Source organism: Thermobia domestica, chromosome 7, assembly GCF_964235325.1.
Source record: "Thermobia domestica chromosome 7, izTheDome1.hap1.1, whole genome shotgun sequence".
NCBI classification, from domain to species: Eukaryota; Metazoa; Arthropoda; class Insecta; order Zygentoma; family Lepismatidae; genus Thermobia; species Thermobia domestica.
Window position 1 is genome coordinate 61,096,369 of NC_137460.1, and position 72,089 is coordinate 61,168,457.

Consider the following 72,089-nt stretch of genomic DNA (forward strand, 5'->3'; position numbering starts at 1 on the left):
AAGCAAGTGAATGATGATGAAAGAACGGGTGAAATCAAAAGGAAACGAGGGTACCCCGGGAAAACTCACCTATACAATATTGTCCACCACAACCTTACTTGGTCGGGAATCGAACCAGTAGTCCTACACACCAGAGCTAAGCGTTCTACCACTGAATGCCCCTCCCTCCGGTATTCTTTGATGAAGTGATATTTACCTTATATGGTCTGGTGAACCGAAAAAATTATCACTATTGGAGCGATGAAAACCCACATTGATGGGATGTTATTTCGAAGAACAGAAGTGCAGAAGCTACTGACAGAAATAAACTACATTCTTAATTAGAAATATTACGAATGATATAAGAGATATGTTAAATTAAAAGTAGGAATGCAAAATATTTTTTGAATACGAACTGTGGTTTAATTAGGAATACAGCTGGTAAATAATAATATTGGACTACAAAGGTATTCAGAAGTCTTGCTAGAGGAAATATAAATATATTGAGATGATGATGATGATGATGATGATTATTATTATTATTATTATTATTATTATTATTATTATTATTATTATTATTATTATTATTATTATTATTATTATTATTATTTTTATTATTATTATTATCGAATTGAAAATTCAGTGGTGTATCTAAAATCAGGTAAAAGATCAGAAAAAGTACGTGTAGCCAACAAGAGGTAAGAAATGTGTGAAGTATTAAGGGCTTGCATTGAGGGTGCCAGGTAAACATGATTGGGAGCCACTGATATACGATATTGCATTGAGGACGACCCCTTCTGTACACGTCGTTCTTTGTCTAGGCCTTACTGACATGGAATCAAATAAAAAATAATGAAACAAGAAGTATATTATAAACAAAAAACTATTATATATATTTTCTCCACTAAATCTCATCAAATTATATATATAGATATATATAATATTAACAACTTGACTTCGGTGAACATTACATTATTCTTATTATATATTAACGGTGCTAACCTAACACGAAGCCTTATAATAAGGATTTAAAAACAGCTGAAAGACAAATGACAAACATTACAAACAAATAGCATTTGTTTGTATTTTCTGTTGCATCTGATCAGATTTTATACGTATATAATTATTTTACATTACAGTATATTTTTTGAACAACTTGACTTTTATTAACATTACACTATGATCATTATATTTTAGAAGTACCAATCTTGCATAAAGCCTTACAGTAAGATAAAAAGAGTGAAAAAAAGACATTACTAACAAAAAGTATTTTTGAGATAAACATATTACATTTATTATATTTGAAAAGTACTTACTTAACATGAATCCTTAGAAAAAAAATCTTCATATCTTGTCGATTAAATTGGGTCTAAAAGGGCCAGTGTCACTTGTTGGCAAAAAAATGAGATGTTCGTCAAATTTTAACGCCTATAAATGGATATTTTCTTTTGCAAGAAAAGCAAATGTTAATATGAATAGTATATATACTCCAAACTACTTCGTGTTGACATTAGCCCTTTTAGTCCCAAGTCGCAGATATATAAAGTATGTGAACTTACATTGAAAAATTCTGGCTACTTTAATGTTTTGAAATTCTTCCAACTTATATTGGACATAAGTTTATTATCATTTTTGCTTAACTTTCCAAATGCCAAATACGATTGACATTTGTCTCAAACTGCTTGCGTGGATTGCAAATTAAAATTGTGAACCAAGCCACGAAGATATTTCTCTAAAGGTCTTTGATTATACTCCTGTACAATAGTACGTACTAGACTTGCAGTTACTCTGTATTTTTTTCTGCCGGTGGTCAATACTTGTCTAGCAAGTTCTATTAATTTGATCAACAGAGTGCTCCTTTAACCGTGTATATTCGACGATAACCGTTTACGATAAGATAAAATTCGTTGCGCCATATAATTTTATGATAAAATTACGCGCATCTCTTTACTTTATTTCATAGTTCTATCATATTCACTTTTTAATATTCGGCGACAGTTGCCATCGAAATTCATACAGTTATACGCAAAATAATAATAATAATAATAATAATAATAATAATAATAATAATAATAATAATAATAATAATAATAAATAATAAATAATAATAATAATAATAATAATAATAATAATAACAGAATTACAATATCAATTACATAAACAATACCTTCGAATAAAGAAAAAAATAACTGTCACGCTGGGATTCGAACCCGAGTCACTGAAATGGCAGTTCTCTGCTTTCACACTTGATACAAAGATAAGAAAATAAACTAGTAGCTATGTTACATAAACATAGCACACACTATTTCTACACGTGTTGATGCAATTCAAAGAATGCGAAAATAATGTCTGCCGGCTTTTCTTCTTTAGAAATTAGAAGTCACGGTGAGGAAGAATTGCAGTAATATAAATCGGGACCAGTTAAAAACAATGAGGTAGCCTCATCTTGAAGAACGCTTCGCGATATTTTCCTCATTGACGAAGGTCTATATCACTTGTTTTTGAGTTAAAGAAGGAAACCTCGAGTAAGTCATTGTGACATTCATAAGGAACACCTCCTTATACGAGTATTAGTACGGGTATTTTGTGTATAGTCTTACATGCAATGCTTTTAACTAGCTAATAGTTTAGGCGGAAGATGAAGTGACGAGGTGGGTAAGTTTTTAACGCATTGAACTTATATTCGGCGGACCCGCGTTCAAATCCCGGTCATTTTCTAACTTTTTCAAATGTTTCAATTTCAATACATACTCAGTGTGACAACCAAGATTTTCTCTCCTCCAGAAAGAAAAAAAATATTGGAATTAGGAGATTTGGAGAAGGTCTCTCAATGAAGGCAATCATTTACTAACTTATTTCCAGCAGTTGTTCTAGATTTGATATTTTCGTCTACTTTCAAGCATTTTCTGATTTATGTGTGATCAGTGTTTTTATTTCTTTGAATATACAGTATATAGTGAAATAATACATTACATACACAACAATATTGAGATTAACATATGATGTTCATTGGACAACATGCTCTAAACCAGAGAGGTTCATCTCAGAATGGAGAAATGTTTCGTGCGTCATCTACTCACAATTTTACTTGCATAAAGACTGGATTCAGTGCTACCAACTGTTGTCAGTGCCGAGAAAAGTTACGTGTAAATTGGGTTGCATCTGTCCAGGCGTTCTATCAACTGCAAATTACCTGGACCCCAAGTTATGGAATTAGAGCACTTAGGGTGGAGAGACTTTTGTTGTTGGGTGTACATAGATTTTCCTAACACGAGTAACACAATCTGCTATTGATCTAAAATATTCCAAGTATTTTTTCCTCTTTCTCTTTCTTTCCTTCTTTCCTTTTATTTCTTACTCCCGAATTTTGCGCCACCTTACTTCGGCAGCCAGGGTCGTTGCCCCGCTCACCCTCACCATGACACGGCACTGATCAATACCTACCTGCAACACTTTTCTCTGTTCACATGAATCGTAACTGGGCTGTTGTAATAACTTTGACTAACACTGTATACAGATATACATGTACGTTCTTTCAACACAAAGCAGGTGGTGTCCACTGAATACTTTTAATTTAATAAAACGCTATATCTCAGGCTTTTTTGATGTGAGGCCCTTTGATCGCGGGGTCCTTTTGACTCGGGGCCCCTTTTGGCTCAGGGCCTTTTTGACTCGCGCCCTTTTGCCGGGGACCCTTTTGACCCGGCATCTTTGGACGCAGGGCCCTTTTGACTCGGGCCCTTTTGTCGCGGGGCCCTTTTGACTCGGGCCCTTATGACCGGGGCCCTTTTGACGCGGGGCCCTTTTGACCCGGGCCCTTATGACCGGGGCCCTTTTGACGCGGGGCCCTTTTGACTCGGGCCCTTTTGTCGCGGGGCCCTTTTGACCCGGGCCCTTTTGACGCGGGGCCCTTTTGACGTGGGGCCCTTATGACCGGGGCCCTTTTGACCCGGGCCCTTTTGACGCGGGGCCCTTTTGACGTGGGGCCCTTTTGACTCGGGCCCTTATGACCGGGGCCTTTTTGACGCGGGGCCGTTTTGACTCGGGCCTTTTTGTCCTCGCCCTTTTGTCCGGGCCCTTCTGACGTGACACCGCCAACCAGATGCCGCGGTCGGATTGCCGGCGCCAGACACCGGCGTCTTTCCGCGCGATTTTCGACCGCGACGAATAGTTGCTTTGCCGAACAGTCAGCAAACAGCCGGAAATGAACATTAAATGCGCCGGCGCCGCCGTCGGAAAGTTGTCTTGCTGAGCAGTCTGCAAACAGCCGTAAAGGCGCAGTAAATGCGCCGGCTCCGGCGCCGCCATCGAAAAGAGGCCGGAATAAGGAGTCGGCAGAGGGTCGGAAAGAGGAACTAAATTGTTAAGGCACTAAAATTGTAACCTCAGGGACCTACGCAGGGGGGTAGATCCTGGGGGTCCGGAGGCCCCGAAATTTCGACTTTTGCGTAAATTTAGCCTAATCTTAGGGATAATTTTAGGAATTTTAATAGAAAATATCCTCATATTGAGTTTGGACCCCTCCCGAAATAAATTCCTGCGTACACTACTGTGTAATCTCATCCTTTTCGGAAACATAAATAGCTTTAATTGTTTTTGTCACTCAAAAAAAACTGGGGGAGACTAGGCCCCCCGTCCCGGGCTAGATCCGCTATTGGTTTGGTTTAACTATAACACTATACAAAGGTGAGTCCATATAGAATTCAATAAGTCACATTGCGCTAAACAAAATGAAGTGCTTTGTGGGTAAATTCTGATGCGTAGGTTTTTTTAAATCTAGAAAACTGAATCGTTATGGCGCTAAAATGTAATACGTCAATCGTTTTCACTAATAATTGATTTTTTTATTCTGTTGGGAGAAACTGCTTATTTACTTATGCACCTAGAAAATTATATCTAGACCTATTACTGTTCATTTATTTATTTATTTATGAGCTCCTCCGTGGCTAAGCGGTTAGCGTACGCGCCTTTGGCGTGGGAGGCCCGAATTCGATTTCCGGCGGGAGCTCATGTGGTTCGGATTCCACATTAATCAATAGGTCCACGTCTCATATAGACTCGCTGCTGAACGGGACGTTAAACTCAAAATCAACTCAACTCATTATTTGTTTATGCCTTCAACAGAGTAAATAACTCCAATTAAATTATGCTTACAAATAATGCTTACATAATTTAGATATATAATAAATCAATAAGGAATATAATAAAATAATAATGTACATGTTAAATAACATACAGATATTATTTACATACGTAACAAAAAAGAAAGAGATAAAATCAAACAAAAAATATAAAGATAAAACCATTGTTGAATAGAAGCCAGCAAGAGAAGGTCTCTTGACAGCTCGCAGTGGCATTGCCATTACTCACGTGTCAAGTTTTTTTTTTTTTTTCGGTGACTGTGATTGTTAACACTAGCACCAAAGTAGGCGATCCATTTTCCCTCCGCATGTAGTAAGAAACTCCAGAGACCATCTCTTGTTGCCCCTGCTATAGTACACACATACAAAAATCTACCATCTAGTAATCTAGTGATCTAATATTCATGTCGGAGAATTCATATTGTTGTTAATAGCATTATATTAACAATGACGAGTGTCTAATATCATAGTAAAATTCAAATTCGACAAGGATATTTTAATACTAATCATAATCATTAGCAATTTGAATTTTGAATTATTGATTTTAAATAATTTTTATAAGCGTTATTAAGGGAACTCCTAAATCCAAAACTGGATTTTCTTTTTAACTGATAGATCATTATACCATTTTCAGAAACGCACTAAAGGAGAGAGCTTTAAATTTTCAGTTCTTGAAATATCATATTTAAATAAAGTTCTATTCCTGTTGGTAATTCCAACAGCATTAAATGAGATACTTTCCAAAAAAAAAATTTGGAATATCTATCTTAGAGTTATGTATCTTATTTTCTCCTAACGGTGACACACACGTTTTTTAAACTCTTCAGTCCATAGGTGCACATATGTGCACCTGTTTTTTTCTTTCTTCTATTCTGAGGCTTGCATAGTAGTAGAAACTGCTTTGTAACGTTTGTGTACCTCCCACCTGTGTTTATTACTAATCTTGTTCATTAGATGGCATCAACAATCATCATATTTCAAGCGATAGTTAAAAATAAAATAAAATAAAATAAAATAAGTGGACCGCAAGAACTGAAGAGATTAAGAGAGGCACATACACATATATACTCAAGGCTGCTTTTCTGCTTAGGCACGCTAGACACGAGCCTAGGGCGCAAAAAAGTTGGAGGGAGAAAAAAAGAGAAAATTGAAAATAGACTAGTGCAGGAAGAGTCATTTCCGTTGGTTGAGCTACCTGGTTAAAAACAAACTAGATCTCGGTGGCTAATGTAAATGTGATATATATATTTACTTTTGTTAATTGAAAATAGAGATTTATTACTTGATAAATAAGAATACTTAAGGACAATTTGTCTGAGGATAACTGGCGGGGGTGGGGGTGAAAACAAACTATTAACTGTACTAATATTAGGAAAAAATACGTGTTTTTTTGCTATTAACAGACAAAAACCGAGACTGGAAATGATTCCTTGTGCAATAATAATTTACGAGAAACCTATAAATGCAACCTCCCTCCATTTAAAACTACTAGCTTGTCACTAAGCCGTAAGGTAAGAAATGAACTACAGTGGCCAAACCATGCAACTATCCTTTCCTTACGGCTGCCAGTTGCCAGTCCGGGACACGGCGGATCCATAGGTGGTGGATAATGGAAAGATTCTCCAAAGAGCAAAAACAAAGAAAAGGGAAAAGAATAAGAGAGTTAAGAGGCCTCATCCCGGCGAAATTAAAATACCGCTAATTTTACAGTAATTATGTGATATCTTCGAATAGATAAAAGATAATCGAAATGTGGAACAAGACTGCCCTAGACAATATCATTTTACATGAGATACCGTTATCACGACTCACTTATCTGCTTTCGATCTCGAGCCATTTTGAAATTCGGCATTTATTTTCGCGTTTCTAAACGGCAGAAAACGGAAAGCCACTAGGTGACTTGTGATAATGGTACCTCACGCAAAATAATATTGTCTAAGGCGCTCTTGTTTTACATTTCAATCATCTTTTATCTATTTGAAGATATTACATAATTACTGTAAAATTTAGCGGTATTTAAATTTCGCCGGGATGAAGCCTCTTAAGGGAAAATCCCTCCCGAACCAAAACTGGCAAGGTAATAACTGAAGGGAGGGTACTCTGGAAATAATGGGGGCGTAACAATTTGAAGTGCCTAGGGCGCCGGGGAAGATTAAGAACAGCCCTGTATATACTACGTTAATGCTCCACGAAATGAGACTTCATAATACGTAGTTATACAGATAAAACTCAGAAAATGTATTGTATCCTTGCTGATTTGTATTCTGTTCACCGATTAAAGAAAGAGAAACAAAAGAGTCCTTTTATTTGAGAGCCACTGACATAAAAGTGAGTTGGAATTTGCTTTCATTACATTAATGAGGTGTTACGTGAGTGGGCTAACTTTGCTATGCTTCATGCTGACAGCAAACAGGTTTTTTTGTGGGATTTAATGTCACTTGTGTGAGTGTTGATTACATATGAGGCAGTGGTATTAATTACTCACATGAATGAAACGTGTCTTATTCTCTGCATACGTCGCGAGACCATTTACGTTTATATGAAAATCAAGCTTATAAACACTATAAACTAAATGGCAAAATTATAGATTTAGATTTGAGCTGAGGACAAAATGACACCTCTAATGCAAGAGGTCCCTGGTTAAATCCCAGGCTATGTGAGTTGAAGAATGACAATGTTATATCTGTATGTTTCCTCGGAGTTCTTTCGATCTCTTCCACATTTTCATTTCACCTTTTTTTTCACAATCATTCACTTCCATTACTGGTCTAACATTGTTTGGATAAATCATCCTTACGCCTAAAATGGCGGACAATGAAAAAGAAAATGTCGGTAATAAAAGAAAGTTTCCTTCAGTTTTATTTCCGCGATTTTTTTCTATTGTCCGTTATTTTAGGTGTAATGAGTAGCATTCAAAACAAGAATTATTCTATTTCATCTAAAATAGGGGACACAAATTTCATAGTTTATGTCATAACAGTATGAGATAATTGTAAGGCAAAACTAGGATTGGGCGGAATGATGCGACATGTTAATAAATCATCTTCATCGTCTTCTTTTATCTTGTAGGGCATAGTTAGGATTAGGAGTTAGATTTCTGAGTTTTCGGCATCCATCGCCATGTTAGCCCGTTACGTATGAGGTATGATGTCTCTTGACGATCACACTACCCGGAAATCAGGAACTAAGAAAGGAATGGGGAAGGAAAGAAGGTCCCTGGAACAATTATGTTAGGTACCATCCCTTCATTTGCCTGGTGTGAATGAAGGGAAACTCCTAAAACCTCACCCAGAATGGCCGGCTTGAAAAAGCTGTTACACTTTTTCAACCGATTGTTCCCACCGGTAATATAACCAGTATAGTGCATAATCATGGGACGTAAAACTACACATTTCATTTTATACAGGGTGGCCCAAAAGTAGGTATACTGTATCGTACTGATCAGCTAAGCTCATTTTATATAATTTCTTATTGTTATCCATCAGGTAGACTTAGTGGGCCTTATGTAGAGTCGTTTTGATGTATGATTAGCGTCATACTAAAGGAATGACTATTGCAGGAAACAAATGAAGACGTGCAAAAAAGTGGCACAAATGGTTTGTTCAAACAGGCGAATAACTATTCGAGAGCTTTCTGAAGAACTAAACATCTTGTATAGGTCCGTGAAAAGCATTTTGACCACCGATTAAATGGACAAATGCCTTCCTTCTTCACCACGAAAACGCGCTGCCACACCTTACTTTTCATCCACGAGTTTCTGGCCGAAAAAATATTCCTGTCTGTCCACACTCGTTGTGTTCTCCAGATATAGCACCATGCGACTTCTGGCTCTACTCAAAAATTAAAACCGTGTTTAAAGGAAGACGTTTTGACACCATTCCTGACATTGAGAGCGCCACGACAGAGAACCTGAATGTACTTCCAAAAGAAGCCTTCTAGAAATGCTTCCAGTCATGGATTCAACGTTGGGATAAGTGAATTGCTAGCCAAGGACAGTAATTTGAAGGATATTAAATCAAATTCCATGTAAGCTTATTACTTTGTTTCTAATAAAATTATTCACCTGAAGGAGATTAAATCAAATTCCATGTAAGCTTATTACTTTGTTTCTAATAAAATTATTCACCTGAAGGAGATTAAATCAAATTCCATGTAAGCTTATTACTTTGTTTCTAATAAAATTATTCACCTGAAGGAGATTAAATCAAATTCCATGTAAGCTTATTACTTTGTTTCTAATAAAATTATTCACCTGAAGGAGATTAAATCAAATTCCATGTAAGCTTATTACTTTGTTTCTAATAAAATTATTCACCTGAAGGAGATTAAATCAAATTCCATGTAAGCTTATTACTTTGTTTCTAATAAAATTATTCACCTGAAGGAGATTAAATCAAATTCCATGTAAGCTTATTACTTTGTTTCTAATAAAATTATTCACCTGAAGGAGATTAAATCAAATTCCATGTAAGCTTATTACTTTGTTTCTAATAAAATTATTCACCTGAAGGAGATTAAATCAAATTCCATGTAAGCTTATTACTTTGTTTCTAATAAAATTATTTATTGTATTTATTGTTCTCACCTCGTATTACATTATGCAGGCTTTGTGTTCCGGAATTACGCTCAATCGAATTTCTAAAGCATTGACGAAGCAAGGGCATAATAAACGCAGTTTAAAAAACAATTAAAGATCGGTTTTGGACAGAAAAAAATGATAATGAAAGACTTTTTTTTTACGATTATGCGTAGTTCACTTTAGTTACTTACTCATTATATAATTATTGCTCTTGTTTTAAGGTTATACGTACTTCAATTTCCTGTAATACTGTTAATTAAGTTTTCTGGTTTCCTATTTCAACATACAAAAATTGCTGCTTATTTAGAATATTATGTAATGCTGTTAGTAGATATGTAGTACATATGTAGATAGTTCATTTCTGTTACCTAATTAAAACAAGTGAAAGGTGCTAGGGCGCACATCTCCGGTGCTAGGGTTACCGGTATCTGGTTCGATCCCAGGTTATGTGCGTTTGTGGTATACAACCTCGTGCTTGTGCGTTTTCTAGGGGTTCTCCCCTTTCCACCGACATTCTCATTCCACCATTTATTTCAGTCATTCATTTTAATTATATAAGACGATAAATCAATGATTTCATTTCATTAAAGAGTTTGGTTTAGCAAAACACCTTTAAACCGTTTTTCCGTGTGTCCTTTCGTCCGAGAAACAAAAAAAAAAAATCTCAAGAACGTGATGTAGAACCATCAAGTTAGGTCATGATGTAGAGAGGTCAGAAGTTAGGAATTCATTTCGTTGGAGGTGCTCAATCCACCGGAAGCGGTAGAAGTCAACTATTTCCGGTTTCTACGTTGATCACTACAGAGCAAAAACGGTAATAGGTAGCGATAAGTAGTTTTCTGCACTCGATTAACCGCCTCAAGAATACATATAATCTCTGTCTTTAAGTCTCTACTAAAACTATAAACGATAGAAATCCAATACAAGTACCAATTTCTATTCTATTCTGTAGGATGGCCAGAAAATCCCTTTACACCTGCACTTATTTCATCCCTATATTAATAATAGCTACTTAATAATAATGCTTTCTGGTCGGCTTGCAGGGTGAACGCATTACTGACACACTAACTTCTGTACACGTTTCCTTTCGGGTTGATGAATAATCAAAACGAGGGTATCCACTTCTCACGTGAAAAGCTTTCTTCTTCCACGTGATCAAAGACTGACCGTTCACGAAACCTATTCAACATCTACAGCATATTTTCATTGTTGTGCATCCGTTCATGGATTCGCCACACTTGCCACTAAGCGCTCCTCAAAAGTGAAAAGGCACTAGTCATGGGCGTCATTTCGGACTTCGTTTGGGGGGGGGGGAAGCAAGAGCACTACCGACGTAAGATTTTCGTGTTTTGTACTAGTAGATTAGGAGACAATCGATTAAAGTATATGTATTCCTCAAACTCTTGGGGGGGGGGGAATTGCCCCCTCCTGCCCCTGGCACTAGTATCTGCCATTGTTATTCACCAAACACGAAAAGGTGAAATATAAACTGACCAACATACAAGACTTTATTCTCCTCCCTTTCCGCAGGCAGTCACGTGGCAATTCACATGAGGAGCACTGCTGTCATATTAATGATCAGGATGAGAGGTTCAAATCTTAAATATCTTAGCACCTTACATTGTTACACTCATTTAGTTCGGGAGTAAAATAACTTTCTGGCCACCCTATATATATATATATATATATATATATATATATATATATATATATATATATATATATATATATAACCCTATCATGTATTAATTATTAGAGTCGCGGCTTTAAAACCATATCAACTTCATCTCTAGAATTATTCCGATATTGAAATTGATTTAAAAAGTTACAGAATGAGCTGTAACCACCAAAATGGCTCGACCACGAGGTCGAATATCCTGCTCTACCTATAAGTAGAATTCTTCACTATAAAATGTAATAAATAACGTGAGGTAATGGCGCCAGACATGTCTAAATCGTTCTAAGTAAGATTGTATCAAAATAGAAATTGTATAAAAGTAAAATTGAGCAAAAAGTTTTAAAAAATGAAAAAAAAGAAGAAAGATTTTTTAACTCGTGTACTCATCTATCTGGCTTTCATCTTGAATTAAATCAACTTCTAAGAGCTAAGAGCTAAAACGATAAGAAATAGAGAGAGAAAATGGCGTTCTAAAAATGGGAATCATTTCTCTTAACCCCTACTCAAACCAGAAGTTGCAAAAATCAACCACTTTCGGTTTTAACGTTGATCACTATAGGAAAAAAAAAAGAACAGATATAGGTAACGAAAAACGATTTTGTGCAATTATTTAAGCATTCCAAAAATATATTCCATGTCGACTGTAATTTGTCTACTGAAACTGGAAGTGGTGGAAACCAACTCCCACTTTCGGTTTCGGTATTAACTGAGAAAATATCACGTCATACCAACCAAAAATTTGCACGTGATGTACACGTGACTGTAACTTGTTTTTGTTTTTAGAAAGTTAATGTCGGGGATCTGTATCTCTTAAGGCTGCAATTATAGTAATGAAGGAAGTCTCTTAATAAATAATCGGGAAGATTGAATCATACATTTGGGCGAATTGCATGCTTCATAATGTTTATACCAAAGCTAAAAAAAACTCTTGCTATGAAACTCCAAAGGATTTTAGCTTGTAAGCCGGCAGTTTTACATTTTATGATGAGTGATTAACAACATTTGTTTATAAATGCTGGTTTTCTTGATCGTAGTAATGTGTATTTCTTTCTTTTATCTTGCTCCACAAACTGTTTTTATTACATTGGTTGAACGCCGTACTAACTAATATCATCTATTCCCTGTTCAGCGTAAGCTCTGAACTCCGATAAACAAAATATTTGTATCCTTCCGCTTGTCACAAATATGATTGGCTAGTGATATATCACTCCCACTCCTCAAGGGGAGGAGCAAGTGTATTTTGACAATACTGTCTCGTGTTGTCCAGATACTTATAGCAGCAGCAGAAAAGGAAAAAAAAACTCGAAAGATTAAGAAAAATATATTTGAATTTCGCTGGTAAACAATTGTTGCTTAGTAAGTAAAGGTTTATCTTCTTATTGTTTCACCACAACACTCTCGGAACTGGGATACATGCCAGTCGTCTTTCAGGCTTCAAAGAAGAACACGCGTCAACAGTTGAATTGGCGCCATAATTACTGCACATGCTTAGTGTTTATTTCTATTGTTTCATTAGCCACACTCGATTGCAGTATTATTAGATAATCCGTATTATATTTTTGTTATTTATAATAATGTAGCAGTTTTATATGGAGCTTCATAGTAAAACTAATAATCAAATCACATGAACTATTTTGCGGAGGAGTACAAGCGCCATTAGGTCAACAGCAAATCAGCGAGATTTAGTTTCACGTGGCTTTGTTTATCACAGTTTAGAGCTTAGGCCGAACAGGGTTTAGTTTCATTGGATGGTCACTCATTCAATAATCACGAACCTAACACCATGGCCACCCAAGCAATGTCATCATTTGTCTCCACCCCTCTTTCTCCAAAAGAACAAATCTTAAAACTATGATTTTTAAGTATGCTACCCCATCATAAACAACGAAAGGGAGGGCAAAGTACTTGCTCTCAGAAAGGCGTAAACATTACAAACACAATCTCATTATGTCTGTGGGGCCGCGGTGGCTCAGTGGTAGAGCGTTCACCTCTGGTGCTTGGGGTCCCGGGTTCGATCCCAGCCCCCGCCAAGTGAACTTTGTGGTGGACAAACACCGTCTGCGTGGGTTTTCTCGGGGTTCTCCCGTTTCTTCCCACTTTCTTCATTCCACCATTTCATTCATTATTCATCATCACCGTCTCCTTTAGCCTAACCGGCATAACCGTGGGACGTAATACTCAAAGATTTCATTTCACTTCATTATGTCTGCTTTTTCTTGAAATAATAATGTATTATGTTTATGAAAGATAAAGCAAACACACACTCAGAGGAAAGATCGTAATCCTTTTCATAGAATTCAATATCGAGCTTCACAGTTTGCAACTCCAGTGCAACTAGTTCTTTTATCTTTATTTCTTGATTTTCGTTCTACATCTGCTAAAAAGAGTTTAAAAGCTTTTTTCCACCTTCAAAGAAACTTGTTTGTGATAAAGACAAGACTATTTTTCATATCAAAACTGTGGTAACTAAATGGAACAGGTGTTCATTACTGTTCGAGAATTGAGTTCTTGTATTTGATTACAATCAAGCCATTTTACGCTGGGATTTGCTTCACCATTTGCTTTAGCCAAGCAATTTACGCTGGGATTTGCTTCACCACTTGCTTTAGCATTATCCATGCGACCTTAAATTAATGCCACCTAATCATGATTTATGAATATAGTATTCAAATAAAAGGCCCAGCTTAATAAATTTAACTACCATCATCATGAAGTCTGTTCCCAACAAAAAATATTTATTTTAGATAAAAGAGTTCTGAAAGATTTTGCCGTCCCTTACAAATGCACGTGTTGCAAATATGGTAGGGTTGGCTCTGGCCAACACTGTATTTGGTGATCTCAGAAAGAGACCGTAGTGTAGTAAAGTGTCCTGAGACATTCTGCTGCTGATCGTACGCGAAATCCATCGTAGGTTTGAGCAGTAGAGTAATTTCAGATTTTGCCAGGGAGATAAATTATGGACCTCTGAAACTCGAGGGGACAATCGCCCCCGTGCTCTCCCCAAATGACATCCTTGGGTTGCCTAAATTGGAGTTTTGCTTGGTTTGTTGATTGGCTAGAAGTTCAATGTCCTTTGCAGCACAAAGGCTATGTGAGACGTGGACCTATAGCTTAGCATGAGATCGAAACCACGTGAGCTCTCATCGTAAGTCGAATTCGGGTCTGCCGCTTCAAAGACGATAACACGTTAACCATATAGTCATGAAGGAGCTCTGAAGTTTACCATCCTTTGGATACCGATACTATATCAGACTTGAACCTAATATGGAATATGGAGTCGTGCGTTCGTCGGTAATATCGTGCGTTCGAGTTCCTCTGAAGTGCATGAGTATTCTTAACTGTTTTTGGTATCTATGCGGTAGAGACCTGCACGGGCCGGGCCTGGCCCGAGGCCCGAAGCCCGGCCCGGCCCGCGGGCCGGGCTTGGGCGGGCCGACTCTGCTATTTCTTTGGGCCGGGCCGGGCTTGGGCGGGCCGACACTGTTATTTCTTTGGGCCGGGCCGGGCTTGGGCTGGCCGACACGGATTTCTTTTCACGTCGGGCCGGGCTGGGGCTATCAATTGCAATTCTTTAATAATTATTGACTTTCGTTAAACGATAATTGGAATAAAGCCAAACGTTGAAGAAGTGTGTCCGTGAAAAATGTTACAAACAATGCAATAGCTATTTACAGTTTGTGTTGCTTAGCGGCTTCACTTTCATTTTAGAGGATTGCAGGAATTATGCGGTAAATTGAGCTCTGACCTTGACCTTCACTGAACTCAAAATATAACAAGAAGAAGTGGGAATGTTTTGCCTGTCGCTAAACAATATTGCAATCTTCACTTTATGCTAAAAATCAATTAAGTTAGATTTTTGTTACAGGGAATGGAGTTTTTGTTCTCTCCGTGACAGGTAAAGTTCTAGGAGGCAATGGTACCATTCGGGAGGCAAGCGTCAGGTTGTGAACCAGAGTTTAGAAACTGTTTCTGAGGGTTAGGTCAAATTTAGTACTAAATTTCGAGAAAGATTGGGACTCGAGCTAATTTTTTAAAAAAATTATCGGGCCGGGGTCGGGCCAAAAACTTTTAAAATTTATCGGGCCCGGGCCGGGCCTGGGCCAAGAATTTTAAAAAACTTATCGGGCCGGGCCGGGCTCGGGCCGAAAATCTCCAAAACTTTTCGGGCCCGGGCTGGGCCGGGCCTAGGTACGTTCGGGCCGGATTGGGCTCGGGCCGGAAAATTCGGCCCGTGCAGGTCTCTACTATGCGGTCGTATTCCTGTCTAATTTCGTAAGGATAACAATCTGGAATGAAGAAACTCAGATGCTTTTTTTTTTCCTTTTCTTGCATACTACCTAGGTATTTTTAAGGTAGAAAAATGCAGCTAGATCTCTGACGCTTCATAATGTCTATATGCTTAATTTCAAAGATTATCCGTCCCTTCTCGTGGCAATATATCGTACAATGTATTGAAATCATTTTGTCTTTTTTAATCCTCTTATTTAGCTCTCGAACTACATCAAATATAGATAGTATACTTATCATTGGTACAAATATACTACATGGGGGCAAAAAAGACGTGTGGACGATACCCTCAAGGAACTTAGCACACTTAAGCGCCATGCAGCATTCAGGCTTAGGTTTGACTGGTCCATGATATTATTTATGTATACACACACATACACACGAGCGGGCGTCATCGAGCTCCAATCAAAAATCGAATTATGGTCTGCCACTCCGAAGACACTTCCCCATCAGGAAGTCGCAGTTAGAAAGAGGGATTGCCGCCGTCGACGGCGGCGCGCCGCCGGAGGCAGCCGGCACCCGTCCACGGCGGCACGGCAATCTACTTGTTCAAAGTTACAGACTTTTTGCAAAGCCAGCAAGCGGTCGAATGCCCTTTGCCAACTGTTGCCGACCGTCAGAGTCGGCAAAACAGTCGGAAAGGCCTCTTTCCAACCCGCTGCCGACTCCTAATGCCGGCGTCTTTCCGACGGCGGCGCCGACGCAATTAATGCTCATTTCCGGCTTGTTTGCCGACTGCTCGGCGGCCTAAAATCGCGCGGAAAGACGCCGGTGTCCGGCGCCGGCAATCCGACCGCGGCATCTGGTCGGCATGGACAAATTGTCCGACTGTAGGCGGCAGGATCCTGATGGGGTTAAACGCTAACCATACAGCCATGAATGAGATCTGCAGTTTAGCAGCATCCCTTTCAACACAGAGGTTATGTGAGACCTGAACCTAATATGGAATCAAAACCACATGAACTCACACCGGTAATATCGTGGGTTCGAAATCTTTTAGTTTAACTTCCTATGATTATGTCCATTAGGCTAAGGGAGATGAATGATTGAGGCAAGTGAGTGATGATTGAAGAATCTGCGAAATGAGTGTTTGAGGAAACGGGAGTACCCCGAGAAAAAATACGGACACAATGTTGGGGATCGAACTAGGAATCTCACGCACCAGAGGTAAGCACTCTACCATTAAGCCATCGTGCCCCCTATCATGGGTTTGAATCCGACTGAAAAGTATCGGTATTATTAGCTGTTTTTGGTATCTATGTGGTTATGTTCCTATCTAATTAGATAAGGGTAACAACCTGGTAAGATGCGTGCACACACCCACACAACACATACACGATAAACTGATCATAATGTTAACGTTAGTGTCCCCAGTGGAATTTGGAAAACTCGTTGTCGGCGATACTTATTATCAAAAACTGCTATTTTCTGAAAAATATTCGTAATGACTTTTGTTCACATTTCATAAATTAAATATAGAGATGCATGAGTTCAAGGGCACCGATCCTGGGGGGCAGAGGGGGCCCGCCCCCCAAAGCTCATGTGGGCTCCCTATTGTATTTATGAGTATACAATATTTGGCATAATTTGAGTGCAGTTTGTCTTAAAATCTTCATATATATACCTTCTACATCTGAATGCCCCCCCCCCCCAAATTTACAGAGAAAACGGCGACCTTGGGTAAGTTGTTATATTGTAATGTGCTTTATTACAAATTTTCTTTCATGCGGGTCTTACACTGAAGAAAATTATAATTAATCTATGTAACTTATATTACGTTTCTTGATATATGAATATTATTTGTTTAAGTGGAAATAGTTTTCTTCATATACTGAATTCAATTTTTATTTCATATTTTTAGTTTCAAGTAACTTCTAATTGCAACAATAGATTTATGTTACAAATAGATACAATGTCTATTTGAAACCTTATTGATGTGTTTACAATTTTTGCCAACTGCACAGTGTAAAATTTATAGTGTAAAATTTTGAGTTTCATATGCTACAAAAATAGCTTCACAATTTTGTGTTATTCTTAGGTGTGCGCCATTCCCCAACTTTCCTTAATCGGACATTGTTGGTTATTTTTATGTGCCATTCTCATTCTTTATCCCCTCCTCCAAAACTCTCCAGAAATGTCTAAAATACGAAGTTAGACCATGGTCCACTCTTATGCCAAAATCGTCAAGGAGGAGTTGAACAACAAACATCGTTAGATTCATTTTTTTTTTCAGAATATAGATATGCTAATTACTAACTTAGCAAATTTTTAGTCATTAATCTGCAATTGGAGGAATCTGTAAGTTAATGCCCTCCACTCTGCGACTCCATCATGTAATATTCTTGTAGGTAGAGTCAATAACGTACAAGATGTTAAGCTCTTTACCTCTTAATATAAAGCGTAGTATGATGTTATTATACAAAGTTTCAATAGATTTTTATTGGAAGTTTGTTATTACTTTAAATAAATGTTTTAGTATTAGGTAGAAAGAGCCCCCTCGGCACATTATGTTGCCTCGGGATGATTGGATGGTGTCTTAGCCCAAAGCGGCCTCAGACGGGATTGGTGTTTCTTAACACAAAACTGTTAGAAGGGAGTAGGATTTATTATTATTATTATTATTATTATTATTATTATTATTATTATTATTATTATTATTATTATTATTATTATTATTATTATTATTATTATTATTGTTATTATTATTATTATTTCATAAAGGTGCCTCGAAGAGGTTGACTTTTTAGCCCAAAGCGGCCTTGTTAGTAGGGATTGTAGGTCAACGATCAGTACTGGTACTGACGTCAACTTCTTTCTTGAATACTCCTTGTAAGGCTCATTTTTGTGAAACTTCGTCTCTTCGGGCCTCTTGGTCTTTTCCTGTAGGTGATTTTTTTTTTTTTTTGCCACTATCTATTAACACGTTGTAGAAGACGTGTTTACAGTATGCTTATAGTAAAAAAACATGTGGCATATGTGACATGTGGAATACCCAGTAGCAAGAATGCTTTCGATCAGTTGGCGGATGCTTGGTGTTTGGCTTTCTACGCTTGCACTTGAAACGCATGCTTTCATACAATTTGCCTTTTGTTGTAGTTACAAGCGATCCTTTAAACCTTTCGCAGAGCGTTATAGCATCACTGGCCGTTCATTGGCTATTGACTTAACGTAACTTGTAAAACGCTTGCGTCAAGCTTGAATGGAGCACTGAATGCAAGGTTGTCCCCATGTAAATTTCGTTAATGGAATCCAGCTTGCGGCATGCTTGCACGTTTTACAATCAAGCTGAATGCAAGCTTGGCCGACTTGCAATTTTCAAGCTTACAGTAAGCGGTATGCAAGTTGTCTCTACTACTTGGGTATGTGTGGGTGTGTGGATTCTTGCAATATATACAGGGTGTCTCAAAAGTCCCTTGACATAGGGTAACTCTGTTATTATCAGAGTTATAACAAAATGTAAGAGGGAAAACCGTCTCCAAATATGATGTTTTCAATCTAAAGTGAAGGAAATTTTTAAATCGGACGAGCCTTTCGTGGTGTACATTGTTTATGCGACCAATGTTAAATGAAAATGCCCAACATAAGTGAATGAAGTTACTGTTTGAATGGGCCATCGACACATTAGCCTAAAAGACAGTGACTTCATTCACTTATGTTGTGGGTCCAGGCAAATGGCAACGTTCCATTTTCATTTAACATTGGGCGCATAAAGAATGTACAGCCCAAACGGCTCGTCCGATTATTATTATTATTATTATTTTAAGCGTTCACTTTATAGTACACAAGGTATAACGTCGTTGGCTTCCCGCGAAAAGTTGTAGTGACGTTTGTGGGGAGTGGCCAGCTTGGTTACTCGTGGCTTGCTGAGTGCAGTAGACGGTTGGCGGTGATTGGCCACCCTCTTGCCACACCCCCAGTGACAAGCAGGTCCAAGCGCGGGAAGCCAACGACGTTATAGCTTCTGGACTATAGATTGAAAACATCATATTTTGAGACGATTTTCCTTGTTATATTTTGTTCTAACCCTGGTAATAACAGAGTTACCCTATGTCAGCGGACTTTTGAGACACCCTGTATTTCAATACAGGGTAACAGAGAAGGTGCTGCCTACTCTTAGGGTAATAAATCGATTCGACAAAACCGTTTATTGCTTTTGTTCTCGTAGATCAATATTGAAACAAAGTTCTAGTGTATTTCTATCATTCCTGTAGATTTAGTAGTAGAGAGTTAAGAACGGAATATTCTTGGAGCGTTTAATCTAATGCAGGAAACCACTTCTCTCCATCTATTACTGTTTTTAATTGTTCTATAATGATCAACGTTAAAATCCGGGATAAATTGACTCCTACCACTTTCGGTGGATAGATTAAAAACTCTATTCTTAAATTTTGACCCTCTTCACCCTGGCAAAAATTGATGGTGATCCATCATATGTAGTTCTTGAGATGTTTTGTCTTTCGGAGGAACGGACAGGGGAAATTTGAACATAAATGAGTTCTGATAAGCTAAACTCCTTAAAGCTAACAATTCGGGTTCATACTGTCACTTTTTTTCTGAGACCTGTTACTTGGAGATTTCTGCACTGAAAGAAAACAAAACTTATGTGACGTTCGCAAAAACTAGGCAACATGTGTAAATCCTGTAGTTTTGGGGTTTAACGTACAACCCTATGTAACGTCATGCAACCATGTACAGTAAACAATGTACAGTTAAATGTACAGTATAGCTGAAAACAATTGTTTTTATACGCACTTTATAAGTGTTCCGAATAAACGTATTTTCCATACGAAAGAAAGAATTGTATATAGACTGTCATGATCTCACATAAGGATGTACGTATATAACATATAGCTGACGTATGTAATATACGGAAGACTGTTAGATGTCAGATATCCTGCAGCGGCATGATTCAACATGTAAGCGGAAGGGGGCAGTAAGTATGTAGCATATGGATAATAATATGTGCAAATTTCCGTAGTAAATATAAGGATTCCGTACGTTTGTACTGTACAATATACAGCTGTCTTGATAACGGATTTTTTCTCCTTGCTGTTTAGGCTATTACTAAGTTAGTGAATAGTAAAGACAAAATAATTCTATAAGAAGAAACATAGACTATAAACTACGCTAAATTATTAGTTACTAGAAGCTTTTATGTAAGATATACGGCATCAATTTGTTAGATAATGTTAGACATTTCACCGTAAAATTTATCTGATACATTTTATTGTAGAATGTGGTCACGGACGAACACACAAACACACACACACAAACATCTAGACATATATACAGTACATGTCGAAAGAACAACATTTTTTATAATGTTATTCTTTCGTTTGAATCCTTATATTGATATGTTTGATGGCGAAAGTTGAATTTAGCTGTTCAGATCAAGTATAAACCTAAATCTTTGGCATTTTTAGAAAGATTAAAGATACACCTCGCCTTAAAGATCTACTTACAGTAAGCACTTTAATTTACGAACACCAGACAGGAAAATAATGCTCTTACACAGTCTCCGCATTCTATATACAGTGTCAAATTTATACATAAATAACTTTATAAAACATAGGTTAATTTTATATCACAATACTTTTACTTTAGATAACTTTGCGTACAAACTAACCCATTTAGAAAGAGATAATACGATTATCTATAAATCTACCAGATTATTTATGTTAATCTTTTGTTTTGTTCGTTCGCTCTGTTTCGTTTCTCTTTCGTCCTCGATCTCTTTGCCCTTCTGATTTGTTGTGCCACAAAAGATAATAATAAGAAAAAAAATAATAGCAAGGTGTTCACGATCTCTTAAATATCAACCTGATTATTACATAACAGCATAATACATGTTTCTCTCATTAAGAATTGCGTTCAGCAGGTGAGTTCGGGCAATGACCTAGAGCTGTATGTGCAGAGACAACTAAATGTCCTAGGTTGTTCTTTTAGTATTTATTGGTTGCTCCCTAACTAGCTAACTCCTTCAGTTAGGAAAACAGAAGATTGATTAGCACAGAAACAAAACCTACAATTAGATCTTATCTTGTTATAGGCCTAATCTAATCCATTGGGTTCTTCTTAAAAACCTGGCATACTAAAAAATAATACAAAATTTACCATTTTTTCTTTTGCTCGTTTTTCATAAGTGAAAGGAGATAATGAAATGCAACTTACCACAATCATAGATGATGTTATTCTACAACAGAACATATGAACCTGAAGAATTTTCAGTGTTGCAATCCATAGAAATTACATGGAGCACTGTCATCAAGGCTGTGCTGTGACGCAAGCCGAAAATATGCGAATCTTTTCACAATATAGTTCCATTTTTAATTGTGGAGACTTCCTTTGACTAGGTCAGTGACAGGCAAGGAAGGGGGAGTGCGTTGCTTAGTTGCCTTCGCAGAAACACATTTGAAACAAACAATTACGTTTTAGGGGTTAGACATTTTAACTTCCACCTCAATGTTTTAATTGCTTATTATTTTTTGATAGTAACAAATGAGAAATATTTATTTTTATTTTGTTCCCATCAAACTAAAAGTCTTGTGGATGCGGTGCAACCACAAGGTCATTTGTATGGGTACTGGAGCCCCGGAGCACCTACGTAGTTGGTGCGCATGGTGTAGTGAGAGGCATAACAGCGCTCTTGTTACTTATTATTGCTCTGATGCAAAGAACGAGAAACAGTCTGTTTTCGAGGAATGGTTTTGTGTTTGGAAGATTTTGAGTTGAATTGATTTAAAATGTAAGTGAAAGTACCATTGTTTTAATCCATATTCATTTTATCAATATATTGTCACAAGTTTTCAAACAAATCCTTCAGTTGGCTGATTGTTTTCTTAGTGTTTTCACTCAATAATCAGCATGATAAATGAAATTTGAAGTTGTGCCATCACTGAAATAAGAAACAATGCGTGCCTATTTGTTTCAATGTGGTCTATATGACTTCTATGTTAAAACGTAAATTTGCAGCAGAAAAAGCAAAGCATTTTTACAAGAATGTCTACTGGGAGTCACATAAATCTGTACAAGCAGTAGACGAACACAGTTTAACAGGAATCCAGGCAACTTTAATTGTCAAGTGAGAAAGAGTAAAAAGCACGGGAATAAAGAGATACCTGGGACATCGCGCCCGACCATTCCTTTTACACCTTCTTGTTCTGACGGCATTACTGACGCACGCCGAAACACTCAATATTATCGATGTGGTTCTTGTTCGTGTCTTTACGACGTTCATGTGCACGATGAAAATTGCATTCATTGTTTACAGTGTAGTGAGTGGTTTCACCAGCTGTGCCAAGGACTGACTGCATTTTATGTAGGATGGAAGATAATAATTGGCATCAATTTTACAACGCTCGCTCAAGTTGGTATTTTTACGTTAACGCGAGGAATGGCACTGGGTTAATTTTCACAGGAATGATCCAGACTTATCTTACCTTATCCTAACCTAATACTTTCCTACTTTATTCTATTCTAGTTTAGCGCATTCTACTCTATTCTACTCTAGCTTAGCTAATGCTATTCTACTGCACTCTACCTTAGCTAATTCTACTCTACTGCACTCTACCTTAGCTAATTCTACTCTATTCTATTCTACCTTAGCTAATTCTACTCTATTCTACTCTACCTTAGCTAATTCTATTCTATTCTACTCTACCTTAGCTAATTCTACTCTATTCTGTCTTACCTTACCCTAAGCCATCTAGCCCAATCCTACTGGAGCGTTTCATATTTCAGTCAACCCGTTGATTGAAATAGGTTATAATTAAAAAGACTATAGTTACCAGAACTAACGTTATATTGAGTATTTAGACATTATGTATGTAATATCACGAAATTAAGCTTGTAGCATTTTGAACTTACCCAAGTTACTGAATTTGCATAAATTTGTAGCCTTTTCCTTAACGTTTAGGTTTCTTGCATATATATATATATATATATATATATATATATATATATATATATATATATATATATATATATATATATATATATATATATATATATATATATATATATATATATATATATATATACAGAGGGTTGATTAATTCGTGTGTCAATTTCATTTGTTCACTGTGCAAAAGTGGTATGAGGTAAAGCCGTGCAATTTGGTGTAACTTTAGACAAAGAGCATAAGTTTTATTTCGCCATAGAAGCATGTCACTTGTACTTAAGATTGAAGAGATATAGGGTCAAAGATCAAATTTCGATTCTTTCCTTATGGGACTGCAATGGTAAATTCTGAAAGAGCCTGAAAAACGTAAATCGAAGTGATAACAAAGAAAAAGCTGTATGGTATGATTCTATGTCGCAAGCCGACCAAATATGCGTCAATCAAGTGTCATGGTCGGAGGTCACTGTCAGATCAAGATCACAGGTCACCTTGAGAACCCATTTGACATGATGAGGTATGAACATTGCATTGTTTTCAATGGGTTCTCAAGATGACCTATGACCTTGATCTGACCGTGACCTCTGACCTTAACACTTGATTGATCCATATTTGGTCGGCTTGCGACATAGAATCATACCATACAGCTTTTTCTTTGTTATCACTTTGATTTACGTTTTTTCAGGCTCTTTCAGAATTTACCATTCCAGTGCATATATATTTACTTCTATGAACTCTGTACTTTATAATATATATCTTCTTTAACACATATTGATATCCAACATGTTTCTATCAGAGCCGTAACTTGTGGGGGCAGGGGGCAACTGCCCCGAGGGAAGCTCCTGCAGTTCGAGAGGGGCCCATTTTAAGACAAAATTTTCTTACTCCATATACGATATAAATATGAAATTATACGCGTAATTGAAGCATGAAACACGTTCACTACCTTACGTAAACAAAACAACACATAAAAGGCAAAGAAAACAAAAATGAGTCGTGGGCCCATTTTAGTAAAAAAAAAAATGTCTACTATTAGGGGCCTAGAAATAACATTTGTTCATATGGCTTTGTGATTTGTGAATATTGTCCCCTTAATTAATTTGTCATGTATGGAACGGACCCAGGGGCGTAACTAACGGCCCCGCAGACCTCGCCGTGCGAGAAGGCCACAGGCTCCGGGAGGGGGGGGGGGTCAATAAGAGAAAGATGGAAAGAGGGGCTCAAGAATTAGAAAAACATTTTTTTCTAGAGGGCTCAAATACGCGTATTAAAACTTGCCCCTACCCCCCCCCCCCCACAAAAAATCTAAGTTACGGCGCTGGCTTATGTTTCCTTTTTATATCTTGGTAGGCTAAATGCCCTAATATCACCAATAGAGCCGAGGATGCCTTATAGGTTTACATACCCCAAGAGATAAGTTACTTCATTCTGTGAACAAAGACGATAGGTTCGTAGCTTCCACGCACCTAGAAAGATAACTAACTACAGTTTGTAAATAGAGTTGATGGTCAGCTTCCATCTTCTAAATGAGCTTTCCCGAAATTATCAACTAAAATGTTCGTACAAAGTGAATAAAAGCTGGCTGAATGACCTTATCATAGTATATTCGAAACAAACGATTAATAAAAATACTTAAGCCCATTTATAAGATGAAATTTCCAACCAAAGATGAATCCAATATTTGTATGGTTTATCTAGTCTAATATATAAAAATGAAAGTAATTATGTTCGTGACTTAATAACTCTTGAACCACCCAACTAATGTCGATTAAATTTTCAAAATAGATAAAGTTCGAGCCTGGGGTGGCTTTTATCGTTTCGCTTTGACGGTGCAACTTGGGGGAGAGGGGGAGATATTTTAAAATGATCCAAAATGACCGATATTAGTGTGGAATTCATAATTTCGTGATCGCTGAGATGCATAGTGACACTTTCGATGTCGTTTAAATCCAAATTCAGCTGCACAACTTGAAAGTCGGAGGAGAAGTATATAAAAATGATCGATATTAGTGTCTAATCCATAGTTTTCGGGGTCGCTGAGATGAATAGTGACACTTCATATGACATTTAAATCCAAATTCAGCTCCCATTGCCCTTTATTTCCAAATGAGAGTTATTTTCCCCGTGCGAAGAACGGGCAATCTGCTAGTAGTATCTAAAAGAGATATGAAGATGGATTATACATTTCTGATGAAGTAAAGCAAGGAAAGGGAAAGCAGATGTAGAAGATAAAGTCGAAGGAGTAGTATTGGCATCTTTAGATGAAAAAATCAATTGATATCTTTACATATAGAGTCATCCTTTTTATTTGTATAATTGGCTAAATTCTTCAAATTTAGAAGGATAAAAAATCCTCATTATAAATCAAAAACATCCGTCCGGGAGCAACGCAAATATAAAAGCCTCAAAATGTTTGGGTTGCATAAGCATCTAGGTAAAATATTTATATACTCTTAATCTTTATTGTAAACGCAAAACGCCTCAGTTTGATTGATTGATTCATTAAGGTTTAATGGTGACGTCAGTATCGAGGCTATTTGTTTCCGTCACAATCAACATGAATGCTCAAACACGGACTGCCGTAAATGAAATTTAACAATGTCTTAGTTTGAAAGTCACGCTAATTGCAAATAGTTCACAATTAGGCTAATAGTTATCACTTCTGCATGACGCCAAGAGATGTCGCTAGCGTGAGGGAAACTTGAAGACGAGCCGAAGGCTTGGGGCAACAATTAACACATATGAATATAATAATAATAATAATAATAATAATAATAATAATAATAATAATAATAATAATAATAATAATAATAATAATAATAATAATAATAATAATAATAATATTTTCAAATACTTGTTTAATTATTGTTAAGGAATGTTTGTCATTATAATTATTATTACTGAAAATATCTGAGCCTTCAGTGAAATTTTAAAAAAATCGCCATTGTTGTCCCTGGATCAATTAAAGTTTGATTCTTCTGAAAAATAACTAAAAAATCAAAACCACTTCGCGTAGCGGCCCGATTTGTGGACCTGAGCCGCTCCACGCCATCTGTTAGCGATTGGTGGAACTACGTCCTGCCAAGCGATGAACGCGTAGTCAGCGCGTCGCGTCGCGTAGCCCTCTCGCTAACTGGCGTATCGGGAGCTTTCTAGATCTAGTGGCCGTCACGTCTTTTATTCACGTGACTTCCCAGTTTGCCTCACGACGTTGGTTGCACACCGAAAATTGGGGAAGTACCGGTCGGGAATCGAACGCAAGACCATGACATGACATGAATCCAACGCTCTAATCATTAGACTACGCTCTAGCCCTGAAAAATAACTATTAGCTTTTTGGAAAATTTATTTACAACACCTGAAAAGTATTTCATCAACCTAACCATTGCAACATTATTTAATAATTGGTACTGAATGCTGTTATACGGAATGTAAGACTTATCTTTTCACTCACAAGAGCTCTTCATGGTTAGCGAAGCACAAGTGTGTTTAGCGCGGTAGACCCGTGTTCGATTCCAGGCTGCCACTGGTGTGATGTGGATTATAAGTACGTTTTAGATTTCTGGGCCTTCGGCATTTAGGGCCATGTTAGCCGGTCACGTATGAAGGACGGCGCCTCTCGCGATTACACTATTGAAAGAAAGGGAAGGAAAGATGCGGCCTGGGACCTGTATGTTAAGTACTATCCCGGCATTTGCCTGTTGTGAATGAGGAAAATCCAGAAAAACCCCACTCAGGATTGCTGGTCCGAGAAAGCTTTTACACTTTTTCGGCCGAGTGTCCCCCACCGGAAAATTGACCCCGGGACCGTTCGCACCATATGTCTCATTTCAGTGATAGCTTAAAGTATGGATTTTTTTTTTTTTTTTTTTTTTTTGCTTTATCCCTGTATTGTTGCATAGTATTATGTGTATCGTATAGGGTTTACTTCTTTGTCATTCATTTTATTGTTTGAATTTTCTGTGACAAAGAAAATATAACACGTAAAACATAACGATTTATGTAATATACGGCATTTAAGATCATTGGCGTGCGCCCCAAGGTATAGCCGAATGATGGCTAAATTGCGTTCCGCGGCCCGGATCCGGCCTACGAATAATACGTAATAAAAAATGTGTAATTAGTTTTTTTTAACTCTATGAACAACAGGAAGAGCGTAGCTGGCCGTTACAATATAACTGAATCGAGACAACTTTTAATTCTGATTTTTTTTTTTTTTTTAACTATTGGCTACCAAGCTCATTCTGCAAAGGAAGACTATTGGTACCTGGCTAACTTTTAGAAAAATCTGATTTCATAGTTCGTTGTTGGCCTAGGTAATATGAAAAGAAATATAGGCTTTTTTTTTTTTTTGCACTGGGACTCTAGCCCAGGTTGGCCCAAGTCAGTGCTTAATCACCAGAGCTAACTTGTGCCTTTCGAGTCGAACCATATTTAGTTTAGACCAGTGATGCAAATAACTACTCGCGCACTCGCCTGGGGCTAGTGCTTCATCGGTGCGGGCGAGTATTAATATCATATCGAAAGCAAGTAAATGATTTCTATTGTGGGATGTGGGCTAGGAGCTTTTTTTTGAGCTAGTAAAATTTGTTTGCTAATTTGCATCCCTGGTTTAGACATACATGTATATGTGTGTTAGTGGTAGTGTTGCAGCAATGCCATGTAGAATTTTGTCGGTATTCTATGTTCAAGAATCGATTTGTTGATGCTGTGATAGTTTCTTTTGGCGGGTGCTTTACAGTCACGATACTACACATAGCAAAGTTGTTTCTTTATATATATGGCATGACAATGATGTGATAATGAAGACAAAGTTTTAATAGGAGTTTCAGAGAATGTAAAAAAAAAAATCCAGAAATGTTAAACAATTCCATCCAAAATTAGAAAGTGTTTAGCGTTATTTTGGACAAGTTGTGGGTATAAAACTTTGAGGAGATGCCATACACTTGTACAGTCAGCGACAAAAGTTTTTTCCGTTTAATAAAATTTATTTTGGAAATAAAGGCGGTATGGCTGGAATGTACAGAAAATTATTGAAAACTGTACTCAAATTGTCCTTCCATTCTAAAGTTATTTACGAAACTATTTTCATCAAATGGAAAGAGTTTTTCTTGCTGATTGCATGTTCGAATAAAACTGTCCTATTGGCGGCGCAATACTGATATGTCCTATTGGTTATGTCATCATTCGTAACATTATTGGTAAATCATCCTAAAAATTTGAGAATATTATCTTCACTAGTTTTCTAGATGTAAAGAATTCTGAAGCACGTTGTCAAAAACTGTTCCCTGAGTACTTATGTTCTATATCGGTCTCCCTGAGGACATTTTCAGCAGCTTAATACGTATACCCGAAACAACAGGTTTCTCAACCTGGGTTAATTACAACTTTTAATCTCAATCTGGTGTTAAGAACCAACTCACGAAAGCTCAGAGAGACACTTTCTTCTTGAGTATTCGTAAGAAAGAGAAGAAACGAATGAGAAATGGAATAAAAATGAAGTCAAAGCAATTTGGGACTTCCTGTTTTTTGTTAGTTTGTTTTGCTTGCTGATATTACAAAATAAAACGTTTTCTTTATGTTTTCATTAAATTGTAACTTGGCAAAATTGAAATGACCAATGACATACCTATAATTAACAAGTTGGATAGTACATTATGGACATATTGATAGTGTTCTTTTTGAAATTATGTAATATTCTTATGTCATTAGTTCCATCTTTTCTTCTATAATATATATAATATATATTATTTATTTTTCGTTCGCATAGGGTGACAAATTTGCCACGAAATACTTAAAATACTTAAGTTACGTCATACTGAGAATTAATAATGACATTTTCTTCTCAGCGTCCATGCTCCAAGTGGCATAACATTAAGTATCTGTGATGATTTTTTCTTAATGTTTAGAACTGAGAGTAATTAAAAAAAGTAATTATGTAGAAAGTTCAGATCATAATAACTATAGCAGTACATTGGGTAGGCCCTAGTCTTACCCATGCCAAGAAAACCAAGTTTTTTTTTTTGGGTCTTATTTCGTAAATTTTTGCCAAAGTCTCGTCTCGTCTCAAATCTCGAAGATTTTTTTTTCTGCTTCTCGACTATCGTCGGAAAGTTTTTTTCCCTGTCGTCCCGAGTAGTAAATTTATATACAAAATTTATGCCTTTTTTAAAAATATAATAATAGTATCATCTAGAAGTTATCAGAATCCTCACATGGAACGGTCAGTGATGGAATGAGTCATGGGTCACCATTTCACTTGCGTCACGAGAAATAGAAAAAATATTATATCTGCGTCGTTACTACAGAATTTTATTGTTCATTAGTGATGTTCGCTGCTTGAGCTCGAACAACATTCATTTGTTTGATTCTCGGTGTGTTATTTGTTAATTAAGATGTCATGTTTTGAACATTTCATGTTCTCACAAAGATAATTTCATGTTGATGCGTTTTCCCATACGTGGTTTTTGAACATAGTCTCTCTCTCTCTCTCTCTCTCTCTCTCTCTATATATATATATATATATATATATATATATATATATATATATATATATATATATATATATATACTGTATATGGGCCTATATATAAAAATATACTAAAAGACTTGTTTGGGCTTAGCGGTATATTTTATGTTCTACATGACAAGTTTCACAGGTCGATTAAACTTTGACAATTCTTCATACGAGAGACATGTAGATTATATTTTCTGGTATTCTTACGCGTTTTAACCCTGATAAGCCTTCTAGTTATCTTTCAGTGTACTGTTTGTCATGCAGAAACGCCAACAACAATCGAGAAAAGAAAATTATATTTTGTGAAAATGTAATGAGAAAAAGAGAGAATCAAGTTTCTTAGAAGTCCATTAGAAGCCTCACACATATTCTGCATGTGTATGACGACGATTTACCTTTGGGTCCTACAGGGTCAGCCCGGGACATGGGTCTATACAAATCACTCAGGGTCATAGGTCTGCCCCAGATCACTGAGACTGTTGGGTCATGATTATGACTGTCTCAAGGTCTTCCGGATCACACGTCACGACGTTCATGATCTATTCAATCACTAGCGATGAGAGATCCATGAAGGTATGATGTAATGACATTTGTACAATATTTGTTATTTGTGCTCTTCCTTATGCTCGTGTGATCATTTTATCAATTTGTAGTTCTTATATCATGAATCTTATAGCACTAAAACAGTAATTGAGATTTAAGGCTTGGGTAAACTAGTGTTGTCCACAGGACCTTAGAAATTTATCGTCTCATCATCAACTTGAAAGTGTAAATACTTCTCGTCTGTTTTCGAAATGAAGTTTTTCAATTTAACATCCCTCGATTATGCCCTTTATAGTAGGTTAAGGGACATAGATGGTTAAGGCAAGTGAGTGATGATGGAAAAATTGGTGGAATGAGAATGTCGGAAGAGTATTCTGAGAAAATCCACGGACGCGATGTCGTCCGCCATGAACTTATTTGGCCAGGGTTCAAACCAGGGACCCCACACACCAGAGGTAGGCACTCTACCATTGAGGCCCCCGTGCCACTGAATCGGTTTCGCGATGAGACAGGAAATTCCTCGTCTAATAGACCTTACGTAGGTTGGTGATTGGAATGATTGGAATTTGGTCATTACAAAAATATAAGTCGAAAAACTTATAAATTGTGTCAACGTAGTTTAAAGTGTATATTTAACCTACATCAATAATTTGCGTTCATTTAACCAAATAGTTTCGAGCTTACTCTTCTAATCATACGCCTCGTGGCAACATAGCGTGTGCGTCATTGGAGTGGGAGATCCAGGTCCCAACGCTAGACTTCAAAGACAAGCAACCGATTTAGGGTCTGGATTTAGTTAAATTTTTCTCAAAGGCTCAAATTTTCACTAAAGATGTGATTTGATTTTGAGCTTAGAGCCCCATTCAGCAACTAGTCTATATGAGACGTGGACCTACATCTTAACGTGAGATCTGAACCACACGAGTTCCCACTGGTAATCCAAAACCCGCGTCTCCCACGCCAAAGGCGTGTACGCTGCTCATATAACAACGAACATTTTTGCCAAAGAAAAGACTATTTGCTATGATGTATAAAAATCGTCCGCTTTTCTTTTTGGCAGTTTCTGGTGTAGGGATAAACCTAAACTAGTTTAGCATGTAGGCCTAAATAAAATACTTTTCCTGTGCAGATTTTAAGTTTCCGCATTATGGGTTATTTTTGTTCTGGGTTTGTATTTAGTCAAATGATTGAAAAAAATAACATAAATTGTTATTTACGTTATGTATGATATCTTACAGTAATTACATACTCTAGAATGTTATTAGCGTTTAACAAATAAAATGTCCAAAGATGATACATATCGATCGATAGATCTAATCAAGCTTTAAATAGGTAAGTGTAAATTTTCATGTGTAGTTTTCGAGAAAATCAAGAAATATTATCTTTTTTATAAACCTAAAACTTCACAACAAGGAACTGCATAATTTATTCCGTTTACCAAACATTGTTAGAGTCATTAAGTCTAGGAGGCTCAGGTGGGCAAATCATGTAGCTATAATGGAAGAAATTAAGAACGCTTTCAAAGTTTTAACTGGAAATCCAATCGGAAAATGACCATTAGGAAGACCTAGGTGTAGATGGGAGAACAATATTAAGATGGATCTCGCAGAGATAGGAATACAAAGTAGAAACTGGATCCAGTTGGTTAAGAAAAGAAGTCAATGGAGAGTGACACACACTTTTAACACTGGGGACAGTACACTGTAAAAAATCGTTGTGTTATTTCAACGATATGCCTATGTGTTAACACGATTGTGTTAAAATATAACACAAACAAGTAGTTAGAACAACTCACTCTCCATTCCGAGTTGTGTGTCAAATGCCGGTAGCTGAAATGACACACAACCTGTGTGTTAAATTAACACAAGTGTAGAATCTTCGGTGTTGTTTTCTGCGTGATTGCCAAATATGTTGGGCATCTAATTTTAAAGGCTTATGAATTGAAGCTACAGTAGAAAGAAATACTTAAATAAATCCAGGTATACGCAAAATTTCATCTCCCACGTTTGATGCATTTATTGCTTCTTTTTCTAAGCGATTGTGTACTAGAAGCAACAAACGCATCAACTTTATTAGATGGCAACTGTTGCCGATCATTTGAAAGTGAATATGGAAGAACTATAAAATAAAGTAAATAGAGAGTCGTCATTTTGTTATAAAATTACATGGCGAGCAGATTTTATCTTATCCCGAACGGTTATTGCCGAATATAAGCAGCACTCTGATTAGCCAAATTCAAAAGACCTCAAAAATTTATCCCTCTACAAACGACGTTTTATTCATCGCCTCCGTGGCCAAGTCGGAAGAGCACGCGGCTAATAATCGAAAAATTGGTGGTTCGTGCCCTCCCGCCGCCACTGGAGTATTTTTTTTACTTGTTTAAAGTGTGTTTTTTTTTTAGACAGCATAATGTAAACACATTACGCATATAGGCGATTTAACATATTTTGAGGGAGTAATTTTGTGGTTCATTAACGCTTACGGCACGGCTCAACACCGGTTGTGTGTTAAAGACGTAACACACCCCCTGTGTTAAACGCCAACACCACGGGATCTGTGTTGAACTAACACTGCATAGTGGTAGTCACGCTGGAACCACTGTCTTGTGTTAAAATTTAGTTGAATTAACACAACCATTTTTTACTATGTAATTAGTATTAATAACAAATATTAGGCTAATCATAGGATATTTCTGTATACACGTAAATGTTTCCATGCCACGGAATTGATGAGTATGTCATGCTCTACCATTAAATATCAAAGGTCATCTTCTCCTCCTCCTCCTCCTTTCTTTCAAATTTATACGATATCTTATAATATATAATTTATGTCTATGCATGATTAACACTACAAGCTTTCAATGCCATTCTTATAATTCTTTGAGAGAAACGCAAAAAAATACGTTATGTACCGCAGGTTACCTCTGTAAAGGTAGGGAATTCAGCTACAGAAAATTTCGGTTGTAGAATTGTGTGCACATAGTAACAAAAATTATTTAAATTACCCTTTGGCCATTTTTTTACCTATCACATATCATTAAGGTCATGATGCTGAGAATACGGAAAGGAGGTCACTCCGTGACGAATTAAACTCTTATTCTTATGGGTAACTATACAAAATCTTGTTTTAAAAAAATAAAACCTGTCCACCTATCTCTTTTTAAAAAGCCTTGTATTCTTATCTATGATTCATTTCAAAACATTAAGTCCTCGTTACATATATTTTATGCATATTTTACGCACGCATTTTATGCAAATCGTAGGGTAAAATCTTTATGAATACATAATCAGAATCTAAAAATATAGGGCAGTATTTAGAGAGAATTCGTTAATCAAGTTTTAGTCACGCGATTACTTAGTGTGATATTAGCTCTGCACTAAGAAGGGTGTACTTTTTTGTATTCAAAATTTGCTTGGATTTCAGCTAATAAGGTGATTTGAGTATGGTTAACTAATATAACTCCAATGCCTCGAGTGAGAAAAATAAATGTGGAAACTATGGAAATCTAGACATACACATGCGTAGTCTATAAAAATGAAAATATATGAAATCCGAAATTGAAAATGTTTCTTTCTTTTTCCTTGGTTTGACATCACAACAACTTATAGTCACGAAATCGTATTATAAGTAACACATTCTTTTCTGAGGGATGTAGTAAAGTCAGTTACGGAGGAAATAAGTAAAAGTCAATTAATATTACCCACAATAGAAGGATTTGTTGTAATTATAAGTCAATTTATCAATTAGTTCTATGTATCTGTCAGAAAACTAGAAATTTTCTACTCATCTCTCACTGTACACTTTGAGAACTAGTTCTGCTGTTGTAGAGGACTTGGCTTAATAGCTGCTTCATAGATAATTCACCCAATGGGGTGAAGGGAAAGAAAGAAAGAAAGACAGACAGACGGATAATTAATTGCCTTTGTATTCTCATAACGTAAGTTTATTGTGGCTAAACCAGGATATCTTCTGCTCTAAATTAATTTCACATATGATTAACTTAGTCAACTACTACATGCTAATCAGAGATTTTGAATACACTTCTTATAACCATGCAATAGTCAACTCTTTAGTATGGCGCTAATCATACGTCAAAACGATTCTGCATAGGGCCCATAGAAATTAACTCATTTTACTTCTCCTATAGCACTCTCTGCTCTTCAAGAATATTAAAGAAGAAGTAGGTGGATATTAGATTACAGTAGCTGATCAATTATCGTAAAAGATATAATAAATAGGCTTCTTTATTACATGTGATGTGAGTAAAAAACTTTTTCTGTTAGTTTCTTGTTAAGTTTCTGTGGATATTACTTGTTTTACGATCATGTTAGGTAATAAAGATTGTTTTTTACTGTATGTCAGTATGTAATTTAACGATCTTCTCAACATCGATACTATGTAAGACGGAATCTTATGTTTAAAGTGCGATCAATACCATTGCTCTGGAAAGGATATATGGGGGGGGACATGGTGGCTCAAAGATCGATCATGGGTTCGAGCAGGCTCATATCCAGGGGGTCTAGGGGTGTCTGGCCCCCCGAAATGTTTACTGCCCTCCCTACAATTTTCACGGTAGGCTTACAAATGAACTATAATATGGTGATGAACTATCTATAGTATAGTTGGATAGGGCCCCCCTACATTTTGGGGCTGGTTACAGGCCTGGGTTCGAGTCCTACTGTAGAGAATGAGGTTTTTAACTATCATCAAAAATTCTGTGTTCGTATTCATATTGCATTGGATTAAGTAGAGTATTGAACAAAATTATTATTGAATTGACTACATGAAATCGCTTTTCGCTATGTATTACCATGTCGACTCTATAGTAAGGGGCAATGGTGGCTCAATGGTAGAGCGCTTACCTCTGGTTTGCGGGTCCCTAGTTCGATCCCCAGTCAGGTAAGCTTGTAGTGGACAACATCGTGTTCATGGGTTTCTCGGGTACTCCTGTTTCCTCCTAATTTCTCATTCCACCAAATTATTCCATCATTATTCACTTACCATAATCATTGTATTCCTTAGCCTAAAGGGCATAATCGTGGAACGTTATTGAATTTAAATTTCAATTCATTTCAAAACCATTACTGTGATATAATTTGAATTAAAAAGCACTCAATCTAGAATCGAACCAAGAATAATGCGCACAAAAGTACATTCACAATAAGTAAGCACTTGACCACGTCGAAGGGCACTGTTTCTCCTTCAACTTAACCTTTAATCACAATGAGAGTGATTATCTTTCTTCTTCAAGACTTTTCATTCACCAAGGTCTTGAGAACACGGTTACTTAAGACTGGCATAAAGAAAGTCTCCATTTCTATGATACATGCGAGAATGAGGTCAGCGGAGTTTGGAATGAAATTTTTAGAACGCAAATGATTCTGACAGTCCAAATCGGTTAATATAACACATAAAAGTATGAGGGCAGAAAAATATACAGTTGTAAATTTTGCAAAGCTCAGTTAAGGAAAGTCCGTTAGGTTGAACCGAAAGCACACTTTGTTTCATCACTTTCATCCAGCGTAGTCTACATGTATATTTTTCCTTTCATATTTTCTGTACATTTTAGCTTTTCATTCCTGATGCTATATGATTGTCCACTCGTCACCGAATGGCTAACGCCTGTACTTTCTCTGGACGAGATCTTGGGTTTGATTCCTGGTGGGGGGGACATATTAAGAAACTCGAGTACGGGTTAGATTCTATTTGAAATAATAAGTCCCGAATCACATAGCATTAGTATTAAAAAGAGATGTTGAAGTTTTATCAACCAACCAAATTGAGTTATTTGAGATATTACCAGCAGGCTAATTTGTAATCTGGATCGGTTATGCCCGCGCTTGGAATGAATTCAATATTAGGTGTGACGCATATTACGCTACTCGGAACACTATGGTATTTGTAGTACCTCTAATTTTCGGATTTAATCCAATATTAATCTTGGGTAGACAAGGTGATTGTGTGATCCTGTAATCCAGTTCTCATGAAGGTGAGAAAGTGTGGTGAGGAACGGCCTATACTGTTCGAGTTGGGGTCAGTGCACTCACCAACTTCACCGGACTCAAGCCTCAGCCGATGTTAATAGTAGGCCACGTCCTTCATTACCTCGCTATTGTTTAAGGACGCAAAATTACAATTCAACAAAGGGCTTGGTATGTTTAACCTTTAATTATATTACTGTCACGTATTCGATTTTCCAAGTGGACATACACCATTTAGTCTACAGGACAAAGGGCAAGAGACAGTCAAGCATGTAACCTAACACATCGAGCACTCTTTCGATGTTCTTGTGTTTAGGTATGAACTTTCCTCGAAATACAATCTCTCGGATTTTAATCTAAGTGGTGGCTTAGGATTGTGTGTTATTAGATTGTAATTTCCACCCTTTATTGCCTTAAAAGTTGTTAAATAACGTAACATTTTACTTCACACTGGAGGAGAAACTTCATTTACAAGGCTGAGATGATGGATTGACATTAGATCTGACTGTAATTACTTATTTGATTTTAAACTCTGGAAGTCTTTTGACCTCTCAGCTATACTCGAAAAGTTTCCCAAATATGTGTTGTTCTTCAATGTAATTTTTGAATCTCCTCATAGGTTTCAATTGACTTCAATTGCGTTAACAAAGAAATATTTTATTAGTTTTGTACTGAAAAAGACCTCGAAGACAATTGAAATTCAGAAGGAAATACTTTCGTAACAGATGACTCCTTCTGAATTCAGCAACTCTTTAAGCAATTATTGTTTGTTCACCGGAAACGTGCCGAATAGTTTGACATACCGCCTAGGCAATAAAATGAAACTACACAAAATATACTTTTAAACTCTTACTACAGTACTTAATGTCACGAGTCAGGTTTTAAAACATTTATTGCCGACAGATACTGTAAATAAAAGGGTTATGAGATCTTAATTAAGACTAAAATTAACTATTTCTTTGACAAATGAAATTATGTGCTTAATGCTCTGTGTTTATGAACTTAGGAGTAAAGAAGAGGCTCATGTTTGCACGTTAACGCCTACTAAAGAATTGATGGAATATACAGTGAAACAAAGTGTGAGAATCCAGATATAACCGACAGGGGGCGACATTGTCCACCACTAAATCATATGCCCAGTGCTCAAATTAGAGACCCTTTTGTCAAAGGTAAGCATCCTAGGTAAGCACCAAACCAATATGCCTCATTTGTTGCACATTATTTGTTGTGCTTTTAAATGTATATGTACTTTTCCTAATGTGGCCAATTTAATATCTTGCGAAAATTGGTACCTTTTCAGTATTTTTTGCCTATTTTATTCAAGTTTACCTACTTTTTTAAAAAACGAGAACTAAATGATTTTGTAAATATAAATGAACTGATAGAGATTCTTTGATATAACATTTTAATAAAAACTACCTTAAGTTATAACCCAATAAAAGCTGTTGTCGGGCATACAGCTTTTATTTGGATGCTGTGAGGTCAGTATCATTGATCTTGTAGACTGGATTTGTTGAATGCATTAGAGTTTAGAACCTTTGACAGAAGGAAGATCATGTGAGACGTGGACCTACTGCTTAAGGTGAGGGGGAAACAAATCACACGAACTTTTATTGGAATTTATAGTTTAGAGTTCGCATTCTATTAAAGTAACTCCTCAAGTGCTTCACGCTGCTGAACTAATCCTAGAAATTATGTCTCTCCGAGAATCGAGCCCAAAACCACATACATCCAAGGTAAAGCGATAATGATTTAGTTACACGGAAACGTCCATAAATGTTAAAATAATTATAATAAATGAGCTGATATAATCATGTTGAATGCTCTTTTGTAAACATTTTTCTAGAAGTTTCGAATCGAAAAAGATTATGTTTGATTTGGGGTCTTCATCTTTTGTATACTTTTGGTATGTTTTAGTGTTGCACAAGAGATGAGAATCGGAACGAAAACTACATTCTTAAATTGGAAATCTTTGAAATTTTTCAGTTTAACGTCAAAGAATTATGCCTCTTGTGGAAGGAAAAAGGGAGTACTAGAAGATAACTTACGGACACGATGTTGTCCACCACAAACTTATTTGGCCGGTAATCGAACCAGGGTCTCCACGAATCAGAGGTAAGCGCTCTACCACTGAGCCACCGCGCCCCCTCATTTTTTAAATTCGAGACGAGAAATATAGCAAATCGAGATGAAAGGAGAAATTTTATGAATCTTGTGGGCAACATTAGTTCACACAAAAATCTTAGATTTCAAGCACATCAAACATAATATATAAAGAAAACGAAAAAAAGAGAGTTTGCAGTATTTCATTTCGATTTACAAAAAGTATATGAGTGTCACTATATCTGCGTTATCGCTAGAGGTATGAGTGTTACCGTTACAGGAATGCACAAACAATAATAATAGATACCATACATTGTATGATAGTCTATTGTTTATATATATATATATATATATATATATATATATATATATATATATATATATATATATATATATATATATATATATATATATATAACTCCCAATTAATATTGGATTTGAACAACATCCTTTGTAGTGACATAAACATGAGTTTTTGTAGTTTTTCTCCATACATGAAGCATGGGAATTTAATCTCAAACATATATTTAGCTTGATGTCATCTGACAACTGGTATATGTAATATCAAATTTGGACATTATTTCAGCTAAAAGCAGAAATTAAAGGCACAAGAGTTAATATTAATTTTTGTTTATACTTCATAAACCATAGCACGTACTGTCATCTTGCTAGTGTCATAATGAAGAATTTGGTGATGATACAGTATATCTCAATATTAGTTTCGGGGTCATGGTGTCTCAGTGGTAGATTGGTTACTTCCTGGTCCGTGGAATCCTTAGTTCGATCCCCGGGGAAATAAGTTTGTAGTGGACAACAGCACGTCCGTGGATTTTCTCTCGCAGGTACTCCACCTTCCTTCCACATTCCCATTCCACTAATTCTTCCGTCATCATTCCTTTGTCTTAAGCATCCGCCTCCTTTCACCTACACCTTAATGGATAGCATAGTTCTTGTACAGCATGAATTTTGTTGCGTTTCCAAACAAATTCGTTTTTCTTCTGAATTTTTCTCGAAAACTACGCATGAGGTCTTACACTGACCCATATCATTTTGTTCCGCTTAATGAGAGATCTATCGATCGTTATATGTCTCATCATTGAACAAAATTCTTCCATTAAACTCTAATAATGTAATAATGTAATGTAATATGTAATGTAAGTTTATGCTGGCCAGGTTAAAGGAGACAGTGATGATGAGAAAGAAATGAAATGGTAGAATGAAGAAATTTTAAGAAAACAGGAGAACCCTGAGAAAACCCACTCACACGATGTTTGTCCATCATAAAGTTAACTTGGCGCAGCTGGCATCGAACCAAGGACCCCACGCACCAGAGGTGAACGCTCTACCACTGAACCACCGCGGCCTGAAATTCTAATAATATTGTAGAATTTGTTGTATTTACTTTTTCGTGATGAAAAATAAATTCACTTCCAATAATATTTTCTGATTACATAGCCACAAAGTATTCCAAAAATTAAAAAAAAGAAAGAAAACTGAGGTGGAAAGAGAGAAAGAAAAAATATTGACTGATTGTCTCAGATCAAAATTGGGCCTCTATATCAACTTTTTATTTTTTTAATTTAAGTTTCCTCCAGGGTATAACTTAAGTTTGCTGTCCAAGATTATTTAGACGCTATTAACATGTAATTTTAACGTTAAAAGTGAGTATTGTTTTACAAAATTACATAGAACTCTGTCAGTCATTTTGATGGTAAGGTGTTATATATATATATATATATATATATATATATATATATATATATATATATATATATATATATATATATATATATATATATATATATATATATATATATATATATATATTAAAACTTCAGAGCCTAAGCCATACTGCAAACATGGTCAAAAACTTGGCGCTCAGTGTGTGATAAGCTCAATAACTGCTAAATGGGTTTAGAATATGCTCTTAAAACTATTTTGGGAAACCGTATTTAATATGCCTAGCTATTTTTACTATGTATTGTAATTTTTCTAATGGTGCTAGCCATGCATATTTTATTCTCGGGTTCAATGCTAGATAGCTCACTTCTGGTACAGAGAGTTCTTGGTTCAATCTCAGAGTATTCGAGTTTCGAGATATGGGTTTTCTTGGACCCCTTTCTTCCCGTCCTCTCCCTCTTTCTTTATTTCACGAAGAGAGGCACGGAGCTCAGTGGTAGAGTGCTTAACTGTGGTGCACGGGTAGCCTGGTTGAATCCACTGTCAAGCTAGTTTGTGGTGAACAACATCGTGTCCGTGAGTTTTCTCGGAATATTCTCGTTCCCTTCTACGTTATCATTCCACCGATTTTTTCATCATCATTCATCTGTCTTAATCATCCGTCACTCTTACCCTAAAAGGCTTAATCCTAGAATGTTAAATCGAAAGATTTTCCTTTCAGTTTTTTTTTTTTTTTATTTCATTACATCACTAGTTTTCTCTTGTAGTTACCATTCTTCATCTGTAGCGTAAAGGCCAAACACAAGACGTTGAAGCACCATTAAAAAAAAAGAAAGAAAAAAGAAAAGAAACCTTATTCCGAAAACTTAAAATTGAGATAGATACAACTGTATTAATCTATTTTATCTATGATTTTATCATCAGGTTATTTTACAGTGCAGCTTTGAGATAACATTAAGAAAAGGAACATAAGAAGAATATTTGAGGAAAGCCAGCCAGGACCAGCATTTAAGCTACTATTCCAATATTCTCCTAGATGTGTTTACAATCAGGCAATTTTAGCAGTGTAAAATAAGTTAACGTTAAAAAAAAAAAAAAAAAAGCACTTTGGAAGCGCATTTGAAGAGAAAGTCCGTATCTAAAACCATCGCCTGGTAAGACTAAGGAAATATAATAGAAAACCTTGAATCGGGAATGCAAATCATAGAATTAGAGCTGGGATGTCCGTATTACGAAACGAGAACGCTCTTTATGCTTTGTCGGTAAAGATAGCACGGACGTTTTCATTATTGCAAGTGTTGGAAGGGTAGATTGTTACTAACCTGGTTTTGATTTCGTTAGTAGAGAAATTAAGTGATTTAAAAAAAAAATGATATTTAAGGTGACTTGCAAGCAAATCTTGTAGTCAGGTGCGGATCCAAGAGGAGGGCTAGAGGGCTATAGGGGTTATACACTGGATAAAATGGGCTTCAGTTCTACTTTCTTTACACTGGATAAAGTGGCAAACTATGGTTTAGCCCCTCCCTTGTTCATATCCTGGATCCGCAGCTGCTTGTGATAGTACCTTAAAAGTCTGCTCTAATGCAGAACAATCTTAAATCTAGGAACGCGTATGTCATTCAATAGCTAAGATCATCAATAATACGCAAACATAAACACTTACTTTTCAGTGCCCAGCCTTGTCCTTGATACAATCCATTAAAATATGTCTCCATAGCAGAAAAACATTGATCGGTCACATTAAGAAATCCCTGTTGTTGATCGTTACTCCAAGATGTAGCTAAACGGTAAGGGCTGTAAACATCCAATAAAGATTCCAACGTATAGTTGGTGGCGACGGCGGCGAAAGTTTGCTGCCCCCATTGTTGTAGTAGCACCAGACACACCAAGAACACAGGACTCATGATGGAACACTACTGTCGCTGTCTCCAAAGCTAGACTCAACACAGCCAGAAAGGATCCAGTTTTCGCTCTCCACCACTTTCACTTCCTGGACCTGGTTCGTATACAAAGCGACCAATAGGTCTTCAGCATCTACCTCAGAGGATTTTGAAATTTCATTCAAGATATGTCTTTTTCTTCTTTCGTCTCTTTGCTTTTTCCCCTTGAATTGGTAATATGTTACGTGCGTGTGTGAGTATGTGTAAATAAATTCCCCTCCCTTTGCAGTTTCCCTTTCTTTTTCGTTCTAGTTCCGCCCTTTCCTGTCGACAAGTTGGTTTAGTTTTAACGGTGATTTTGGAGGTACTATTGTCAACTACGATTCTAAGATACTTCATTATTATAATCGAAGTATATGTCCGCCTGAAGATATAATTTTCCTCAATTACCAAAGCAGGTGAACTTGTGTATTTATATGTGTTGTTACTCGATCCTCGAGTAGGTCGCAGTGAAATTGTGGACAGAGTGTTTTTTTTCTTTCTTCGAGAATTGGAAGTCCTAGGTTCGAATGTCTGAGACGTTCTATCGGATTAACAATATCTCCTTAAGGTTTTTCCGCTTAGTCAGATTAATAGCGTAATAGCACGTTCCAGAATGCTTCATTTCTTTGAAACCGTGAGCACATCTTGAGGAGCTATACGCTTGTTTTCTTCAGAATTATTTTTTTAACTGTAACCCCCAATTCTAAGTTTGGTGTTATCAATCGCATGATGTGTACAGACAAGGTTGCTGTTTAATGCTGTAATGCATGCCAAAAATCAAATGAAAGAAGTTATGTGCTATTAAATATTGTGACTATTTGTTACATATTTTTGCATCTCCGCAAACAGGGTAGAGAAATGAGTGGACGGGGGCAATTGCTCATCCGTGGATTTTCGGAGAGAGTTCAGTTCATTGAAATAGAGGTCAAAACATATTAGATTTGTTTGCTCACACGCTAGAGTATTTAATAGTGTTATACTGTACAGGGTGGTCCAAAAGTATGGAAACATCCAAATTAAGGGCAAGATTTCAAGAGAATTGCAAAAGTAACACTATAGGTTACTAGTACAGGTGTTGGAAAAGGTTTTAGGACATGTGATGCCAATGGCCGCCATCTTGAAATTCGCCATTTTGAATTCACTTTCATTATCTTAAATAAAAACTTATATTGCGATACTTTGCTCTCATCTAAAATTTTCTCAGGGATTTAATGCTGTGTTTGTTTTTGCCTTATCACTTACCTTAACGAAGTTATTATTGTGTTTTTGTTTTCTTGATATAGTTTAAGGTGACTGACATAACATGGCTGTGACGTAAACAGAACGCATTAAGATCATTTTGATGTCAGGAGAGCGAAGCACAAGGTTGATTTCAACAACCCGTCACCCAGATAGGACACTTGTTAGCCATACAATCGTAAGCAAATTGATCAAGAAATTCAGGAAAACAGGGTCCATGGCCAATATATCAAAATCAGGCAGGCCATGCACAGCGACTGAGGAAACAATGTCAACAGCAGAGTTGGCATCATATAGTAAGAGTCCGAATCATAAAGTAAGACTTGCCATTTGTCCCAAGAAAGTGGTATTAGTAGCACATGCGTGTTTTATCCTTGCATAAGTGGTACCCCTACAAGCTACAAGTGCATTAGCACTTGTTAGGGAATGACCCAGATCGGTGTTTGAAATTCGCAGACTGAGCAACGGAGCAAATACGCCAAAATCGCCGTTTCGCCTTATTCACAGATGAGGCCAACTTTTGCATTTCAGCTGAGGTGAACAAACAGAATGTTCGCTACTGGTCGGACACCAATCGACATGAAGCACGTGTTGGCATTCCTCCGAAAATGATAGTGCGGTGTAATATGTGGAGTACCAGTGTTGCGGTCCTTTATTTACTTTAATGGTACTTTAACAGCAATCGAGTGTCGTGAAATGTTGGAAGAATATATTTTGCCATCTTTCTTATCTGAGGATGGGACATTTCCTGTTTTCTACCAACACGATGATGCCCCTCCGCATTATGGAAATTTTGTTCGTGAAAATGTGGATGTACAGTTTTCCAACTCGTAGATCTGTAGGCGTGGTGGAGTGGAGTAACTACCACTTCTCCCTGATCTCATTTCCCTAGATTTTTATCTTTCGAGACATCTCAAGTCTATTGTGTATTCAGTGAAAATTTGGAATATTGACCACCTAAAGGAACTCATAAAAATGAGTGTGCAAGCATATCTGAAAGCACCTTGAGCAAGGTTTTGGATAAATGGATAAAAAAATATTCTGACAATTTAACGGTGTGGACAACACATCGCTTAATCGGGAGAAATGTGTGGTATGTGACTGACGTTGTGAAACCAAACACTAGTCGTAACTTCGTTATAGTAAGTGATAAAGCAAATGCAAACACAGCAGTGAGTTCCTGAAGCGATAAAGCAAATGCAAACACAGCAGTGAGTTACTGAGATAGTTTTAGATGAGAACAAGGTATCACAACATATGTTTCCTACTTAAGATAATGAAAATGAATTCAAAATTGCGGATTTCAAGATGGCAACCATCAACATCACGTATCCTAAAAATTTTCCGTCATCTGTACTACTAACCTATGGTGTTGTTTTTGCAATTCTTTTAAAATTCTGCCTTTTAAATTGAATGTTTCCACACTTTTGGACCACCCTGTAGTATATTAGTGGTAGTTAATAAACATTATGCAATATGCGTAAATAATGTTTTAAATAGAGCATTATCTGCACATCTGAATCAAACCAACCTTATTTATTTTTGAATTGGATAAATAGGTTATCTGTTCCTTTCTTAACAGCCTCGTCTTCTACTTTCATTAGTTTACTTTTATTATTATTATTATTATTATTATTATTATTATTATTATTAATAATAATAATAATAATAATAATAATAACAATAATAATAATAATAATAATATTTTGCCATTGCCTCATTTCTCCTAAAAGAGTAATTATTAGGAGTTAACAGTGTTTTATTTATCTTTTGATTCTTTTAGCTCTTTGTTAATATTTTTTTAAAAAATGGAGTTTCTTAACAAACAAACGATATTTTCCCAATTTTGGCTAGTAATTCGTAATTCGCTACCCACCAAAAGTTATTAGTAAATTTAAGTGGCGACTCTGGCTTAATACGGTGGACGAATTTTGCTAGAGTCCGTTTATCAAGTCAAAGTCACTATCTGAAAATCATAATAAAACCTATAGTTATCATTAATATTACACTAGTTCTGGTTAGCGCTACAAGAACAACGATGCTCATAATCACAGGAAGCCTTAACAAATTAAAGTCAAGCGATTCTGTCATGACGTCAAGCTAAAATCGCTACTTTTACAAATAAGCTTTGGGAAGAGCAAAAGGGAAGTCAGTCTTTAGTGCTGATTAATTCTACAAAACGTTAGTGCTCCAACGTATTGAGAATTATTAACAAATTAATGTGGCTATAACGACCAGTTATTAAGTGAGGATCGACAGTTAAATTTGTTAGTAACTTTCTGTACCGTACGTAGAAGAACTAACGTTGTGCTTATAACACAACCAACAGTAACGTAGCACTAACAATTGACAACTTTTTTCTTTTCCCGCAAAGCGTATTTGTAAAGGTGTTAATTCTGGCTTGACCACCACTTTAATTTGTTAATAACTCTTCGTATGTAGGAGCACTTACATTTTGTTTGTAGCTTTAACCATCACTAACGTAGCACTAATGGCACTTTTCCTACTCTTCCCAAAGATCATTTGTAAAAGTAGCGATTTTCCCTTGATTTCAAGGCATAATTACCACTTTAATTTATTAATAACTTTCCTTACGTAGAAGCACTAAAGTTGTATTTGAAGCACTAACCAGCACCAACGTAGGACTAACGATTACCACCTTTTTTGTGTTCTTCAAAGCTTATTTGTAAGAATGTTGATTCAGACTTGACCACAACTTTAATTTGTTAATAACTTCCCATACGTAGGAGCTCTTACGTTATCCTTGTGGCACTAACTTAGTACTAACGGTTGACACCTTTTTTCCGCTCAAACACATTTATGATAGTAGCGATTTCGACTTGATGTCAAGCGAAAATCGCAACTTTAATTTGTTAACAACTTTTCATTCGTGGAAGCACTAACATTGTGCTTACAGCACTAATCAGCGCTAACATATCACTAACGATTGACACTTTTCTCGTTTCCCGCAAAACTTATTTGTAAAAGTAGCAATTTTCGATAGAGTCAAGCCAGAGTCACCGCTTAAATTTACTAATAACTTTTGGTGGGTAGAATCACTAGTTGTGCTTGTAGTATTAGTTAGAGCTAACGCAGTATTAGCGATTGACGCCTTCTTCGTTTCCCGCAAATCTTATTTGTGAAAGTGGCAATTTTAAGTTGACGTCACTTTCATATATTAATAACTTATCGTACGTAGAAGCACCAACGTTGTACTTATAACCCTATGGCAACACTAACGATTTAGATCTCTTTCGCTCTTCCCAAAGCTTCTATGTAATAGTGGTGATTTTGGCTTGACGCCATTTTAATTCGTTAATAACTTTCTGTACGTAGGAGCACTAACGTAGCACTAACTATTGTGTAAATTTTGTTAGGATTTTCAGATATGACGATTTTGAACGTCTCCATGTACCCGCTCTGGTATTAATACATATATTAGTGAGATAATACAGAGAAAACGCTTCTCAATTTTTGAGAAGTGTCTCGCATTTAAGCGAAGATGTTGGTGGATAGTTTAAAATATATGTTCAAAAAGTTTGGGTTAAATCTAATTTTTAGAGAATATCCATACAACTTAAAACGCTAATCACTCAATTGATGAAACTTTAATAATTAATTTGATAATACGCAGACTTTTGTCTGTTTTAAAGTTGAAAATATTAACAGACAATATTTGGGCACACAACTAGTGATTTCAATGAGTGTAATAAAAAGTATCGTGCTTACGTGACGAATACTTGATTTGGAAATACTAAAGTCCAGTCACTTTTACATGACTACAAATTTGAAAATATATACAATACAGGCAGTATCAGAAGTCTGGGGTCATAGACCAACTGCATTACGAGTAACTTATTATATATATACACCAGCATGCTGTTAGTATAGTTTAAATGTCATCGGAGAAAGAACCGAGTGTATTAGTTTTGCATACAATAAATGTTAGCTATAACATGCAGCGTCATATGCTAATGGTGTCGTAAAATACATTTTAGTGCAATTTTACTTCTTTCATACGGATTAGTGTTGGTAAATTAAGTTGGTTGGCGTTATGTTCGACAAAGCGGCCAATTATAATGTACAAGTAATGTTGGCTAACTGATCGTTTCCCACTATTGGGCCGATTGTCTGTGTTGCTAGGATTTCTCCGTGAAATAACCAAGAAATTGTAACATTAATCTTAAGATTACATATCATAACAATCTGGTAGATGACCTGCTGAACAAAAGAAAGATCCGTGCAGAATTAACAAGGTAATTTTCTTCTTTTATAACAAAATTTCAATTTTGTGTCAAGGACAAGAGTCTAACTCCATGATGTACCGAATATGATGTCATTAAACGCAATTTACTTATGAATATGATGATTTGAGGAAAATAATATGTAATTCCCCAATTTTAAAAATGATTATACAAATTATTTCCCTTTCCAATAAGGTTTTGTATGATTTTTTTCCCTATAATGTCTCATTTATTATAAATTATTTTCTAATTTTAATATTTTAAAATGTTGATTGATAGGATCTTTTACTTATATGTTTTCTTTAGAACTTGTAGTATCACCAGGAATTCAGCTCTGTGAGGAAAGGAAGGTCAACCAACGTCACTTTTATGCAGCACAGTAATAACTAACAACATAAGTTTTTGTATGTGATTCCATAACGCTCAAAGGCCGCGCTTGGCCCGGTGGAAGAGCATTCACCTCTTTGCATGGGGTCTTTGGTTCGACCCCAGCTCACGCTAAGTGAACTTTGTGGTGGACAAACACCGTCTGCATGGGTTTTCTCGGGGTTCTACTGTTTCCTCCCACTTTTTTTATTCCACCATTTTACTCATTTCTCATCATCCTTTAGCCTAGCCAGCATAATCGTAGGACGTAAAACTTAAAATATTTCATTATATTTTTTCCTTAACGCTCAAAACTCGGTTAATAGTTTCAATTAACTGACTTCAAATTCTATTATTGGTGTTAATTGTATACTTTAGCTTTTGAATTGTTTTCATTGTAGTCAATAAGACTTGGACACACATTGAAAACCATTAAAATATATACGTAAATATACAGTAAAAAGTTAGAAGATAAATCTACATAAAAAAAAATAATATGCAAACAGTTTATTCGTTTCAGATTCACTTCTTTACAATGTTTATTGTATACAGAATTAATTTCTACGTTACATTCTTAGGAGGGTTTTAAGATTTTGTAGTTTCAAACTTAGTATAATGTTTGTTAAAATAAGTATTTAGGCCAAAAGTGACCTTTAAACATCAACCGAAGTGGTTAGACAATATTTGTAAAATAGCTCAGCAAGTACGGATTTATTTGCAGATCAACACTCTTCTTATTACAAATCGGTAACACCAGGCCAGTTTTAACCGTAACACCGCATCCTTAGTGTTGAAATAATACGCTAAAGGTGACACAGAAATTGTGGATCATTCATCTGCTAAAGATATACTGATCTCATACATGTACTGGTTGATTGATTCAATCTTTCCTAATCCTAAATTTGAGGTAAACACCTTGCCCGACTTCTTTTAATTACTTTTCTTCAGTTTTACGTAAGGTAGAACTTAAAAAAGAAGTTGATTCCTTAATAAGTTTGAATGATTCGTACCTTGACGTCTCAAATGCTTAATTATTTCAAGAACTGTCGGAAAATGTATTTACTTGAACCTTTAACCGTGAATACTGTGGTGGACAAACACCGTGTGCGTGGGTTTTCTCGGGGTTCTCCCGTTTCCTCCCACTTTCTTCATTCCACCATTTCATTCATTACTCATTATCACCGTCTCCTTTAGCCTAACCGGCATAACCGTGGGACGTAAAACTCAAAATTTCATTTCATTTTCATTTAACCGTGAATAAGATTCTTCTATTCGAAAGACATGCTAGAATAAAATTTTCCCACTAAGAGGAAAAGGAAAATATCACTTTTTAAAGGCATATCCAATAGAAACGAAACTACATACTTCGGACGTTAAAAATATTGAAAGGATGCGCAACTTCAAATATATCCAGAAATATGCGAATAGAATATATACTAAATCTCGAAGGGCCCTAATAATCAGGAAGGAGAAGTTGAATATTATGATCTATTCATATACCTACAACTAGAGCGCTAGCTTTCGTTGTGTGAGGTCGCAGGTTTAAACTCTGCCTACCACTTTCTTGGATAAAAACAAAAAGCATCCTTTGGCGTGTTACAGAACTAGTCTCGAAACGTTTTGATACGACCTCATATATCTAAACATCGAGCTAAATCAAACAAAATGTTTGAGGGTAAGTTATTATGCGTATTTTTTTTTTTAAAAAAAAAAACATTTTTATGACAAATTTATTTCGTTCATTGTCATTTATATGTAAACAAATAAACTGTTTAGTACAATAGATTGTATCTATTGTGATATGTATTGTCTTAACGTGTTCCTAACAGTGTTACACATGCTCCTAGCATTAACGTATCTACTACTACTAACAAATATTAGGGTTTGTATGATTGAATTACATACTGTCACATAACGTGGAAAGACCGTTCAAGTCAGATAGATTGATTCAAGAAGGTTAATGCGTTTTCACATGTTACGATTGATTCAATGTCGTATACGAGCACAATCGCACACATTGCATTTAACCCTCTTGTTTACCAAGTTAAAATACTTTTTTAGGTTGTATATAGAATCCAGCACAGAAACAGTGTTTTTTTTTTTTAAAGAAAAGTAAGTGAAATCTTTCAGTTTTACGTCCCATGGTTGTACCATGTAGACTAAAGGAGACGATGTAATAGTGAGTATATATGAAACGGTGAAATGAAGAAAATGGGAAGGAACGGGTAAGCCCCCGAAAAAACCCACTCACACGGTGTTTGTTAACCACAAAGCTCAGTTGGTGCGACCTGGGATCGAACTAGAAAGTCACGTACTAGAGATGAACGGTCTATCACTGAGCTAACGTGGCCCCTTTTCAAATGTATTTATTTAATTATTTGAAGAAACGTTTAACTGGGACTTTCATTGTAGAGACAAGGTATTGGTATATAAAACAATGTAGTTTATCTGTATGTTAATCTTCGAAATGTGATCGAATATTTCCTATATCTTATACAGAATTGCCATTGTTCCATTTTCCGGCTACACACTTGTCGGTATATATGTAGACCTAATAGATTTTTATACCATAAATCCTGAACCATTTTCCACCGAAACTTCAGCATCAGACGCTTCTTCAACATTAAATTCTACCAATAATTCACTTTCAGAACCAACTTCGAAGTCTTCGGATAATATCTTATGATGTCATCACTACGGCGTACCTATTTGCCGTTAGATGACCTGTGATGGAATGAAAACCACCAATGTTATTAGACTTTTCTCCAGATAGAACTAGAATCATGAAAGAAACTGAAAATACTAAAAATGTATTGTGACAAAGCAGTCAAGGATATTAATAAGTACATTTAATACGTAAGACAGTTTGCCCTCAAGTAAATATAAAACAAAAAAAAATATAGAACACCTGTATAATCATACATTTAATATAATTACATATTGTTCATAATAATTGTGTAATAGCGCAAAACAATGACGAGGAAAACTTGAAAATCTGTCAGCCGCCTGATTGTAATTCAGGAAAAAAAAATGTTTCGGTAGAGCACCTTTATTTAGCAACTGTGGCGTACTCGTATCTTCAAATTTTTACACGATAATTTAATAAATTGTTTTTTTAAATATATGTTTTTCTAAAATACAAACAAATAATAAACGTCAATGAACAGCACTCCTGAATAAATATTGTTACTTATGTAGGAACAAAATAAACAGTACTTTGTTGTGCGTTCACCCCACTCGGCAAGCACAGAGTTAAATACTTAAGAGTCTTCAACCCGGCGAAATTAAAATACCGCTAATTTTACAGTAATTATGTGATATCTTCAAATAGATAAAAGATAATTGAAATATGGAACAAGAGCGCCCTAGACAATATTATTTTGCGTGAGGTACCGTTATCACAAGTTACCTAGTGGCTTTCCGTTTTCAGCTGTTTAGAAACGCGAAAATAAATGCCGATCTTCAAAATGGCTCGAAATCGAAAACAGATAAGTGAGTCGTGATAACGGTTTCTCATGTAAAATAATATTGTCTAGGGCGCTCTTATCTTTTTGATTATCCTTTCCCTACATTTCGATTATCTTTTATCTATTTGAAGATATCACATAATTACTGTAAAATTAGCGGTATTTTAATTTCGCCGGGATGAAGGCTCTTAAGTTGTACATTTACTTGATGCGATGCGTTATAGCCTATAGTATAATAGTTTGACACGTCAATTTTTACACTACAGTACGATTAGATGGTGAACTGAAATTCAAATATTTATCACTTTAATGGAAACATTTTTAAAAAATGCCATCTTATCAGATTAATATAGGTTGGATCACCTCAAGCCCTCAGAATATCTCTTATACGATGTGGAATGGTGGTAAATGTGAGTGTTGCATTAGTCAGCGTTTAATGCATTACTCAGTTCTGTAAAAGAGAGGATAAAGGCGGAAAACTACGCCCGGGTCTCCAAAACGGACCACAGATTATCAATATACAGGGTGGTCCAAAAGTAGTTATACAGTCCCGTAGGAGCGAATGGCATTTTATATAATTTACTTATTGTTATAGATACAAGCAATGACTTATAGTTTCTTTATTATTTGTTTTTAATCTCTTTTCACTCATACCTTAAGCTTTGAACAAACAGAAGCAAATAAACTAATTATCTTAATAAACTAAAATGTCATACTTTGTGAGACTGCATACCTACTGTTGGGCCACCCTGTATTAGTTTCAGGCCTGTAGATTGAACCGGCCAGAAGAGGTGTTCAACTTCATCACGATGTTTCTGAAATTACGCCGCAACAGCTTTGTGAAAGGGTGCATTTTCATCTTGTAGTACGCCGTCATCGCCCGAAAAAAACATCTGGACAATAGGATGCAGATGGTGACATAATTACGGGTAGTGACGTAACCGCCAGCACAGAAGCCAATAGAAAGCAAGATATTGAGATCCACAACATCACAGAGTAACTGCACTGATTCACTGCAGAATATGCTACTTTGGGGGTCCGTCACACATAAACACTGTCCATGATTTAAAATAAGTTGAACGATGTCTCATCCGACCATATCTCACATTTCCAGTCATCAGCAGAACATACTAATGTTCACGGTACTAGTTACAACATGATAAAGCCTTATTGTCCCCTATCAGGGGTTTTGCCAGCTTAATCCGACCCCATGTGTCCATATCATGTAACTCGCGACGAACTGTGACTGTAGACACAAGCAATGGGAGTGCTGCTTGAGTTTCTTCACCACTTGCACCACAGTCGCACGTATTCTGAATGACAATCCGCTTTAATTCTCGGTGGAACCTGTCACTCAGAGTTTTCTTCCGACCACTGTTCCTCTTCAAAGATGTGGTTTTCGTCGTCTTTGCCTTCGACACTGTCCCTCGTTACGCACCCAACATACTTACTACTTTCGTTTCAGTCATCAAGTGTCTTGAGACGATAATGCAAAAGTACTTGGACAAAGTGTTCGTAGTTAAAGGTGCCTCTGCAATTATCATTATAATTTGATACATTGCATGTTTCGTGTATACTGTTAACAGTTCAGAAAACAGCATACCTGGTAATTCAAATATACAAGATAGCAGAAGTTTGCAGTCTAATGGAGATTCCATTTAGTATATTGTTGTGAAATTGGTGGTGAGTCTGCAGAAAGAGAATGGCATACAACAAAATTAACGAAAATCATATAGTAAATAATCCGATGTTGACTTCAAAAACAAAGTTGTTTTACCATATTAAAGAATACAAAAGCATTTAAAGGAGGTCCGTAGTTCAAAATATAGTATTAACAGGTGAAAAAATGTAACCGAACTTCAGAAGAGTTATTGACAAGTTGATTGCCCAGAAGAACATCAGAAGTGATTTCATATACGAATGAAACGGAGCATTTGTTTATGAATGGATACTTCTTATTATATGTAAATATATACATCTTTACTTTCATTGATTTTTATAGTATTTCTTATTTAGAATACTGAAAGAATTCTAGAATTAGAATTTTCTAACGGCTGTGAACTACCAAAATATTATGTCACGAGACGTCACTGCTGAGTACTAATACCTTACTAATCTGAGGCAGGCAGTTTTCATGTCTCTGTATAGATTAGCCTTCGGCTAGCTGGGCACTTCGCCCCTAAACTTCCGTATTGACTTGGCCTTTACCCTCTTATATCCCTAATATATCTTTACTCTTAAACGATTTCGAGATATAGCCATCTTATTTTAAGAATTGTAACCCCCACTTTTTCCAGCCTTTTTTTCTCCCTTTTAAGAGAAAATCTAGAAACGCTGAAATAAGGCTTCCATTATTTTAAATTAAAAGCCTAAATACTAGTTTTGGGTTAAGTTTAGAGTTACCCCTCCGCTTTTTATAAAAATCAGGAAAATTTACAGGAGAAATGAGGTAAGAAATGATAATTTGAAGTTTTTATTTGATGTTTAGGAATGTAAATTCGTCAGGAGAGTTATGTTTAATACGAGAAAAGATATATGGAAGGTAGTACTATTTGCCGGATGCGGAAGCATTCGCGGAAGGTTTCAGCAGCATGGTAGTTGTAAAATATGGCGAATATGGCGAACACGTGTAACAGATGCGCAAAAATAATGAAGAAAACCTTTTAAATTTTTGTGAAGCCCACGGAGTACTGAAGTTAAGTGAAATGTAACAATTTTTAATACTTAAGCACTGTTTTTTGTATGTTGCAAAGTCCAAGGGCAAGTCTGGACTGGAGGGGCAACTCTAAACTTCGGCCCTAGTTTTCATGCCTTTAACTTGAAGGAATTTCGAGAAATGGTCATTTATTTTAACAATTACAACTCCCACTCTTTTTTTTTCTACACACCTTTTTTCTTCCCTTTTACGGAAATATTAACAAACGTTGAAACATATTTGTGGTTATACAGTATTAATTCAAATATCTAAATACCAAATTTTATATCTCTCACCTAAAAGAATTTCGAGATATAGCTATCCAATTATATATATAAAGTGAAACATGTGTCTAAATATTTTAAATGAGAAGTTCGTATGCCAAATTCCATGTATGTAACATTCAGAGATTGCGAAATATGATCATTTTAAGGTAATAATAGCCACCTCTCTTTTCCCCCCTTTCCCCGTTGAATTTCCAAACTTCTTCCTTAGTGGAACGTTACGTGACAAATCCTATTCCTACTTTTCCTTCTTCTAAACCTTTTTTCATGCTTAACTGAGGTCGACTTTTCAGATTGTTGTCCTCCACCTGTTTCTACCTTGTGACATATCCGCTGTGACACCACACTACACCACACCGTTCTTAACACAATCTCTCCAATTCTTCTTTGGTCGGCCTCGGGCTCGTTTCCAAAGGTCTTCTTTTTACATACCCAAACCGTCTCAGTCTACTTTCTTCCAGTTTTTCTGCTATTGACTCACCTTTACTGTTCACTGGATAATTTCCTTCTTGATGTTGTCCTTCCGCTTCGCTCCACACATCCACCACAGCATTTTCATCTCCGCAACATACAACTTCTGTTCCTCTATCTTCTTCGTCGTCCAACATTCTGCTCCTTATAATAAGGCAGTTCTCACTAATGTTTGGTTTTCTTTTCCTTTAAGAGTCTTCATCCCGGCGAAATTAAAATACCGCTAATTTTATAGTAATTATGTGATATCTTCAAATAGATAAAAGATAATCGAAATGCGGAACAAGAGCGCCCTAGACAATATCATTTTACATGAGAAACCGTTATCACGTCTCACTTATCTGCTTTCGATTTCGAGCCATTTTGAAAATCGGCATTTATTTTCGCGTTTCTAAACAGCTGAAAACGGAAAGCTACTAGGTGACTTGTGTTAACGGTACCTCACGCAAAATAATATTGTCTAGGGCGCTCTTGTTCCATATTTCAATTATCTTTTATCTATTTGAAGATATCACATAATTACTGTAAAATTAGCGGTATTTTAATTTCGCCGGGATGAAGACTCTTAAGGCGTATTGGTACTCTGTCGTCACACAAAACTTCTGCCGCTTCTCTCCATTTGGTCCAACCGCTGCTAATTCTACTGTTTTCTTCTGCTTCTATTCCTGCATTCTCCTGCAAAATTGATCCCAAGTACCGGTACTTGAATTTCTTCGTCATTGCCACCTCTTTTTTTTTTTTGTCCAATCGTATTCCTGTATTCTCGATTACATTTTTCCTGAAAGGACGATGTAAATGATCTGTCTTAGTTCTACTAATTCTAAGCGCTTTGCTCTCCAATGCTCATCTCCAGGCATCTAAAACCTGTGACAAACATCTTGGCATTTCAGCTAAACGAATAAAACGCAAGCTCTGGCGCGGCGTTGCCTAGTGGTAAAGGGGTGTGGCTATGGCTAAGCAGACAAAACTACAGCGCGATCAGGTAACTGGGGATAAACGTGGATGTGTACAAAATAAACGTGGCAATACCGAAGGCCTCTCATTTGCTAGCAGCATTTAAAGGGAACTTGGAGCGCCACCTTCAAATGCCAAGATGTTTGTCACGCTGTTTAGTTACCCTTGCAGAGCTGCCTTGTTCTTACTCCCCAGCACGATGTCATCCGCAAATAGCATATTCCACGGTGCTAACTCTTGGTAAGAATTTTTTTCTATTTGTTAATGTTTTAAAAATACATTTACAATAAACTTGATCGTTCAGAGCGCAATAAGTATGAAGAATTTACAGGAAATAATCCTTTGTAAAGTTCTCTCATACTATATGACACTTCTAATATTTTTTTACTTCGTTTTTACCTTAATCTCAGAAAGCCTCTACATGTAAGTTTTTTTTTAAAGTTTAACTTAAAATTATTCTACAATAATCACATAAAGTAACTTTAAAATGTAAGTCTTCATAAAATAATTACTCAAAAAAGTATTGACCGCATTTCTCAATCTTAACAGCTTTAGTTTAATTATTGTTTATAAAAAGTAGTATGCTGTAGGCAAGTTTCAAGTTGTTTTCTGATATTATTTCTTTCTTATCCTCAACATAATTCCTATGTATCGTACTGTATGTATATTAGGATCATAAAGACATAAGGTACGAGAAATATTTTTTTGTCTCTAATACTACGTTTATTACTTATTAGTCTGATATTTATGAGTTTGTTTTCAATGTTACTGGTTCTTTCGAGGTCACACCTAGAAGATAATATAAGGCATTAGAACATTTCTCCACCTTTTCATCTTTGTATTTTAAACATTTTTTTATATGTTTCTGTAATAAGTGTACTTTTAAAAGGGGCACGGCTTACAATTCTTTGGTTTCCCTCTATAACTTTCCTTAGGTATTTGAGTTGAAGTTTACATCGAATAACGACTAGAGCTTTTAATCTTGAAAAGAAACCTTTTCTATGGCAAGTTTATGTGATGTATATATACAAAGGATATTTCTTTAACCTCCATTAAGCCATAATAAGACGACGAAACGATGATAAGATAAATTGTTAATTGGGCATTGTTCATCCCTCACACCGAAAGACAGATTCTGTCGTTCAATTATTTTGGAGTAATGAGCGTAATGAGCTCGCCAAGTGTGAACTACGTGATATGATTTGATTTCTCCAGACAACTTCTGAGTTCCCTAAAAATTCCAAGATCAGACACTTCACAAATCCTAACCCCCGCTTCTCATGAACCACGTGATTCACATGTTTATCAAGCATTGTCTTCCGCCACAAATTTCTACTATAGGTAGGGTTGCCATATGTCCGTATTTTGTACGGACTGTTTGTATTTTTGGGTAAATGTCCATGTCTGTATCGTACAAAGCATGAAATAGGAAAATGTCCGTATTTGACAGTTTTTGGAGCTATCCGAAAATTTCCGAGTCGGGAATCGCTAAAATCTAGAAAAAAGCCAGAAGAACTGTGTTTTCATCATAGGGTATAAAACTTATATATATATATATATATATATATATATATATATATATATATATATATATATATATATATATATATCAATTACTATTAGTAAGGTAGGTTATGTTTTTTTTAAAAAAAAGTCTCATTTTTCCATTCCAGGGTTCTTTTGATTAAATTTAATATACGTAATTTAATGGCATGATTTATTATGTTTGTGTTAATGAAAAAAATATATAAAACATGTTAGTTCCCAATAGTGTTTTAAGCATTACAGTAAGCAATTGTGTGATAACCTAAAAAGGTGATTTTTAGGTAAGAAATTTCAAAATATTTGTTCTGTGTTTGGGCACCGTATCTTTGATGAGTCGTCATTTTAAGGCTTGTCCGTATTTTGGATAAAAAAAATTATGGCAACCGTAACTATAAACCACTTTGTTTGTGTACGTTGGTAAGTTCTCAACGTTTTCGACATTTCGGTATTCGATTCTTTAATATTTTCATATTCCTTATTTCAATATTTTTCGATATTTTGATATTTTTTTTTAGATTTCCTTATTCAATTTTTTTCGGTATTTCGAACATTTTGATATTCAACACTGATATTTTCCCATACTTCGGTATTCAACATTCTTTCGCAATCTACCAATGCATACGAGCTAAATTTGTCTGTTAAATGTTGCACATGTAATGTTTACATCTGAAGTTTGTTTTAATGAAGAAAGACAGCTTTTGTGGAGCCAGTATACTTCCCTGGAGGAAGTTTTGTATTGCATGAGTCTTGTCCTCGTTCTTGGTCTTGGTAGTTATGAAGGGGAGAGAAGGAATGAAGGCCGGCGCGCGGCGGAATCCAATGACCCAATGAAAAGCGGAAGTCGATTGCATCACAACTTTCTTTCTCGTTCGTCGCGAGAAGCGGAAGAACTTGACTTTTTTCTACAAAAAGAAACAAGCTGCACCCTTTTAACTATTATTATTTTTATTTCTTCCTTTTTTCCGTTCTTTTTTTAAACCTCCAGTCATGTAGTTAGTCAAGTATTTGATCAACCTTCTTAAAAACCAATTGAATTATCTTCCAAATGAAGCCCAGTTACCTTGTTACTAAGTTGAGGCCGCGGTGACTTAGTGGTGCCCTCATCGCTGGTCTAGTGGCTAGCACGTGCGACTTTGGTGTATGGGATTCCGGGTTCGATTCCCGATGGGAGAGCCTTTGTGATTTTGTCCTCGATGTTTCTGTGTTTGTGTCCCTGTCGTCCTAGGAGATTGGAAAAGCAAGTAAAATTAGTAATAAGTAGTTCAGGTAAGTTGCTGAGACACGTTTGGTGAGTAAGTTAACTTAAAAGAAAGTGATACAGCGTTTACCTGTGGTGCATGGGGTTCTTGGTTCGATCCCAACTCGCGCCAAGTGGGACTTTGTAGTGAACAAACACCATGTGCGTGGGTTTTCTCGGGGTTCTCCCATTTTTTCAATCCACCATTTCATTCATTTCTTATCATCACCCTCTCCTTTAGCCTAGCCGGCATAATCGTTGGACGTAAAACTTAAATTTCATTTTTGGGGCCGCTGGTGCTTGGGGTCCCGGGTTCGATCCCAGCCCCCGCCAAATGAATTTTGTGGTGGACAAACACCGTGTGCGTGGGTTTTCTAGGGCTTCTCCCGTTTCCTCCCACTTCCTTCATTCCACCATTTCATTCATTACTCATCATCACCGTCTCCTTTAGCCTAACCGGCATAACCGTGGGACGTAAAACTCAAAGATTTCATTTCATTTCATTTTTAAATTTCATTTTTATTACTAAATTGATTTAAATCAACCAGGTGTGAACCTCCTTTTACTTATCTCAATCTTCAATTTCTTATCTTTTTCTTTCTCTTTTATCTTTTTAGTACCATTACACGGTTATGCTACGATTGATTAGTTGGTTGAATTGGAGCGTAGTGCCCCTTTCAGCACCGAGGCTATATGAAACGCAGATCCGACCACATGAGCTCTCACCGGAGATGGAACCCAGGTCTCCCGTACCAAAGGGGGGTGTACGCTAGTCAGGTTCTGCTAATGTAAGAAGCTAGGACGGTAATGACAATAATGAACAAGATGGTAGAATAAAGAAAGTGGGAAAAAACGGGAGAAACCCGAGAAAATTCTATTACAGAGTGTATGTCCACCACAAAGCCCAGGTGGCAAGAGCTGGATTTCAACCAATGAACGCACGTACCAGAGGCGAGAATTCTAAACTTCGTAAAATATCCTAATTTATATTTTCTTTTTCGACCACCTGTTAGGACTACTGCACTCGACAGGGACACGACCACAGAAACATCGAAGACAGTTAAAATTTTAAAGGTTCTCCCACCGGAAATCGAACCCGAGACCATGTACTGTAAAGGCGCGCGTGCTAGCCAGCCGAGAGGGCTACTATTGAGCCACTCAAAATTTTGAGGTAAGATATTCAATCGTCACGCATACAAATGTGAGAACATAGCAGATATTGTCATTTTAAGATCCAGTGTCACTTGAGCTCGTTTGGGCTCAGATTCACGATTCGCAATGAGGCTCAGATTAATACTCGGTTTCACTGTTTTCAAAGGTGCTCGTCAATCTCGTATTTATGTATTTTACGTCCCTGGGTTCAAGAAAATATTGTGCCCTTTCCTCCTTATTTGGTCGTATTCAAAATAGGACTAAAGGATACGCCGCTAGAGCGTTCATCTCCGCTGTTTGGGGTCCCTGGTTCCATCCCAGCTCGCGCCGTGTGGACTTTGTGGTGGACAAACACCGTGCTCGTGGGTTTTCTCGGGGTACTCCCGTTTCCTCCCACTTTTTTCATTCCACCATTTCATTCATTTCTCATCATCATCGTCTCCTTTAGCCTCACCGGCATAATCATGGGACGTAAAACTCAAAGATTTCATTTCATTTCATACGCCGCATCGGCTAGCAGCAACGAGGTGGGGTGTACGGAACCAAGTCCACGGATTACGCTGGCAGCTAATAAGCAATGATCTCAGCTCTTAGTGCAAGTAGCGTCGTAATCAGAAAAGTTCGAGCGACCTTTGGTCCCAACCATGGGCGCCCACAGAGGGCGGCAAGAGGGGGCAATTGCTTCTTCCTGGATTTTCGAAAAAGGTTAACATTTAGAGGCTCTTCTGGTGACAATAGTATGCTTTTAAAATCAACATTCACTAAATGATTTAGGGTAACAAAATTTAGTCAAATACATCCCTAAGATTTTAATCTAATTCTCTCCCCCATGTGATATTTCATATTTTTTCCCGTAATAATTATATTCAGCCTGATGCTGCATGGAATGCTAAGTATTTTGAATGATGGTATCCGTCCGTTGAGTTGAAAAGATAATTTCGCTCTTTGTTGTTTCTTTTGCTGACGTGGTGCTGATAGCAACGAAGTTTTGTTGGGTTTCATTCTAGCAATTTTATGTGTGTGTGTGTTTCCCCCCCCCCCCTTGGAAAATATCCTGCGGGTGCCCATGGTCCCAACATTGTTTTCAGTATTGATATCCCTTATTTCTTTTCTCTTGGAGAGACTTTTTCTTTTTGCATACCGCACTTCAATCTCGATTTTGTTTTTAATACGCCGTCCCTGGTCCCATGTGTAGATGAGGACCTGCAGTATTTCTTCCAGGCATACTTTCGGGGGGGGGGGGGGGCTTTGCTCTCCCGAAGATGAGATAAATTAAATTTCCATTGCATGTTATCCCAGTGCATGACATCCTCCTTTAGCAAATAGAGTCTCAGTGCTGCTTCCTCACCTTTTGTTTTTGTCCCTCGGGACAAAATTTTCTAGAAGGTAACCTGGGGGTTTGAGGCTCGCACTGACTTGTGCTCGCTCTTATTAAATTCATTCAGGGCTTGTGCTCGTCCTCTGATTAGTTATTCACTTATGTGAGTCACACTCAATTATTGGACTCGTTTTGAGACCTCCGGAAAAAATACATCCTCCTTTCTGGGACCATAACACTATCCGCTGATCTCGTGGCAAGCACGTGTGCCTTTGATGTATACGTAGTCTATGGTTCGAGTAGAGCAAGGGGGTCGCGAGGGTTTCATGGTGATCGCGAAAATAAGCGGAAGAGATAAATATAATTGGAATCTAATACCAGACAATATTTTTGAATATTATTTTGAATTTTGTTCTGATAGGAATATTTTTTTATTTTTATACATACTGCTAAGAGCAGCAAAAAATAGATCTACTAAGCATTTTCAACAAGTGCAGACTTGTTTAAAAATCAATTTAAATAAAAGAGGTACGATATGAAACTAATGAGAACTGCATATTGAAATACCAGAAAAATACAAATAAAACCAAACCTGCATATTGAAATACAATTAAAATTGAAAGCTAATGAGATACCTGAGCATGGTGTGATTTCACTAGTGCGTCAATGTCCGGTTCAATCTTCGTAACGCACATTTTCACGTCATTTGCAACTGATAAGCGATTTCTTGTCTTTGTTATAATGCTTACCATGGAAGAAAAACCACTCCGGCCAATGGTATTGATTTTGAAACAGTGTGACGGGTCGGATTCGATATTTGTAATAAGAATAAATTGACCAAATTTGGTTTCAATCCATTCGCTTTTAGGGAAGTTACTGCATACATTCTATACAAGAAATGGATTCTACTATTATAGAAATAGATGGATATCGTGAGCTCTCCGTCATAATTATATTAAAAATCCCACACAAGCTCATTACAAACCAGAAATTATAAGGAGGTCGTTGGCATGAGGATGTGATAAAATGGGGTCGTGCTAGGAATTAGGTTGAGAACCACTGGACTATTGAATATAATATAAGGACGAATATCTCTTCGTTGGGATGTGACTAATTTATTAACACTTTTCCATTATACATTTATGTGTCAACATCCGTTACACTACAAAGAATTAGTTTGAACAGGTTTCCTTCCATATTTCTTTTTTATCTTGGGAAGCTGGGACAAAATCAAATTATGAGGAGGCTGTAGTGGGACACCACTTGATCAATGAAGAGTGTTAAAATGAAATGGCGGTCTGAATATTAATAGCACTATCGTACCATGGGACTAATGTGACTAAGAAAAAATCCAGAAAAGTTCAGTCAGGATTAATAGCTAAGCTGAATTAGTATTAGAACTAGGAATTAGACTTTTGGGTTTTCGGCATCCATGCCCAAATTAGCCTATCACGTATGAAATGAAATGAAATTTTTGAGTTTTACGTCCCACGGTTATGCCGATTAGGCTAAAGGAGACGGTGATGATGAGTAATGAATGAAATGGTGGAATGAAGAAAGTGAGAGGAAACGGGAGAACCCCGAGAAAACCCACGCACACGGTGTTTGTCCACCACAAAATTCACTTGGCGGGAGCAGGGTTTGAACGCGAGACCCCTAGCACCAGAGGTGAACGCTCTACCACTGAGCCACCGCGGCCCCCACCTATCACGTATGAGTGACGTCCCTCGGCCATTACCCTATCCGGACAATTGAGAAGAAAGAAAGGATTGTGGAAGGAAGGAAGCGGCCTGAGACCATTATGTTAGATACCATTCCGAGTTTTGTTGGTGCAAATGAGGAAAATCTAGGAAAAACCTCACTGAGGATTGCTGGCCTGAGAAAGCTTTTTCGACCGTTTGTCCCACCCAGGACTGCTCGAGTTAAGCTGAAATTTTAGCATCTAGATTACATTAAGAAAAAGAGTTGAGCATTTTAAAAAAAACCTATTGAATTGAAATTTTGTTTATAGCTGAAGATTCCATTACTATGTGCTGAAGCAAACGGAGATGGTGATGTTGAGATGGATAGTGAATGAAATTATGGAAAGATGGAACAAACAAGAGAGCCTTCAGAAAAAATTACATACACGGTGTTTGTCTATCACAAGCCCGATTTGGAGGAAGCTGGAATCAAATCAATGACCTTACGAGTCAAAGGTGAGCCTTCTACCACTGAGCCACTATGAACTCATTGCATGTATCTACATATTAAAATGCTAGGTTTATATGTTTGTCTCCAAAGAAAAGTTTCTATGTTTGTCTCCAATCCTTTCGACGATGAGATCTCGAAAACCACAAGTGCTAGAAACGTGCTGTTTTCGCTGGTCATTTCCAAATTTTCTATAGATTGTCCAGTTCTCATTCAAATTTTCAAAAGTCGTGTCGTTATTGTTTTATTCAACATTTTAGGGGCCGTTTTGAGCCCGTAAGATTAACATTGTTGCAGGCCGAAACTACGGTGTTAGGCAAGCACTAGAGAAGTTACGTATGGCGGGTCGAGGGACATTGCAGGCGCTTTGCTTAAATCTGAATGGCAAAACCTATTGCATGCTGGCAACTTCGAAGGTCTCAAGAGACGCCATTGGACGTACTCGGAAGGATATGGATTTATTAGGGGAAAAAATGTTTCCACTTGATATCGTGTTACTTCCACATATTTGCTACCAACTCACTCCAACATCTATACATAGCAATTCACTTCCTTTGTGAGTCACTTATTCTTTAATCGCATTAATAAGGAGAATGCACAGTGGGAAGGAGATTCATGGTCATAAAAGAAGGATACGCTGAGTAGACAGCGCAGGTTCACCTAGTTTTCATCATAATTTTAAACTAATATCTAGATACAGTTATGAAACTATTTTGCTCCACTGATGGAACGGGTCACGAACTTTGTTACTTCTAACTCGGAAGCAATCAGACACCAGGTGACTTGGATAAATTTGTTACCCGGAGTTTGGGTGACGTACAATTTACCACGGTATTGTCTGCGACGGTATTTTCACTTTGGATTTATGAGGTCTCACTATCGTGGAAATTAAAACATACTTCAAATCACAACTAAGGGTTGCCAGGCATTTCTACGTTTAAATCCCTGTGACTAAGTGGTAAGTGTTCTCGCCTTCGGGACGAAAGACGTCTCGTAGATATAGTCTCGATTCTGATAAAGAACATTAAGTTAAAAACAAACAAAATCTCTTATTTCACGGTAGCTTCATAAATTGACATAATTGTTTTCTCTTTTAACATAATTTTTAATGTAATATCCTGTCATATAATGTTTTATTTTTTAGTTATGCTATGCGACAAAAAACAGGTTTTATATATTTAAATATATAGATAATAATTCTGGTTGTCTCAATACACAGAGCGAAAAACGTATGTGGTATTCGTGAAAACGCAGGTTAAATTCGTAAATCCTGTAGTTTTTGGACTTAACGTACGACTACAACGATACTTATATTTATACTTGCGTTTCAATCCTTACTTGTATTTGTGGGCAGAATTCATTTTTAAATTATGCACAAGCTGTTTAAGAAAGGAAGAAGAAGAATATGAAAAAAGGATATAGATGTAATTTCTCTTTCAGTTGTTATACGTTGCTATTTTGTTAATATAGTAATTCGACGATGTGAAATTGGTTGTCATAGCAACACAAAATAAATAATGCATAATTGCGGTTCCAGCTTGTGAACACTATAGGTACAATTTTTAAGGTGTGTAAAAAGTTTAATGTGTCACATCTTACAATAAAAGGTAATATCATGATGCCGTGTGTAAATGTTTTTTGATGAAAATCAGTAGCCTTAGTTATATATAAATATACGAACTGTGGGTCGTTATAGGACTATATGTAACATCTTGCAGGAAATTTATAACTGAAAACGTATGTTTTATAATACTTTCCGTATGTGTGTTTCGTATAGGTACTTACCGTATAAAAAAACTGTATATAAATGGTCAGGATCTCACATACAGATGGACGTATATAACGTCTAACTGACGTAAGTAACATACAGGGTGGTCCGGAACTGCGAGTACACGCCATATAGTTTCAACATTATAGTGTTAGTTATGGTAGAATATCTGTACATAGTTACCTTGAAGTCTTAAGAGTTTTAAGAGTCATAAACATCGGTGCGATCACCATCCATGTCCTAACAAATGTGGGTAAAACCTAAAACCGTCAGAAAACACCAATTAGATGTACGCTCATATCCGGACCACCCTGTACGTAGATGTCAGACATCATGAAGAGGCATGATGTAATATCTAAGCAGGAAAAAGGCAGTGCATATGTAACATATAGCCAACGTATATTCCGTACAGATTTTCATAATAAACTTAAGGATTCCGTATATTTGTATACATGACTCCAAAAGTGTATTACTACCTGCAATTCTCATTTTCCTGCAATAGTAGGCAACTCAAAAATCTCAGTGTTTGGGTTCGTTGAGAATTCGAAAGGCGTTGGACCAAACCTCAATTTTGTTACAAATATATTAGTGTGGCAAACTACAAATAAGAGAATAAAATAAATTGTTAAAGAACGGCGGTTTTATTATTGTGAGGGAAATGGATGGCATAAAAAGTTGCAAAATGATCTTATTTAAGCAGTTCAAACAAGATGAATGGTAAGAAATCGATATAAGAGGAAAGCAGTTTATTTCTTTTTTTAAAAAATCGTAAAAAAATAAAATAGGTTGCATAATGTAAAGGTTTAATATAAACACCTAACAGCGCAACAACAAACATCCACCGGAAACGGAAAGAGAGACAAAGGCAGATTAAGGGACACCACTAGCGTAGTAGACTTGCGGGCCTCCCATGCAAGATAAAGATGCAAGATACTTGTAAACACAATTGTTATAATAATAATAATAATAATAATAATAATAATAATAATAATAATAAAATTATTATTATTATTATTAGTAGTAGTAGTAGTAGTATTAGTATTATTAAAAAACTCGTTTCCTTTCCAAATCTTTGATTGTGCCTAAGAGCATGTCTGCATATAGCGGTCATGTGTGCAGTTTTTGTCAATGAGCTGTCTCAAAAGCCAATCTCGGAGAGAGAGAAACAAAAAAAAAAAAAAACCTTTCTTATGATTAATTTCAACGTCAAAGTTCGAAGCAGTTGTTTCTAACAGTGCTTTTTCTTCTTTTTTCCGGGAACAGAAAAGTTTTCGCGCCTAAGAAATTACAGTATATAATAATGCAAATTTGCAGTTGGATTTATTGACATTGCCATTTGTGGTAATAAGGAAATTGTCATTGGCAGACCTTATTGAAAAAATTAAGTTTTGTTTCATCATCCACCGCAAGTCTTAGGGGCTTCCTATGCCTCGCTTCCCCCCCCCCCTTAAGATCGATATCGAAATTTTAGAATAGGGATATATTGATGCTTATATATTTGCGATATCGAATGTTGATATGTTGATATCTATAACAACGATATCGATATATCGACATATCGCACAGGTTTAGGTCTGTGAAATGATGCTTCAAATTTAATGGAATCAATAATCAAAATTTAAATATGCTCTTGATTTCTGTATCCAAGGTTGAGGGAGAAGGAGATGAACCCGAAGAAACATTTTAAGCCAAGAAAATCTTAAAATAAAAGTAGTTATACTTCCCACTCAATAGAAAACTATTACTATTTATCTTTTAATTCTGTTTCTGATTGACATCATAAATCAGCGACAGTAAACATACTTTACACAGTATAACAATATACTCTATAATTTTTCACAACTAAGCAAATCGGAAGATGAAATTGTTGTGATAATAAAGTAGAATGTTCTACAAAATAATCATAAGTCATTGTCCTTATTTCTATCAGTAATTTTGACACAGACTCAAAACTACAATATTAATAGAACTAGAAATGAGATTTCCTTTTTCTCTCACACTAAAAGACGTATGCGCTTTGCTGAGATAGTCATTCTTTTAATATGTAAGTTTCCTATCTCCGGCTAATTCTGGCTACAGGTTTTCGTGGTAATCGGTACCGGAAAGCGTAAAGTTTGTCGTCTCTCAAATCTCGACAGTTTGTTAAAAGATCTTTCACATTTCATGTTGTTATTTCTTCGTTACAAAAACACTCCTGATTGACTATAATCATGATGAATTACTGTACGCATAAAAAAGCGACAGCTAACACCTTTTAGCTAAGCCATCCAATATATATATATATATATCTTCTTATCCCACAATCATGTATGGTAGAGAGACCTCCATTCTCTCTCCTCCTTTCCTTAAAGTGAAAGAATAAAAATGAAACGAAATGAGATTCAGAAGTTGATGTAGAGAGAAACTTAAACATATCTCAATGAAAAATTGAAATCAAAAGACATCTGTTAGAGGTACGGAAGTGAGACAGAGAGAAAAGAAGAAAAAAGAAATAAAGAAAAGTGAGCACAGTTAAAAATATTGGATTTAAAAGTAGTAAGAAAAGAATCTAACATCATAAAGTTCCGTTTGCAGAAATCCAACAGTAATATAGAAATAACGTTTTTTTTAAAAAAAAAAATATATATTTGTCAGAACTATTCGAATAAATACATAGAGGATGCTTGAAAAATTCATTGTCACTTTCAAAGTGAATACCAAACTTGGTGATTAAATTAAATACTCAATTTCCAGTGAAACTGAAAAGTTTCGAGACTCATCTAGGATCATGCCAAAAGTTTAACACACACTCTATGTTTTTCCGTGGTTCGGTTGCAAATTCGGTGATGTTCATTAAACGTACAGATCTGAAATACATTATAATAAACCTACTAGGTAGCGTAGGTCATACCTTACATTTCAGACTAGTGATGCAAGCTGAACAAAAAAAGAAAAAAGAAAATATAGAAAAAGACAGAAAGAAAAATGAATGAGTTCTATTTTACTGCTAAATTTCTATCAGAAAGAGCCTACATCATAAGTCTGAATTGTAAACGAAATATAATGAAATATTTGAGTTTTACGTCCCACTGTTATGCCGGCTAGGCTAAAGGAGGTGGTGATGATTAGAAGTGAATGAAATGGTGGAATAAAGAAAGTGGAAGGAAACGGGAAAACCGCGAGGAATCCCACGCGAACGGTGTTTGTCTATCACAAAGTTCACTTGGTGGGGATTGCGATTGAACCCGGAACCCCAGAGCAACAACTCCAAGCGCTCTACCACTAAGCCACAGCGGTCCCTAAGTCCAAATTGTATCATAATGAAAAGTTACAAATGTTTAAAAGGAAAATTGGATATTGGTTCCATATAGACATAGCAAATTTTGCATATTTCGCATTTCATACGTGGATAAAACGAATTGAGTTATAGGATGGAAACATTCTTTTTTGTCAAATTAATATAAATAAAATCTCTGTTGTAATAACCCATAAGGAAGGGGGGGCACTTTCTAGTCATTTCTGAACATTTGACTGTTCTGAACATCCACTCTCGATTCCACCTATTGCGGATTTAACGTTGTATTCGCAATGATAGAATGAATACGCTAGAGTTGAAACGGGTTATCGCAGTGATACGGTGATTCGATCGAGATTCGGTAATCCACAAGAAAAGAAGAGACTTTACTTATTTTCTTGACAGAGTGTGTATTTGTTTGTTTGTGTGTGTGTGTGTGTCAGAGAGAGAGAGAGAGAGAGAGAGAGAGAAGAGAAAGATGCAAGATATGATAAGGGAACGTCAAGGAAGATGAATAGAGAGAGAGAGAAAGAGAGACGAATGAAAACTACTTATCATTACTCTGTATGATGAAGACTGCACACACTGTTTATTCGGATTTTCGCCTTGTCACTTGTCAAACCAACCTTGGTAGCGAGTGTTTTATGAAAAATATGTAGTACCGGATGTGAATTCGAACCGAAGTTTTTTCGGTTGCAAGTCTAGGACGGTACCAATACAACAACGGTTACTCTACCCGAAATACATTTTACAAAAGGTAGACTTTCTAAGAATAATAACATGAAAAATGGATACTACAACCCAATTAAATGTTTCAAATTGTCCTAGTAGCCCGCATAGTTAGTATTTGTCCTTTCCCAACCACATTTATAAATCATGATATAGGCGTTTAGTTCCACATTCATACGGATTGCTCGTCTAGTATCAGAAGTAACTCTTCGATTCTTCACGATCATTTTGTGAAAAAGAGACGTTCGTCTTTACCGGGATTTGAACCTACGTTTTGAACCTATACAATTCGTAAGTCCAGGAAGTTATCACTGCCCTACCCTGCCACCTAAAACTATAACTCAAATCTAGTGTTAGGTAAGTTACTTGTAAAAATGTAACGCGTTACAAGTTACTTTACTTTTCCTTAAAATGTAACGCGTTATTAACGCGTTACTTGCCCCAAAAGGTAACTGTTACACTACTTCGAAAGTAACGCGTTACTAACGCGTGAAAAATCTTATTACTTCAATTCTCTTATTTCTACTTATTACTACTGCTACTACCACCACCACCACCACCACCATTATTATTATTATTATTATTATTATTATTATTATTATTATTATAGCACGTTCTGGATTGCTGTATGTAGATGCAAGACCAAATTCTTATTTGAGAGCTATATGAGCATTTTCATAGGACACTGACTAAAATGCCGCACTGCGTTACTCGTAGGGATGAACGCGAGCGAGTTTTCATTGAAACTCGACTCGACTCAAAACTGACAGTTTTGAGGTCGATTCGAGAACTTGACTCGAAAAATTTTCTCCAAATCTACTCGAATTTCGTGTCGAGCCGAGCTGAATCACATGTATAGTTTCAAATAATCTCTTCAAATATCCTACATAAACAATATAATTAATATCAATGATACTACTACTACTACAACTTCTTCTTCTTCTTCTTCTTCTTCTTCTTCTTATTATTATTATTATTATTATTATTATTATTATTATTATTATTATTATTATTATTATTATTATTATTATTATTATTGATAACAACACTGTGTATAAATATGCAAGATAGACGGTTTGTATTTGAATGCTAAAAAATTGTTGATATCCAACCTCGGTATCCTTAAAGACTAGGAGTCAAGGATATTGTTTACGAGCTTCTGAATTTGGGTTGAGGGTCTAGGTTGTTGAGTATTCGGGCTCGAGCTAAAGATTGATAAAAGTTATAGGGCGCTGGTGAAATATAATCAAAACTGCTTAGCCCGGGTTTAGAATTGTCAACGACTCGAGTAACTCGGCTTGCAGCTTATTCACTATCGAGCCGAACCGAGAAGTGACCCGAGCCAACAGCTCACCAACCAAGCCAGCTAGAGCCCTTGGCTCAGTTGAGCCGTACTGAGCAGATGTCTCATCCAAACCAAGCCAGCTCGAGCCGATGGTTCACCCCAAGCAAGCCGGTTCGAGCCATCGGCTCAGTTGAAACGAGCCGAACTGAGCTCGTTATAAAACTCTCCTGTGGTCTCATTATCGAGACGAGACGAGATGCGAGCAGTGTCCCCTCTCGTGAGCAACACTAAAAGTGTTTCATATTACTGCTTACATTTCTCATGGCTTTCGCTTTGCAGTGTAATCAGGCTATAATGTCTAAACGAGTTAAAAGAAGCTGAACGAGCGAGTCATTCATTAAGGCCGACTTGAATCGAAACTCGACGTCAAAAACAGTTAATCGACTCGGAACTCGACTGGAGAAAATTACCATCGACTCGAGTCGAAACTCGACTTGAATTTGAGTCGAGTTTAAGCTCTACTCGTGCCCATCCCTATGCGTTAGAAAAATGGCTGCTTATTATTATTTTGTTAAACTAATTATATAATAATAACAATGTCGTTATGTAATATTAAAAAAGAATAAAATAGAGAAGCAAAATGTAAAATGTAAAATAGAGAAGCACTACACTATGTATAATAAAATTATAGCACATGAACTGGGAGTGAATCAAAACTTGCCAGAAAGTCTAAAATCTATACATGCTTTTTAAAGCTAGTTGTTCCAAACTCTATAATCAACGGAACTCTAGGATATGCAAGCTGATATGAAAGAATTCCAATATTACATACTGTCAGGAAACTATTTTCTAGTAATGATTTAGCCTGCTCATCAGTTTATTCATATTAACCCCTTACTGTATATGGTACCTTAGTTTGTACATCACAAACATTTGCTGCTAGCTGAGATTAAGTTGAGTTAGCCGTTTCTGTACTAGACAAGTTCTGCGAGACTGTACAAATATTAGAGTTGGAAAATTACACACTACTGTTTTTACCTAAAGAAAACGTTAGATTCTGTTATATGCATTTTTCTAACGTCGACGTATACAGACGTTATTTGGAATTCCATATTTCCTTTGCAGTACAACAACAACGTTACAACTGTTAGATTTCACAGGTAGCTATGTTATATCCTTTTAGTTATGGGCCCGGTTCTGCAATGACACACGTTTAACAATTTCTTGCACGAACTGAGCCAAGGTTTGGCCCAATGGAACGGAGTTCCCACCCACTTACTTCTTGTCGCAGGAAAATTTCAGAAGAAACAATAGGTTCAAGGTGACATGAGACCCCGTTAAAAAAAAAAAACGTTATTTCTATATTACTGTTGGATTTCTCTAAACTTAACTTTATAATAGTAGGTTCTTTTCTTACTACGTTTAAATCCAATATTTTTATCTGCGGCCCCTTTGCTTTTCCTTCTTCTATCTTCTTTTCTCCCTCTGCCTCACTTCCATACCTCTAACAGATATCTATTGGTTTCAACTTTTCATTGAGATATGTTTAAGTTTCTCTCTACAT